The sequence below is a fragment of the Zingiber officinale genome, chromosome 4B, assembly GCF_018446385.1.
Source record: "Zingiber officinale cultivar Zhangliang chromosome 4B, Zo_v1.1, whole genome shotgun sequence".
Classification (NCBI taxonomy): Eukaryota; Viridiplantae; Streptophyta; class Magnoliopsida; order Zingiberales; family Zingiberaceae; genus Zingiber; species Zingiber officinale.
The window spans coordinates 78,027,083-78,090,758 of NC_055993.1; the positions used below are offsets into that span (position 1 = coordinate 78,027,083).

Genomic DNA, 63,676 nt, shown 5'->3' on the forward strand with positions numbered 1-63,676 from the left:
GCTATTACCGCCTTAATGAGCAGAGCGTCATCGTGGGGCACTTCTACTCCTTCTAAGTCTCCGGGGCCGAAAGTGATTTCCGGTCCACTTGCCCACTCTTGGCTACAACCGACCGCGTGGATCTGGAGCTGCCGGACGCCCGCCTTTCTGGCTCGGTTGGAGTCTCCTCCGGTCGGCCCACCAGCAATAACGTTGATCTCACCTCGGGAGGTATTGCTTCTATTTTCCTCTTCCCGCGCGGACGGCCGGGATCGTTCTCTTGACGCTCGGCGATTCTCCTGCCTTGGGGATCGATGCCGATCGGGTGTCTGTTGATGTCGCCTTTCGGTACGGGTCCGGTCAGCTTCATGGGTCCTTGGTCTCCTGCCGATGGGAGGAGACCGTCGTTCGGCATTCCTGGGAATGGGATTGGCCATGAAAGGAAGACTTCGACAATCCCTCGTGTTATGCGTATCCGTCTGGTGGAAGGAGCAGAACATAGGGGTCCACCTCTTCTTTGGCTTGGGCCGAGCGGCAGCCACTTCTTGTACGTGCGACCTGGCGTGGGGGGATCGGATTGCTTCGGCCCTCGGTCCTCTAGGTGGCTGCTGAGCGGCGTGCTGCTTCCGCTCGGCATGAATAGGTGTCCGCTCGGTAGGAGTTTCCTTTTTCCGGGCGGCTTGTGCTTCTTCCACGTTTATGTATTCGTTGGCCCGATGTAGCATATGATCATAATCTCGGGGCGGCTTTCGGATGAGCGACCGGAAGAAGTCCCCATCCACAAGGCCATGCGTGAAGGCATTCATCATCGTCTCCGATGTGGCCGTTGGGATATCCATCGCCACTTGGTTGAATCGCTGGATGTAAGCTCGAAGCGATTCTCTCGACTCTTGCTTGATGGCAAACAAGCTGACACTTGTCTTCTGATAACGCCGACTGCTGGCAAAGTGGTGGAGGAAGGCCGTTCGGAAGTCCTTGAAGCTAGTGATGGATCCGTCCGGCAGCCTCCGAAACCACCGTTGAGCCGATCCCGAGAGAGTGGTAAGAAAGACTCGGCACTTTACTCCATCTGTATATTGATGGAGTGTAGCTGTGTTATCAAACTTACCCAGATGATCATCCGGGTTCGTTGTTCCGTTGTACTCGCCGATCGTCGGAGGCACGTAGTGCTTGGGTAGAGGGTCTCGTAGAATAACCTCCGAGAATTGGCGATTGATCCGCTCGGGAGATGAGTCCGCCCGGGGAGCTTTCCCTTTTCTGTCATCCCGCCTTGGCATTTCGTCTGAAGAAGAGCCTCTATCTCTTCGAGCTGGTGCAGATAAGGCCCGAGGGAATGCGACGGTGGTTTGAGGTGCTTCCGCTCGGCCACCCGACGCAGATGTTGCTTGTTGCTCCGGCCGCTCGACCGCTGCTTTCTGTTTTTGCTCCACCAGTTTGGCGGCCCTCATCTCGACCAGAGCATCGAGTTCTTCTGTTGAAAGCGCCACCGTGTGTTGTCGTCCAGCCTCGTCCATCGTTCCCGTTCGGATGCAGGAGCGTTCCCACAGACGGCGCCAATTTGATCCTGTCCGAACCAGGAGTCAACGGACACTGGGCACGTGGCGCTCCCTGCTGGATCCTTGAGTGCTCCGGCGAACCTGCAGCAAAACCGAGCCGGGAGGGGTGTCCCGGCGACGGCCCTCCGACGCTTAAGTCAGGCGAGGAATAACAAAAAGGTGGCCTCAAGATGAAGACTCTTTCATACCTCCGGTGAAGAAATGGAGGCCTTATATAGACCTCTCGAAGAAGCCTGGGCGCGCCAATCAAAGCAACCACCTGCCTTTGACCATGTCCAGGCATGGGTCTGTCAGAAGGGCCATGCCCAGATATGGATCTGGCAGGAAGACGTCAATGAGGCCATACTGCTACTGTATCAACCTTTCCATGATGTGACAGCAGGATCCTCCATCGTGCGATCTTGTGTACGGCCTAATCATCAGACATGCTTCTGCTGATATCCCATATCCCGAGCCGAGAGCATAGGCCGCTCGGCCACCTTTGTACCCCCGCCCTTATCTTGGCCGAACGGACAACCCGCTCGGCCCTTTGGCCCCAGCCGATCGGACTCCCGCTCGGCCCTTCGATCCTCCTGCCTTGGCATCGGAAACCCAAGCCCCTGGATGAGTTATCTTTAGATCCGCTCGGACCTACTCAGCAGCTCGGCGCGGCCATTAACCGCTTAGTCAGCCCTTCATCGGTCCTCAAGCTGAGACCCTTCAGGAAATGGGTCCCCCATTCTTACCGCCGGATCAGCCATCAATTGATTTGTGGCGTATAATGGGTAGGTGATATAGGAGAAAGCTTTATAACCTCACAAGATAGTTGCACCTTGAACACAAACCACAAAGCTGCAATTGGACTGGAGGAGCAATGAGAGATATAAAGATACTACAAACATTATCCAAGAAACAGTGTTCTCTATGATCACAGTTGTTACTTTAAGTTTACAGAAATAAAGTTGAACTACCTCTCTTAGTCCACTATCAATTACACTTTGTCCTCCCTGTAAAATTACATTGACATCAGATGTAGAAAAGCTAGCAACTTCACAAAGATTTGAAAAAGACTTTAATCTGTAATTTGAATAGGCATTACAACTAAGAAAAGAACTGTGAGGAAGGTATGCTGTGTGCTTGGTATCTTGCTGCAAAACTTTCATTATCTAATTATACCATAAGAAATGGGGAAACAAAGAAATTACACTATGAAGCTTCACTCTGACTATGGAACCAACACGCCCTTGAAGCTTGCAAGCTGCTGCTTTACTATCTAACCCCACAAGCCGCTCTCATAAATTGAGATAGAGGTTTGATGAGATTAATCAATTGAACAAACACTAATGTAATTTTATACAATTTTTTCATGTAGAACCTCAAGTTTCAGCAGAAAATTGGCTTATATTCATATAAATATGAACATCAGAAATCGGCAGTATGAATCATCATATACTAGAAATCAGTGTCTTCTTTAAGCAGGATTGGTCTTTCAGAATATCTCTTTTATTAAAGTTTCAGGAACAATCTGGGAGAACATCTTAGAAATAAATATAGGACCCTATATCAAGTGAGACACTGCTTAGTCTAAGTTGATAAGTAGAATGTTACTTCCTAATAGTGTGGAGACCACTAGACATAGGAATCAACATAAATAAGCAAAGCAATAAACATACTAGAATAATCAGCAGAAATTGATCAATTTCATTGTAGATGATCAGTGATGAGGTAATCAATTAACTGTTTTTGAAGCTAATATTCTGAAAAAGAGATCTCAAACTGAGAAAACTGCTGTATAATCTTACCAGCAATTTCAATTAGCTCATCTCCTTTATGAATTCCAGTTCGGTTTGCAGGACTTCCCTCGATGCAAGACAAAACAACGTATGAAAATCTTAACATTAACAGTGAGGTACAATAATCTCAAGTGATCGATAACATTCATAAATACTCTATATTTAATTTTAATTTTCAGGTAAATTTATTTTAGTTGTTGCATGATCCGGTTTGAATATCTCACCACAATGATGCGGCAGTAGAAATCCACCTTGGCACCAGTCTAGAAATCTCACCACGATGAAGAAATCTATCCCAGTATCAAGAACGATGACGTGGAGTAGGTCTTCTCCTAGATTTCTCCCCGTAGCGTGGTGATTTCTTGCAGAGAGTAATAAACATCAAAGGGGTTGGCGGGAGGCCTGGTGAGGCAACTCCCATGCCTAAATTAACATGGAGATTTGATAGAGATAAAACATAGAAACGATGAGAAAAATGTCATAAAGTAGATGATCATATAAGAAGATAGCATAATCCCCCCTCCTTGGAGAGTCCCCTCCAAGGAAGGGAAACGCTTAAGAGACAAGTCATTGCCCCCAGGGCGTAGCGCAGACGGTGGGCTCATGGTATCTCTGGCGTAATGGTCAGGGGTCGATTCTTAGGAACTGACGACCTGGGGTTTACCCCGCCATGCGCCTATGGCCTATGTACCTGCATGAACTTCCCTCCATATCTATGGGGTCGGCACTAGGGGAGCCGCTAAGATAACGGATCTACCTTTTTTTAAGAGACAAGTCATTAAAGGAGAAGTCCAAGAGACTCACCCTTAAAGGGTCATTAAAAGGTGAAGCTCGAGACTTACCCTTAAGAGTTATTAAAGGTCATTAAAGAGATATTACTGTCATGTCCTTTAATGTTAGTAAATGTCGCACACCGGAAACTCGGAAGGTCGGCAGCTGGCAACTCGGCTAGCCGGAAGGTCGATTGGTTCAGAGGTCGAGAATATCGACAACTTGGTGGATCAGCAAATCAAACTGGCTGGGAAGGTCAGAGATTGTCGATACGCCACATGGAAGCTATGTTGACCAAGTTTTGAAGAGTGTCACATGACCCCTATATTGATCGAACCTTGACCTTGCCACATGGCTTCTTTGTTAACCAGGTCACCTTCACATGGACCCTTACTTACCTCTATATCATAAGCATCCCCTTCAAGTCTAGTCGAAGGAGGGCGTAGGTCGACTGACTAGATATATATTCTGTTCAACGAACGTCCAAGTCCATGCGATTGAATACCTCCAGGTGGTTGAGTACCTCTAGGTCAAGCTCATGGTTGAGTTATAGTCAGAGAAATAACCGCCAACTCCATCCCCGATAGGGAAAATGCTCAATCCGCGTCTATGTCCGAGTCAGGAGTGAATAATAATGATCGATCTCCCGACTCCCGAGTACCCACAGAGTTAGAGAGAGAATAGCTTGATCCACGATTATTTTTCTAAGTCGAGAGAGAATAATAAACTCGATCTTACGACCCCCGAGTACCGGTAGAGTCGGAGAGAGAATAAGTTGATTTGAGACTATGTCCAAATTGGGATATAGTAAAAAGCTCAATCTCATGATTCCTGAGTACCGGTGGAGTCGGAGAGAGAATAAGTCGATCTGTGACTATGTCCAAGTCGGGAGATAATAATAAGTTTGATCTCATGACTCTCAAAGACTGGTGGAGTCGGAGAGAGAATAAGTCGATTCACGACTATGTCAAAGTTGGGAGATAATAATAAGTTCGATCTCACGACTTCTGAGTATCTGTAGAGTCGAAGAGAGACCTTCGAAGGATGATCCACCGGTGAATTGGTAGAGAGGATAAATCTGTTGGAGCAATCCCAATGGTCCGCGGGACCATGTGTTTTGGTGTTTGGGCAAAGGGTTTAAGTTAGGTTCACCCTTGTATTTGATATGTGTACTTGAGTTGTGCAGGACTGCAGGATACACATGTGACTCAGGTTGATGGCTTCGGGTCCGGTGAAGGATGGAGCATCCGAGGGACCGTGGACAAGGCAGCGAGGACAAGGGCCAAGGGAAGCGACTTCGAGGCATACGCGAAGGATGGCATTGGGGACGAGCCGCAGGCTTAAATGCATCCGAGGGACGAGAGCCAAAGGAAGTAGGCTTGAAGGCAAGAGGTCAAAGCTGCAAATGAAGCATCAAATGAGTTATAAGGGTGAGGGTACGAGTGCATGAGAGATTGTACTCGGAGTAAAATCCTAGTTTTAGGGGTTTACTATAGCAGTACTGTAGCGCTACTGTAGCAGTACTGTAGTAGTTGACTGCATGTTTTAGCAGTCGACTGCATGTTTTAACAGTCGACTGGTGCAGTCGACTAGTAGCGAACAGAATGTCTCTGTTCGCTCGGTTAGTGTGGAATCGAGCCGTTGGAATGTAACGGTCGAATTTCCACAGAGGGCAGTCGACTGCATGTTTTAGCAGTCGACTGGTAGGCGGGGTTTTCCAACCCGTGGCCTATATAACCAAGCCTTGAGAGCTTGGTTGAGGTTGACGAAATAGAGGTGGTTAACCCCTATTAGTAGTCTACATGTGCCCTAGCTTGTAAGAAGTTCTTGTGAGAGTTGTGGTGAGGTTTCTCCATCCACAAGGAGCTACGTGAGCTAGCCGGAGGTCTTCCGGGGAGTAATCCACCGACGGATATGGATCGTCCACCTTACGGACACGCCGTGGAGTAGGAGCTTTATCTCCGAACCACGTAAATGATCGTGTAGCTTGGTTTGCATTCTTTCCTTTAGTATTTAACTTTGATCTTGCTTTGTTTGCATTTCCGCTTGCGCACTAACATTGTAGAAAGAAGTGAGTATTTGGGGGCGTCGTCTATCCAACCCCCCTTTAAGTCGGTCGTCCGATCCCTAACAAAATCATCGTCACTTGGAACACCACTCGAGAGTCGTTGAGTGTTCCAATCGTGAAATACTTGTGATTTTGGTTTAGTTACCGCTTAGGGAAGCTAAACGCTTTCATACCTTTTAGTTAGCTCCCGCTCGGAAAGGCCTCATCCTTCAGACCTTTATTAGTTGAGTTTATCATTCCCACTTGGAGAGGCTGAGCCCTTTCGGACATTTGGTTAGTGGAATTTCATTCACCCGAGATGGACTGTCGATCAACCTGAGCTTTTCATTCCAAAAGTGTATGTACATGGCAGTCGCAGTTAGAGCAAAATCGAAATGTAAGGATACTTATTAGTTCCCGTGGGGCTGTAAATGGTTGACACTCTATGGTCAATCCAACTTCTTTCCGTTCAAATCTTGAAGATAATAACTCCCAAAGTTTAGCTTGTAGATGACTCAGTAGGGACCTCCCCATTGTGGTTCAAGCTTATTGACGTCGTCGATCGGTTTGACTTTTTGCCATACGAAATTGCCTACTTGGAATAACCGAGGAATGACTCTTTTATTATACATTTGCCTAATATTCTATCATAGGCCATAAGCTGAATGATAGCTCTCTCTTTGACTTCTATTACAAGGTCAAGGTTGAGAAGTTGACAATGAGCATTGTTTTCATCCTCATAGATATGTCGCCGAATGGATTCTTCTCCCACCTCAATCGGAAGCATGACTTCTCCTCCATAAACTATGTGAAAAGGAGTTTGATCGGTCCTTTCTCTTGAGGTTGTCCGATATGCCTAGAGGATACTCAGGAGTTTTCAACCCAATTGCTTTTCGTATGGTCCAGTTTGACTTTGAGACCACGAATGATCTCTTGGTTGACCACTCCTGCTTGTCCATTACTTTAGGGGTAAGCTACTAATGTGAAAACATGTTGAATGTCAAACCCTTAGCACTATTCATTAAGCTCGTGTTCTTGAAACTACCGGCCATTATTAAATAGATACCAACTTATGCGGAATTCCGAACCGACAAATAATATTTTGCCATAAAACTTGCATCACTGCTTCTTCAATTATCCGAGTCAAGACTTTAGCCTCAATCCACTTGGAAAAGTAGTCGACAATAATCAAAAGAAATTTCTTCTGTTACAACCCGGTCAAGAAGGGTCCCACTATATCCCTCCCCTATTGATGAAGAGGTAGGAGATGGTGGACATTTTGAGAAGCTCGGTCGGATGATGGGAAAGATACTGATGCTTCTGACAATGTTCACACACAACTACAAATTTGGCGGTATCAACTTGCAAGGTTGACCAAAAATAATCGGCTAATAAAACTTTCTGAGCGAGCATCCGACCCCCTATATGATTGTCGCAGATGCCCTTATAAATTTTTCGCATGACATAATCAGTGTCATCAGACTCAAGACACTTAAGGAGAGGGCGAGAGAAGGCTTGCCGATATAGATGATCATCGATAAGAGTGAACCGAGGGGCCATTCTTTTTAATAACTAGGTTGGTTTGAATCGGTAGGCAAAATGTCATGTTGGAGGAAAGAAATGAGAGCTCTCTAGTCGAGGCGGAAGGTCAACAAGAAGTTACTTGTTGCACTTGTTGCTCCAATGCACTTCTTATCGCAGTAGTCACGATCCGATCTAAGTCGTTTTGCGCTATGGTTATGGCGGCGGCCCTCCCTGTGTCATCCATCTGAGTTTCTTGATTCAGGTATACAATTCTACAGACGATGCCAATTTGATCTAGTTTGAGTATCTCACCATGATGACACAATGGCAAAAATCCACCTCGATATCGGTCCAGAAATCTTACCACGATGACACGGCAGTAGAAATCCATCCTAGTATCAAGAACGATGACATCGAGTAGACCTTCTCCTAAATTTCTTCTCGTAGCGCGACGATTCCCTGCGACGAGTAACAAACATCAAAGGGTTCACCGGGAGGCTCGATGAGGTCACTTCAATGCCTATGTTAGCATGGAGATTTGATAGAGATAAAATGGAGAAATGATGAGAAAAATGTCACAAAGTAGATGATCATATGAGATGATAGCATAATCCCTCCTCCTTGGAGAGTCTCCTCCCCTTATCTTATAGGGAAAAGCCCAAGAGACTCATCCTTAAAGAGTCATTAAAAGAAGCCCAAGAGAATCATCCTTAAAGAGTCATTAAAGGGCAAAGCCCAAGAGACTTATCCTTAAAGAGTCATTAAAGGTCATTAAAGAGGCATTACCATCATGTCTTTTAATGTTAGTAATGTCGCACGCCGAAAACTCGGTAGGTTGGTGACTCGTCTAATCAGAAGGTCGGTTGATTCGAAGGTCGGGAAGATTGACAACTTGGTGGGGTCGACAAATTGGACTGGCTCGAAAAGTCAGAGATTGTTGATACACCACGTGGAAGTTATGTTGGCCAAGTTTTGAAGAGCGTCACATAGTCCCTATATTGACTGAACCTTGACCTTGCCATATGACTTCTCTATTGGCCAGGTCAAGGATCCGGCATATGTATGGCCCTTACTTATCTCGGTATCATTGCATAAGCATTCATCTTATTCTCTAGGTTGATCCTCCATTTATATGTTTTAACAAACACAATCTGCGAGGAACTGCAAAAAATGTTAGTAGTTTATTGTCATCAAAGGCAACAAAACTTCTCAACTCCACCTCAGTTCATAATCCTAATATTTAGGAACAACATATTAATATGATTACCTGGTATTCGCTTACAAAGCCTTGGATCAATATGAATTGAAGAAATTCACAGAAATATATCAATAAAAAAAACATGTAAAAATTTCACCACCAAGTTTCCAGATTTTGGTTCAACATTTATAAAAAGACCAACTCCTTGCAAATTTCCGTCGCTTCCTATTCTGGAACTTTGATATTCCTGCATAATAGAAAGTTCAAAAAACAATCAGACATTGCAGAATGACAGGAACCGAGATAGCTTTCAGTTAACAATGAGAATGAATGTAGAAGTTCTACGGAATCAAAATTGCTGCACAAAAGCCCAAACTCTAAATTTTACACTCATACTTGTTAGACTGAATTTTAGTACTGATATAAATCATTCATCAAGCTATATGAAAATATATAGATCAAGTAAACATTGAGTTTGCTCTAGGATTTAGGACATTCTCTTCCGAGTTACTGATAAAGGGAAAATTTACCTTTGGACTGACAAGTCTTGTAAAAGGATCGCCAAGAGTTGCAAGCATGCCACTGATCTTACTGTATGCTGCATCTGCTGACTTAAGCGGAAACAAGTCGACCATAGGAAACTCAGTAGTATTAATAATCATTGTACCAAATTAAACTTCTGTTGGAAGATGGTGAGAACTTCCCAATTGTAAAAGATTTGTGAATTGTTGAAAAGAAGACTCTTTAAGAAACGAAAATGGAGATTTGATGGAGAGTCTAAAGTTACTTATTCTAAGGGAAAACAATACTCTGACGGTTAAACCTAGGATCAATGAGGGTTTCATAAATTAAGCCCCAAGCCTCCACCAACGTTCTTTGAACCACGTTCACCTGAAGGAGAAATACAACGCCAGTTGGAAAACGGAGCATGCTGATAAAAGAACCATTTCATGTAGGCCTGAGAGGAATCATTCGACATGTGAGACTACGCATGAAAAGTACTTAATATCTTCTCCCAAACCTATAACTGATCCATCACCATTCTTATCATCCATTCAATAAAAGAAAACTCTGGCAACTCGCAGGTTAGTTTTCTGTACCAGACATTTTAGTAAGCCAAGATATTGCACGCCGTGTCTGTTTCAAACTGGAATCGCGAATTCTCAAAACCAGTCAACATTAACATCAGTAATCGGATCGACACTTGCCTCTCGTGCACGAGAAACAGGGAAACCAACTGTGAGAGACTCGGCTAGGGCAGAAGCGTCGCATCAGTAAGCACGACTGCTTCACCATAAGGTGATTAAGTACACATGGGTAGATTTAAGAGTTACATTTGATTAACACATACAAAATTAATTGTTATTAAAAAAATTATATATATATTAGTGATCGTGCACACGCATCGCGTGTGTAATATAATATATTAAAATTACATTGATCATTTATAATGAAATTATATTAATTAAAGTATTTTGACATTAAAATATTAAAGTAGAGTCATTAGGGTCTTTGAAAATCCGAATTGTTTAGATTTTCGAGTGTCACCCTTACGGCTTCCCTATGAAAAAAATTAATTTAATTTAATATTATACTTTTCTTAGTAAAAAAAACTAAGAAAAGTATATTTTTTAACATTGTTGGCCTAAAATATTTATAGAAGCTTCATTGATCATAGTGTTGTCAATTCTAAGATGTGGAACTAAAGATAACTATATTTTTTTATATAAAACAACCAAAGAAAATTAATGATAAGAAAAATTCATAATAATATACCACAGCTGAGTCTCGAACTCTAGATCACTGATTGTTTCACTTGTGGAATTATTAATAAACCTTGGAATTATTTTTAGTGTGAATAGAAAAAAGGATATTAACGTAAATTCATTTTAGGCTTCACCAAAATTAGTTAGTAAAGGGGAAAGATTTTTAATAAAATAGTAAATATATATATAATCACATACAAAATTAATTGTTATTAAAAAAATTATATATATATATATATATATGATGAGCGACGTTTTGTGTGTAACCGTGAGCGACACGCAGACATAGCGTTGTATTTCGCTACCAAAAAAAATGTTATTTATTCTCTCTCCCCTTCCGCCTTTTATTCAAAACTTCTGTGTGGGAAATTTCTCAAATTAAAATCTTCCTCGCCGCTCTCTCTCTCTCTCTCACTCCCTCCATCTCCGTCGTCCGTCGGACCTCGCGCTCTCGTCGAGAAAGTTTCACCGGCGTCTTCAATCTCACAGCTGTTGTAAGAGCTTACCACCTCTCTCCATTTCCAATGATAATTCATTTCATTTTAATTAGTTATTCCCCACCGTTATAGCATACATATATTAGAAGGATTAATGCTATAACATGCAGGGACGACGCCGGCTTCAAATGCTTGTAGGCTACAGTCACGTCTGCACGTTAGCTGCTACACGTTGTAGCATCTACAACTGTGAAGCAGCCACTTAGTAAGTCGTTTTTTTGGTAGCTACATTTTCTAGCAGATATTACCCCTACAAATATTTAAATTCATGTATATCAACTTGATAAAAAATTATTTAAAATTATTTTTTACGGATGCAGCGCCTTTTCTTCGCTTCTAAACGTTGCAGCAACTACTTCGCAGCAAACTATCCTTGTAGTTGCTACAACTTGTAGTAGCTAACTTGGAATGGTGGTCGTAGAAGGAAGGAAGGATTTATGCTACGATGTGCAAGGACGACACCAGCTATAAATGTCTGCAGTCACTTGGACTTTCCTTTGCTGCTACAAGTTATAACAACTACTTCGACAATTAACTGCTACACCTTGTAGCAGCTAATTGTCCATGTAGCTGCTACAACGTGTAGCAACTACTTCGACAGTTAACTGCTACACCTTGTAGCAGTTAACTCTCCATGTAGCTACTACAACTTGTAGCAGCCGCTTGGTAAGTCGTTTTTTTACTAGCTATATTTTCTAGCATATATTAACCCTAAAAATATTTTTGTAGATGTATATCAACTTGCTAAAAAATTATTTATGTTGCTGCAACGCCTTTGTTTTGCTGCTACACGTTGTAGCAGCTACTTCGAAAAATAACTACTACGCCTTGTAGCAGCTAACTTTTCATGTAGCTGCTACAACGATGTAACAGCTCTTTCTTCGTTTACACTCAACAAGATGCCACCAATCCATTTTCAACCAATAATAGATCATAGCTAATCTCAGCTTTTATTTAGATCAATTAAATGAGGTTCTACACGTTGTAGAAGTAACTGCAGCACGTTGAAGCAGCTAGTCGTCAGAAGCTGCTACACGTTGTAACAGCTTGTCAAGAGTGGCTGCTACACTGTGTAGCAGTTACTTCTGATTAGCTGCTACACTTTGTAGCAGCTAATCCAAAATAGCTGCTACAACGCGTAGTAGGTACTGCTGATCCCCAACTAACCTTTTCTTACCAATTACCTTTTTGCAATTATTGTGCATATATATATACTGTGCAATTACATTTTTACTCTCATTGGCCAAAGGTTTAACCCCTAAACTCGCCGTGCAAAAAATACTTCGAAAGAATTTTAATCATAGTAGATCGGTGTCCATACAGTGTCTTCGTCAATCAATCTCACCGCAACGACTTGTTTCTCATCTAAATCTTCGCCTCCATCGTAAGTATTCTGTTAGGGATGAAAGTTTTGAGTCATCTCGTTTTGTTTAGGGGTTTGAATTTTTAGGATTTAGATTCATCTCCTAGTTGCTGTAATGGGGTTTAATGATTTTAGGGCTTTCGGGTTTAAGATTATGGTTGAGGGAATAGAGTGTTTAAAAAAAGTTTATCTTTGTTGTAGCAGCTATTGTAATTGAACCCTATTGATTGATACAATGTGGTTAAACCCTACAGTCTCGATTGGCTTCTCGCTATTGTAGCAGATACTTGACCCTAACTGCTACAACATTTAGCAGCTACTCATGTTTAGCAGCAACTACTCACATTGTACTACCTAGGAGAAATTATAGACATTGTAATATATCATATTATGATTAAAAATTAATAGTGTAAGGTATCATAGTATGGGTGAAAACCAACTACATTGCACTGAAGGCAACTAAGTATCACTAAGATCTTATGTATTTATTTGACATAATTAAATGGCGATCCAGAGAACTGCTGCTTCTCGGGCATACCGTAAGAAAGTACATTGGAAAAGTAATTACCCACACTTCAAGAGTTTTTTATCATCACTACACATAAACGACCGACAGATGGAGATGATTAATGGAAGTCCATTTGCTTGGACAGTAGTCATGCCTGAAATTATAAATATCTGAAGTCTTATATAAAATATGTTTGATAATTGGGTCGTTGAAGCCAAATGTTTCATCTTTCATGATAAAGAGATTAGCTTCACAAGGAAGATGTTTCAATAATTCTAGGACTCCCAGGCCAAAGCGATGTAGTAAATTTGCAGCAGCATGCTGCCACCACCCCACTATTTCTTCAACACTTCAGTAATGTGGAGTGCACACAGAAGGAGTTAGAGAACAAGATGATCAGCCTCAGCAAACAACCTTCATCTGTTGAATCTGATACTCTCTTTTGCCAATTTTTAATATTATATTTCTTTGTTTCTGTTTTATTTACTACTACCAGCAATATATCTAGATTACCTACACAATCATTAATAGATTGTGTAGATGATTTTGCTAATTTAGGTAGGTATAATTAGTGTAAGCTGTATATGACTATATAAGCCCACAGTTGGAGGCCATTGGTGTGATGCTTTCACAGAGGCCGAAACCAGAGGGCCTTGCATGAAATCAAGCTCTCATGCTCAAAGGGTTCGCACATCTCCTAGCTGTAAGTGCTTAAATATAATGATAGTCTCATAAGATTTATGCAGAAAATATCTCATTTAAACAATTTTATTGTATTGCAGGTCTGGATGTGTAAACATATCAGAATAATGAATCCTTACAGATAGCATGCCCTTCCAAGAATATGCAGATGGAAGTGGTCAGACTTCCATGTGGAGACAATAAAGTCTAGGATCGCAGAATTACCTGCTGCCAAAATAATTATTGATTTAAGTCCATCGGGCCTAGAGACACATCTGCACTCAAACGATTCCCTAGACAATGTTGTAGAGTATATAGATCAACAAATTACTGAGGGATTTTTACAATCCGCTGCTGAGCAACATCCTGAACAAGTCCTGAGCAATTTCCGGAGCAGGCAGCTGATGCTCAAGAAAATCCCCAAGCATGTTCTGAGCATGAGAAAGAGGCTTGTACAAATTGTCAAGCAAGGGAGGCCAAAATTGTTCATTTGGAGTTTGTGGTTGAGGGCAAGGATCGACTCATTGCCCAGATGGAGACCAGAATTAGTGAGTTAATTGTTGAGATTCAATTATGTGCCAGTGATGCAGAAATTTCATTAGCTTCCAAAGATAAAATAATTGATGAGAAAGACAAAATTATAGTTGTAAAATATCAAATTATAACAAAGTAAGATAGAAAAATTAAAGATCTTCAAAGTCAGTTGCTTGCTAAGGTTATAGTGCCATTATCTACCAATCGGCCATTAACAAGGTCAAAAAGGTGTGCTACAAAGAGAAGAACACCCCCAACTGCCAAAGAGATTAAGGGAGTGTCCTTGGCCAAAAGGAGTAAAAGAGTCACATTCCAAGATGAGCATGAGACAAAGATGGCCAAGGGCAAAGGAGAGGAAAATGTTGAGCCTCCTGTTAAAGTACAAGATGCCCCTATCTCATCTACTGATGTAGCTACCGCATCTTCATCAACTAAACTCTTGTATACGCTTGTCAAACAAAAATCCAAAATCATGAAGGTATGATTTTAGTTGGTTAAATGTTTTGCCTTTTAGTCCTAATTCACATATAATTACTCACATAGAAAACTTGTCTCTATGTATTTGTTCAGCAAGCAAAGTCATATTTTAGGAAAACTAAAGATGATGTGGTTGCGGAGACACTGTTGAAACTGAGTCAGCTAAAGTGAGTCAAATGTTTGTTGAGTTATACACTTACTGTAATGCAAATATATGATGAATTATGTTAATACTTCTATTGTAAACACAAGGATAAATTACATTAGAATTATCTTCTTATTGTATAGTCAAACAAATATTTCATATTATTGAATAAAATCAACCATGGTTGATTTAGAAGTTGCTATAACACATATAATTTCTGTAACTGCTCCAATTGTAGCATCGATAGGTACTATTGATGTAAAACCAAATTTATGGGCATGTTTTATTTTTGATTTATGTAGGGCTACAATAAAGCCAATATGGTCTAACAGAACGATTTCATTGAATATGTCATCTTTCCTATGTATTTTTTATTGGACTACCGACAGAGATGGTGATTGCATAAATACATATTTTGCAATCATTGCAGAGAAAACCAAATCTTCCGACATACCTTATTGGCCATCTATATTTTGTCTTGCTGGTTTTGCTGTAAGTATAACACCAACTCCTACTACCTAGTTTTTTATTCTCCATATATTCCTCCAACAATGTTTGTGTGCATATACAGGATTTGTTTGCAATGGTAAACTATGAGGCATTTGGTCTATCAGCAAGCACTGACACTGACAATCCAGTCAGATATATATTGTCCATTAAATAATGCAGATGATCACTAGCACCTACTGATCATAGACTTGCAAGAAGGTCACTATATGCATTATAACTCCCTTGGAGACTCAAAACTCTACACATCAAAGTTTCAAAGTTCTGTAAGTACCTGCCATGTTGAAGAAATCATTATGTAATGGATTTATGTGTGTATTGGTTACTTACAAACTTCATCCTAATGCAGGTGGATTTTTTAAAAAATATGGACCCATCTTATTACGATATGTGGAATCCAGGGCTCCCATCACTAATGTTAAGAGACTTTAATGTATCTATAGTCCCAAGTCCTACACAAGTAAAATCATAAGTGTATGTTTATCTATGTTTTTTATACATCTCCACACTCCTGGTTGCAATTAGATTATTAACAGTGTGAAATCAACTCTTTCATTTTAGATTGTGCAAATTTTATTATCTGATACGCCGAGAGTTTAATGTACAGAAGACTAACAAACTTCGAACAAGCTAGAATGAGAGAATACAGTTTTCATGTTCGTCATAAGTTTTTTACTAATAAACACTGGATTACTGACAAGTTGGTGGTGTAAATTTATTGTAAAACTGATTGTAAATTTATTATAAATCTCAAAAAAATTTCCTAGGTGGTGTAAATATTTTGTAATACTGTTGTAAATGTCTTGTCAAGCTACTACAGGGTATAACAGCTAATATCGAGTAGCTGCTACATGTTGTGGAAGTTAATCAGCAGCTGCTGCTACAACGTATAGCAGTCAATCGGCAGTATTGCTATAAGGGACAAATAAAAGCTGGATTAATCAATTATAAATCACCTGTAAATGTATTGTGAAGATGGCAAGTCCACCTTGTAGTAGCGAACTGTCCATGTAGATGCTACAACATCTAGCTCCCGCTTGATAAGTCATTTTTATAACAGTTATATTTTCAAGCACATATTAGCCCTAAAAATAATATTGTTATGTATATCAACTTGGAAAAAATTAATTTGAAATTTTTTTAATCAACAGTAGCTACTACAATGTTGTAGCAGCTAATCGACAATAGCTGCTACCATTGTAGTAGCTACAACATAAAGTATAACACTATAGTGTAAATGCTAGACATTTAGCAGCTAATTTGTAGTAGTTGCTACAACGTGTAGCAGCTTATCGCTAGTAGGTACTACAGGGGCAAATACATAATGTTGGATTACAACATGTAGCAGCTTCCATCACTAAGGTTGTAAACAAGCCGAGCCGAGCCGAGCTTAAAATGAGTCAAGCTTTTGAAATGAGAGTTCAAGCTTGGCTTGGTTTATTTTTTATGAGCTTGAGCTTGTTTGAAGCTTGGCTTGAGTTTTGTTCGTTTAGATATTATCAAGCTCTCAATTCAAGCTTGGCTTGAGCTTGGTTCATTTAGATGTTATCAAGCTCTCAATTCAAACTTGTTTGATTGGTTATTGAGCTTAATAATTTAAATTTATTTATTTATTTTATTTTATTTTATTGTTTATTTAGCATATTGAAAAGAGTTTTATTAATAAATATGGTTCATGAACATTGTTCGTGAACGTTGTTCACGAACATTGTTCACGAACGTTGTTCACAAACATTAGCGAGCTGAACACATATGTGTTCAAGCTTGTTTGTTTAGCTTAACGAGCTATTCAAGCTTGTTTGTTTAATTAATCTTATGTATATTGAAGGAATATAAACAAGCTCTTACCAAGCCGAACACCAAGCTTGTTCACGAACGCTTGGTTCATTTACAACCCTATCCATCACCATTTCTCTTTCTTCCAATTCTTAATTAATGGGTCTGAGGGTCTCCATAAATTATATAATTTTAAATTATATAAGTGACCATTGAATTATTAATAGAGATTATGCCTTCTAAGTTGCCTCGGTAGTAGTTGCAACAAGTTGTAGCAGATCACGTCTCTGAAATAGTTGTTACAATGTGTAGCAACTAATCTGCACTAACCTCTCTGAAATAGTTGCTATAATTATCTTTGTTGTTGCAGGTTCTAACAACACGACCGTTGAGGGAGGCCGACGAGTCATCCCAAGACCCCAAAGAAGGGGAAGAGGTTGATTCATGGATCAGTATCACGTACCTAACACAAGGTATTGCATTATTGTCTCCTACAGAAGAATCCATAATCTAAATTTGACAAGGTTAGGACAATGAAGGAAAAAGTGTTTAGGATGCCATCTATATAAGGGTTTAATTTGCATAAATTCTAGTTCTAAATTACGAGGCGTGGTGAAATTTATTTCAGGGAGGTGAAATATAATTTGCAAATAGCATATTAAATGGAACAAGGGGAGTTGCTAAAATATAATTATTATTATCACGATGATGTTGTAACAGTTACTCGTCCATAATTAATACAACACATACTTCATTTTATAGTTGCTACACGTTGTACCAGTAACTGTGCAGTTGCAGCTACAACGTGTAGAATTTTAAAATTTGTAAAAATAAAATAGTATTCACTGGACAATGTTCCATATTATTAATTTTTTTTATCAGTGTGTAGGCACTGTAGGTCTAGTAATATTTTCGATTGAAACATTTTAAGCTACGACACGTTCTAACAGCTTTTGTACCTTAGGTGCACAGAAGAATTCAATGTCCGACGATTGGTTATCCTTGTCTTTACTATCTGTCTTATGATCTTATTTTTTCCTAGGTGTTAATGAAGTATAGTGACTCTTTTGATGACCCATGGTATCCAAAAGACGCTTCCGTTTGACTTGTCTTTATCAAGAGTTGGGGTTGCTTGAGCAGTTGAGCCTCTTTTCCTATAAATCACCTATTAACCTAACAGACTCTTTCACATTGCTTTGCCTTTGGTCCACATTATAGCTCTTTAATGATCATGTCTTACTTTAGCAGGAAGACGAAACTCACTCTAGGGGGTGTTAAAGAACCCTCTATCAAAGAGGATTCAAGCTCTACATATTCTTCTCTTGAAAGATCATATGTATCAATAAACTCATCTACTTCTCGATTTGTATTATTCATTCTTCTTATATTATATTATATATATATATATATATATATATATATATTTCTTTCCTTGGAATCAAGAATTTTCTAAAATAATCGTAACAGGTATCTCAGTTTAGCCATGGAACATCATGTTGTTTGTGGTTATATTAAGATTCTCACAGAACAATGGAACCAATCGAGGAAGAAGTTAGAAGTTGTCCTTTTTCGAGAGAAAAATAACCAAACTGAACTTGTGCAGCTGCGACGACAACTGTCCCAAGTCAATGGGGCATTAGAGGATGCTATAAATCAAAAAATGAGTGAAATATCATTCTTTGTGAAGCTCAGCCTCACATCTCCCTAACGATGCTGCCCTTCTAGGAGAGAAAAAGAATCAAACTGGATTTGTCGAAGTGCGATGATAACTATCTCAATTTAATGTAGCATTAAAGAATGCTATAAAGCAAATGATTTTAGCATTAGTGTTTATATTAACTTTTTTGCTTAAGATCTTATTTATCTTATGTTATTATCTATGTTTAGAATATTAATATTATTCTATTCATGTATATCAAACCCAAGGTGAACAGTGTCCGAGCCTCCTTCCATAGTATGGAAGACTCTTTCACACTGTTCATAGAAGACGCCTTCAATGCCATGAAAGGCGCCTTCCGTAGGATAAAATTTAGCCTTCATCATAGATAAAGAGCGGGTGGTTCGGGATCAGATTTCTCACATTAGTGGCACCTTCAAAGCTATGGAAGGCGCCTTCCATGCTCAATAAAAGGATGTTTCACCCAAGACTTCAACAAGAATTTTCATACGAGCTTCTACATGTCCAATCGAGTTTTTGACTGCTCTGGCTTACTACTGTTGTCATGCTATGACTCTACTATGCCTGACTGCCATCGAGAAGCCGTCCAAACTCCGAGCTCAAAGTAGACCGTCTATGAAAGTGTTTAGTAACCTAACTTAATTTATTGTACTTACTTTCAACAAACAGGAAGTGTAACGTGTTACACTTCTCCTACTCTCTTTGTATTCGATTACTCTTCCGGTGGTTTTAGAAGAAGTATTAGTGAATTACCCATTGATAGATCCATAGGACTTGAGTTTTGGAGTAGGAGTCACCGAAAGCTCCGAACCAAGTAAATCCTTGTGTTTGTGTTTTTTTATTTTTGTCTATTTCTTTTTTCGCCGCGTACTCTTATTTTTAAAATGAAAAAGACAAGCTTTTCAAAACCACATGATTCACCCCCCCCCCCCTCTCACGTGTATCTCAATCCAACAGTACTAAGTCACAAACCTGATTTCTTTCAAAATTACCTAACTCTTCTTACATTGCAATCACCCAGTCAGGCTCAAACAATGCATCATTTAATATTTTGGATTCAATTTTAGATATTAAAGTGATTTGGCTTAGGTTCCTAAAGGTTGATTGGGTTTGGACTCTTAATTCAAGATTTCCTATGATTTGATCAATTGGATGATTTGTGTTTACACATATTGTTCTTGGATTGATTTCTACTTCTTTCTCATTTTAACTGTCTTCTTCTTGATGGGTTGAACTAGGTTGATTATTTATTTTCTCAAAATTAATTAATTCTTTATTTCGATTAGGATTATTAGGGTTAGTATTGCCATCAAAAATAACATTAGTTGTTTCTTCAACTTTTAGAGAAGTTTTGTTATATACTCTATAAGCTTTATTGGTCGATGAGTACCCAAGAAAAAAAATCCTTATTAAGTTTTTATGGTAAATTTTCCTAAATGATCTGTAAGGCTTAAAATGTGTACATTTCATCCGAATACTTTGAAGTATTTTATGTTAGGTATTTTATTGAAATAAATTTCATATGATGTTTTGTTTAGCAACTTATTTATTATAATTTTATTTTGAACATAGCAAGCCATATTAACAGCTTTAGCTCAAAAGTAGTTAGGTAGATTATATTCATTTAGCACTATTATTGCAACTTCTTGTAAAATTCTATTTTTCTATTTTATTAATCCATTTTGTTAGAAGGGGCGCCTTGGCGCAACGGTAAAGTTGTTGTCATGTGACCAAAAGGTCACGAGTTCGAATCCTGGAAACAACCTCTTGCAAAAAGCAGGGTAAGGTTGCGTACAATGGATCCTTCCCCGAGACCCCGCATGGCGGGAGCTTCGTGCAACGAACTGCCTTTTTTTTTTATTAATCCATTTTGTTGGTGCAATCGACCTCCAAGATTTTAATATCTGGCAAATATGTTTAATAAAGTTTGATCAAGGAAAGTCCTAGTCGCAGCTAGGCAAGGGTGAGAAGTTAACCAAGTGACTAGTCCTAACTGCGGTTAGGCAAGGGAAGTCCTAGTTATGGTTAGGCAAGGAAAATTTCGGTAGATCATGGAAGTCAGGTGAATTCGATAGGTCTAGAGGATCAAATATCGAATCCTTAGTGGGCCGATCCAATACTGAGTCTTGGTGAGTGAAACTAGGTGAAGAAAATCCTAGGAAGAGGCAACCTTAGGTCCTGGTGAGTGAAGACAGTGGAGAAAATCCTAGAGGGAGGTAACTCTAGGTTTTGGTGAGTGAAACTAGATGGAGAAAATCCTAGGGGGAGGTAACCTTAGGTAACGAGAAGTTTTGGAGGAGTGAACTCCAAGCAAGGTTGATCAAATAGTTTCTGATCGACCGCGCGTGGTCGACCGGACCAGCGAATTTTGGTAATTCTAAGTTTAGTTTTACCATATTGTTCTATATTACTATTATTGCTATTGGCTAATATAGTATTGCAGGAAAACCCTTAGTGGATCAGAGATCAGACACTGAGCAGAGAAAGTCCAAACAGGTCTAGAGAACCATGTTTGGCAAGTAAGTTAAGGTAAGCAACTGAAGAAGAGCATCAGTGAGGACGTGTTCCGGGAAGGAACGAACTCTAGGTTACTGATCCAACTGAAGAAATCGAGAAGGTTTCCAAGTTGAGATCAAGACAGTTTACTGTCTATTACTACTCATGCATCTTACTATTATCCATATATTACTGTGCTAACTCTGTTTTGCAGGAGTTTTTGTTCTAACTCTATTTTATAGGAATTGAAGTTGATTTAGACTAGAGATCAGTCGAAGCAGAGTTTGGTAAAGTGACTGATTGGTCGACCGAACCCATGTATCGATCAACCGAACCATGCAGATGTGGCACAAATCAAATTGATCAGAAGGAGAGAAGGAAGTCAAGTTGATCGGTCGACCGAACACAGGGATCCATCGACCGAATGATCACTGCATTAATGAAGACTTTATGGCGTATCTCGACGAACAGGGAAACTACACTGTTCGATCGATCGAACAAGGTGATCGATCGACTGAACAATAAATGCCATTAATGAGGCGAAGATCGAATCTCAGTGAAGAAGGAAAACACAGTGTTCAGTCGACTGATAGAGAGTTCGATCGATTGAATGGATCAGTCAACCGAACAATTTTTCAGTCGACTAATCAATGCCTATAAAAGCAAGTCTCGAGCACTGAGCTGATACAACTCTCTGAACATCACTCTGTCTCATTCTACTCGTGACACAACTGTTCTGCACCACAACTTCATGTGCAAGCTGCTACAAAGTGTTGACACGCTTAATCATCTACTCCTTATCGGTATAATTTTATATAGCTTGTATTGTACTTAATTTTAATAAGACAGTAGGTTATTACCATCTTATATCATTCATTGTACGAATTGCTTCTTTTCGGAGGTTTCATAAAGAAGGATTATAATGAATTGCCCAACGGTGCGATCAAGGATCGCGAGTCTTGGAATAAGAGTCAACATAGGCTTTGAACCAAGTAACCACTTGAGTCTTTTGTATTATTTTCCGCTGTTGCTTTGATATTCGTTTTACAAATTGTTACGAAAAGAAAAGAGTTTTAAAGGAACGATATCCCCCCCCCCCCCTATTGCTCCCTCTTGATCCTTCGGTTTTAGGGTATAAATATTCATGATGGTAGTCATGTTCTAGGTAAACTTTTGGTTTTTAAATTCTCTTCAATTATCACTTCTAATTTTCTTAATTTTTTTATATCTTTTACAGTGTCTATTTATTTGTAAGAGTTACTAAATATTTCAAAAGTTTTATTTTTATGAGTTAAAAATTTTACCCAAGTATATCTAAAGTAGTCATCTATTATAACTAAATAGTATAAATTTCTATTTAAAGACATAATTCTATGGGAATAAAATAAATCTAAGTGTAATAATTTAAGTATTGAATTAGTTCTACCTTGGTTAGTTAGTTTATGTGTAAACTTTGTTTGTTTTCCTTGTTAACAGGGGTTACAAATTTGATTTTCAGGTTTTCCTAAATTATGTAAACCTCTAACTAATCCCTTTTTATTTTTTTATTATGTTTCTAACATGAGTGTAAACTAATCTTCTATGCCACAACTATGTTTCCTCTTGTTGTGTTATAAGACGCTTGGGTGAGGGTTTTGGTAGATTTATTGAGTAAATATTATTGTCTCTAAATCCTTTTAGTAGTATTTTGTTTGATTCAATATAGCTTATTAGGTATTCAGAAGATAAGAATTTAATTATAAAATCAGTATCACATAGTTGACTTATACTAAGTAGATTATAATGAAAGTATTCAACAAGCAATACTTTCTTAATTGATATGTTTGATTTTAATTGAATTTCTCCTGTTTCAATTACCTTTAGTTTATAATTATTTCCAAATACAACTCATCCTAGGTTTTGGGACTTGATACTTGTAAATATGTGTTGATATCCAGTCATATATATGGAGCATTCATTGTCCAAAGCTTTGGATTCTTACACATGAAGTAGGAGTTAGACCAAAGTTTGGTTAATGGAATTATCCTAAATCATCTCCTAATTTCTAAGTTATCAACCATGGTTAGCCTATGATTTGCATGAGATGATTTTGATTTGGTTTTAAGTTGATTAAGTGTTATCTTAAGATTAGATTTATGTTGAGTTTAATTAAGAGTTCTAGTATTTAGAGTTAAAGATTTAGGGTTTTGATTTGAATTTGTTCATATTAGTTTTATTAATTTGATTGGTTTCGAATTTATTAAGTAATTATTTATAATTTATTTAATTTTTGAAATATTATCTGAATTAATTATTATTTAGTTTAATTAAATTAGTTAAGATTAATTGGTTAGTATTAATTTTAATTGTTGATTTTTATTCATTATAATTATTATTTTCAGATTTTTAATATGGATTAAAGTACTTTATTAATTAATTAAAGTTAAGCTTTCATGTTGAAATTCGTTAAGAATTAATCATGTGTATTAAGTTAAGTTTTAAAATTAATTAGTTAAAAATTTAGGATTATTAGTTACAATTGTTCAACTTTATTTAATTATTTTAAGTTATTGATTAAGTCAACTTTTGATTTGCATAATTAGTTTTGATTAGGTTTGGAATTAAGGATTATTTATTTTAAAGTTAAATTTTGATTAATTTAATTAATTTTAAAAATTATTGGTTATTATTCAAGTCTGGAATTAAAGTGTTAATTTATATTTACTTATTTTAATTAAAGTTGATTATTATTTGAATTATTTAAGAATTCTTGGAAAAGGTTATTAACCTATCTTAAATTTAAACTTAGCTTTGAGTTCTTCAAAAAGGAGTTTATAAGATAAATTTCTATACTATAGTGAGTCACAACGGATATCATTAGAGTGATTATATCATAGATAACTTCCTAAAAATAACCAACCCAAAGAACTTAATATTAGATTTTGGCCTAACTAGCTCATGTTTGATTGAGGTAGCTTCGGCCAGATCCACTAGGTATAGTGCACCAGGTAAAATACATATGATTCATCCTATACATGCCTACGATAAAGTTTCCTTGGCATACTATCATTCCAATTCATTCTGATGCTATGTTATTAGGATTTATTAAACTTTTTAAACTAACCATTTTAAGTTAAGTAGAAAAGTAAATCTAAACCTAAGCATGCATATTCAATCAATCAAGTAGGGTAAATAATTTTTCTATTTTCTCACCTTGAGTCCTAGCTTAGATTTGATCTATCTAAGAGATGGATATGACTCTTAGGGATCAAATATTGATTTGATTCAATTTGTTAGTTAAAAATGATTTAAAGACTCATGCGTGGATTTGATTTCTAACATTTTGACTAAGTAAAGATAAGTATGATTTGTTGGTTGTGTTTGGTTTGTAACAGATTCTAGATCTATTGTACATGGCTTGTTGTGATCCAAGTACCGTATTTAGACACTTGGATTCCAATTTAAACTTTTTCAACATCTTCTTGAGTCGCTCCACTTGACTTTTCAAGTTAGAATTTTCTTTCTCGAGTTTTGTAACTTAAGTTGAAGTTCCAACTTGAACTTGGTTAATCCAGTGACTCAAGCTAGCTTGCTTCTTAAGATGAACAATTTCCTTAAGTAATAAGTTATTTTGTTCCTCGGACTTGGTTAATTTTTTAAACAAGCATTTTACTATTTTAAGTAAATTAGATTTAGAAGAAAAAGTTATCATATTGGGACATTCAGAAATGGATGCGGATCCATGACTTCTTTCTGATTCATCGTCGAACTCAGACTCATACTCATCCTCGGACTCAAAATCAGACTCTTCATTTGTTGCCATAAGTGCAAGATGGCTCAAGTACTTTGATTCTTCCTTGTCGGACTCCTCGGAAGACGACTCATCCCAAGTCACTTGGAGAGCTTTCTTTCTTGTTGTGGGCTTGGATTTTTCCTCCTAATTTGGGCACTCGTATTTGAAGTGTCCTTGTTGCATCAATAGTAGATCACTTTAGATTTGGTTTGATTTAAATTGGGTGACATTTTCTTTGTAGTCCTTTTGAATTTCTTCTTATTGAATATTCTTCTGACCATGTTCACTAGTTCTTCTTCATTTGTTGAGTCTGAGTTTGTCTCGCTCTCGGGTTGAGGCTTTGTCCAAAACTTCATCTCCTTTCTTGGTCCTATATACAAAGCAACTACTTTCTCAGCTTGACTCAAGTTAGATTACTCATGTGGTTCTAATTCGTAAAAGAGTTCATCTAATTTAATAATTGAAAGATCCCTTAAAACTTTGTAAGCATCCACTATAGATGCTCACAATATGTTTCGAGAGAAGACGTTTAGTGCATACCTTATCGTGTCACGATTTTTCAATTGATGCCTGATTAGATGGAGACCATTGAGGATATCTTTGAGTTATGCGTGCAGTTGGGTTGCGTTTATCCGAGCTACATTTTTATATTAAATAAATTATTAAGTAAAAGGTCTCTTTTTGTTACCTTGAAATCATCAGTTTCCTTGTGCAATTTTGCTAGGAGATCCCATAGCTCTTATGGATTTTTGTAGGGTCCAACTCAATTTAGCTTCTCTATGGTTAAGCCGCACTTGATGTTGTTTATGGTTTTGTAGTAACTTGTGTTTTCTTCATCATTTGGGGGTTTCATTTTTCTGGGTCTAGTGGTTCCCTGAATTGTGAGCTAGAGTTTGAAATCGGACTTGAGGTAGCACTCTATTATTCTTTTGACCATGTTTACTAGTTCTTCTTCATTTGTTGAGTCTGAGTCTGTCTCACTCTCGGGTTCAGGCTTTGTTCAGAACTTCATCTCCTTTCTTGGTTCTATATACAAAGCAATTACTTTCTCAGTTTGACTCAAGTTAGATTACTCATGTGATTCTAATTCGCAAAAGAGTTCATCTAATTTAATAATTGAAAGATCCCTTAAAACTTTGTAAGCATCCACTATAGATGCTCACAATATGTTTAAAGAGAAGACGTTTAGTGCATATCTTATTGTGTCACGATTTTCCAATTGATGTCCGATTATATGGAGACCATTGAGGATATCTTTGAGTTATGCATGCAGTTGGGTTGCATTTATCCGAGCTACATTTTTATATTAAATAAATTATTAAGTAAAAGGTCTCTTTTTGTTTACCTTGAAGTCGATCATCAGTTCCCTTGTACAGTTTTTCCAGGAGATCCCATAGCTCTTATGGATTTTCGTAGGGTCCGACTCAATTTAGCTTCTCTATGGTTAAGCCACACTGGATGGTGTTTATGGTTTTGTAGTTAACTTGTGTTTTCTTCATCATTTGGGGGTTTCATTTTTCTGGGTCTAGTGGTTCCCTGAATTGTGAGCTAGAGTTTGAAATCGGACTTGAGGTAGCACTCTATTCTTCTATTCCAGTAGCTAAAATTTTCTCCTATAAATAGTGGAGGATGAACAGTGTTGTAGCCCTCTTGATAGGAGTTTGATATTCTTGTAAATAGAAAGATAACCAAAGAAAATTTCTAAGACCTTTATCTTATAATTGGTAGTGCGATATAAAGAAGAAAAGAGAATAATATAACAAAAATAAGATTGAATCTTTTTAATCAAAAAGAAAATAAAAGATTTTGAAGTGCTCGAAAAATGGTTAGGTTAATTCAGAGTAGCTTTGCTCTGATACCAATTGAAGGATCGAAATAGCGATAGAGGGGGAGGTTGAATATCACTTGTTTAAAAATCTTTTCTTTATCATACAACTAAATCAAAGTATAGTAGCGGAATTAAAAATAATAGATAAGGTGACAAGGCTGGTTACTTGGTTTGGAGTATGTGTCAATTCCTACTCTACGACTCGTGATCCTTGATCACACTATTGAGCAATTTATTATAATTTGTAGAATGAAGTTTACAAGTATTATGCAAGCTAAAGTAAATATACCGACAATGAAATACAAGATGAAGATTGTCGGAGCTTTTCAGCGTCGGAGCTTACACAAAGTTGAAGCGTAGAGCGGTAACACGAATAGTAAAAAGATGCTCAGAAGATTGCCTAGAAGAAGTGTTGTTGTTGGCTCAGATCTTGAGGTCCTTTTATAAGTTGTGTTTGGTGGACTAAAAAACTTTCGGTCGACTGATCACACAGAATTCCTTCTTTGTTGAAATCCGATCTCTACCTCATTAATAGCATTTATTGTTCGGTCGACTGATCCTTGGGTTCGATTGACCGATTCGCCTGATTTTCTTCTTCACTGAGATTTAATCTTCTTTATCATTGATGTCTTTAAATGTTCGGTCGACTGATCTCTGGATTCTATCAACCAATCCTGACTTCCAAGTTTTGATCTGCGCGATCTAAACTCTGCCACTTTAGCTTGATTCGGTTAATTGAATCTTTTGTTCGGATGATCGATCCCTTCAGCTTCTACAAAATAGAGTTAATTTCACAGTAAAAAAAAAAATCTTACAACACAAAGTTAACACAGTAATATAATGTTATATGAGTAAGAAAAGACAGTAAGATCTGTCTTGATCTTAACTTAGAAACCTCCCGACTTCTTCAGTTGGATTAGGGACCTAGGATTTGTCCTTTCTCGGGACACAACCTCCCTACCAAACATCGAGTCCTCCACACCTTGTTGGACTTCGGCTCAGCATCAGATTCACTTGCTAGGACTTCTCCTCAATATTAGGTCCTCTAAACCTATCGAGTCCAATTGCTAGGTGTCAGGTCCTCGACCCACCTGGAATTTTCTGCCTGGCTTCCATGATTTGCTAAGACTTTCTTGTCTAGCCGTAATTAGGGCTTTCCTCGATTGAGTAAATAGTCTGCACACTTAGTTAATTTATCATATTACAATAAGACTTGACTTGAGCCTTTGACAACATCAAAACTCAAGTTCGATTCTGGCGCACCTTACACTAACAAAGACTCCTGATCGGATTCCCCTGAGTCACTAGGCTATGTTCCCTTAAAACTCTCGATTGGATCCCCTTGAGTCACTAGGCTTTGCTCCCTTAAGACTCCTAATCAAATCCCCCGAGTCATGGGGCTCATCCCTTAAGACTCCTGATTGGATCCTTGAGTCACTGAGCTTTACTCCCTTAAGATTCCAGATCGGATTTCCCGAGTCACTCGACTTTACTCCAGACAATTCCTAAACAAAGACCCCACTCCTGAAGCCCAACACCCCTCAACTCCTTATAAAATGAATATATTATACTCTTACACTTACTAATTCGTTAGCTGAAACTAGGCTCTTTTACTGATCCATCATTCCCTTAGATGGGTCAAGCCCCAGAGAGCCCAATGTGCCTTATAGATTATGACCCAATGCTGTAGTTAATGTTCTCAAGTAAGCATGCAAAAAGCTTAATGTTCAATGTTGTTAGTTATTTTATAGGTGCATAAGAGGAAGGCAGAAAGAATAACATCAAGATTAATCAAGTGCTAAAAAAACAAACCCATACAATCATGGAAGCAATTATAATAGGGCATGATCAACAACTAAATAAAATCAAATCTGTACAGACCCCTTCTCCAGCTTTAGGGTTTGGTCATGGAGTAAATGCCCTTCGTGCGACCGATAAAATTGGATAGCAGAGCTTTACTGGTGGAGGAGCTTTAGGGCTTACGCTTATACTGTGGAGGAGCTTCGCTGGAGGTGGCGTTGCTTTGCTGGTGGTTGTGGCGGTAGGGTTTAGTTGGCCGTGGAGGAGCTTCGCTCCACGACATCACTAGGGATGGCGTCGCTTTGTTAGTGGTTGCGGCTTTAGGGTTCGGTCGGTCATGGAGGAGCTTCGCTGGTGATGGATCTCTGCTTCGTGCGCATGTGGAGGACCTGCGGCCATGCGTGGAGGAGATTTGAGCTTCAAGCATAGCTTCTACATAGAAGCGAAATCGGAGGAGATCTCAGCCTTTCGAGCATAGTTTCGAGCACAGCTTAGGGTTTTAGTCAGAGGAGGGAGCTAAACAGAGAGAGAAGGCCCAAGGCCTTTTTTTCTACGTAGAATATAATAGCTAATTCCTTGAGCCTTTCATGCATTTAGTTCTTGGAGCATATCATTTCTCATATTTTTTTTATAGGTCTTGGAATAGATGGGAAGGGGCACAAATTAAAGACACGAATTTGACACACAACGCCATCCAATGACAAGAAGGGGGTGCTTGGTAGATCCAGATTTGAAGTCATCTATCTTTGCGATCTGTTAGCAAGTATAGGTCGAGTGGCAGTTCAATCCCAAACTCAAAAACACACTAGTAGATCCTGTACATGACTTGGTAAGACCCAATCTGCACCAGGGCGAGTCTTAGATATCGCTAGCCTGTTGTCTCCGTAAAAAGACTAATGCTTTGTTTACTTAAAGGAGTGGATGATGGATGGATGAAACAAATCTAGGGGCATGGGAAGAGAATGGAAAGGAAACGAATTTTTTTTCTCTGTATACTTGTTTACCTTGATTGAGGAAGATGAGTACATGCAGTATAATTTTTATAATTAAAAAATGGTACATACGTCATTTTTTTAGATATATGGTGTAATTTTATGAGTTTAAAAAGGTACATGCGCTATTTTTAAATATTTAATGTAATTTTATGAATGAAAAAGGATATATGCGTTATTTTTTTCATTCATTGTTTTTCGTTAGATTTTGAGATGATCAATTTTAACTTAAAATTATGAGAATTACATTTTTCTTCTCTTTTAAAATTTCAATGAAGGATAAAAATTTTTTAAAAGAAAATTTTTTCTAAGTTTTATTTTTTGCTAGTCGAAGTAAACAGAGCATAAAACATCAAATACTGAGTGGAAAAAATAAAGGGAACTACACGTGGCTGATTGTGATTGGATTTTATGGCTAGTGTAGTTGAAGGAGAAGTATCCGATCCCATCTGGACAGCCTGAATGGTTTTGGATCGGAGGCATCTGCGATCGGGAAAAAGAAATATTGATTAATCTAGTAAAGAAGGGGCGAAAAAAATGAACCCCTCGCTGCCACACCCTCGCTTTTATGCTTGCTCTCGTTGCTGCTCAAATCTCTCCTCCGACTCGAACTCCCCCCGTCATCGCTTCTACTAAACGCTCGATCGAACGCCCTCACACGTCTCGCTCCCGCGCGATTCGGTATTTAAACCGAACCTCTCCCCGATTTTGATCTTTCCACCTCGCCCCCTCTCTCGTTAGGGTTTCCAATCTCCCTCGTCTCTCATGGCTCTCGATCTGTTTTTCCATTACAGGCCCGCTCCGCGAGGATGGGAGAGGAATGCCCCGCCGCCGGTGCGGCTCCGAAGGCTGGGAAGAGGGCGAGGGACGACGGGGATTTGAAGCGGGTCGCGGAGATCGTGATGGTTTTGTCAGCCATAGGACAGGTGCGCGGTGGCAAGGAGCCGACGGCGGCCGAGAAGGCGCTGGTGGCGGAGGCGAGGGAGAGGCTTGTGGTGATGTGCGAGGCCGTCAGGCCGAAGGAGCTCTTCTCCACGGAGGCAGTCAGGGTCGTGGCAGAGGATCTGGGGCTGAACAGGTCCAAGGATCCTGCTCTGGGATTCCGGCCACCCAAGATGTCCATTGCAGAGAAGTTGATGTTGACCAAGAAAAAGGTCTGTCTTCCTGTCCCTTTTCCTATAACCATTGTTGCTCTTGTTACGGGAGAGCCCTACACAGAGTGCAATGGTGAAAGAACACACGTTTAGTGAGACATAAGTACATAACTAGCCTGAGATTATGCTTACTAGTTGTTGTTTTTATTTTGGTATTCTTGCTATAGGTTGATATTTTCAGTAGGTAGAATTACAATTTATGTATATGTTGGATCTTTTTGACTCGCATCAAGGTGGTGATTACCTAGAAAATCAATATTTTGTTATATGTCTGGCATTTGCTCCAATCTCTTGTTCCAGTTGTTAACCCAAATTGATCTTATAAATAATGACGAGAAGGGTAATGAGCTGCGTACTTTTGAAGAACATATCCATCTTCATAGTCCTGACTGCCATATCCATTCTGATTTAATTTCCCTTTGGTCATTTCTATTTCTGAAGTGAAGAGTTTAAGTTTCTGAAAGTTCAAGGTCATATCTGTTTGGACATTATTATTTACTTTTCTTGTTCTGGGTCTCTCAAAATATCTCCTGACAGGACGCTAAACATATTTGCTTATTCTGTTTGTAGTTTTATCATTTCTTTAGGAGTGTTACGCTTCTGTAGCCCACATCCACTTGGTCTTCTGAATTGCTTTCTAGAATAAATCCAGTGCGGTAAAACTAAACTATGCCACTTTTTTTTTCTTAGATTTCATTTTACTGCAACTTTATTGAAATGTGAAGATTGTCAGTGTTGAAATAGTGTAATATTGTAGTCTATTTACACGTTTGTTGTTTTTATTGTTATTAAGTAGGAAATGCCAATGTTAATTCTCAGATTTCTTTCAATACATAAGGAAAATACAAAGAAATTTCTGAACATTGTAATGAGGTTTGATTATATATTGCTTACACCCGCTTAATTACATGTTAATATGATATCCACGTTCTTTTGGCTTTTCTTGGAAAGCACAATGATTCAAAATAACTTGCATTCCAGTTTTCATGGTGGAATTTGTTTGAATGTGAGATATGAAAATTTTCTTAAATGTGGGTCTTACATACCTATAAGGTTTACTCGCTTATCTGACAACCTATGCTTTTGGTCCGATTCAACAGATGGAAGAGTCCAAGGAAATAAATGAGCATTCATCAGTTCATTCTCCTCTACGGTATCCTGTACCTGTTGGTGTAAAAGCTGAATCTCGTGGTACTATGGCATATGGTGCTTCTAGGTTTTCACAGGACAAGAGTTCTATGCTAACATCCTCTGGAGGCTTTCGTAGTTCTTTACCTTCATCTCATGTTCCTGTTCTGGCTAGTGCTGCCCCTAATTTGAAGCAGTCACAGATTAATGATGTGCAAGCTGCTGCCAACACCATAAAATATTCATCTGGTTCGCTTGATAGGGCTTTGCCTCCAGAACATAATGGGCCAGCTTATCTGACTCGAGATCAAGGTAAAATCTTTTGACAATAACTGTTCTGACTATCCATCAGTTGTGAAATTCTGACCTTGTTGAGTTTGTTTGGGTTGACTACTCCATTAATGCATCTACAATTTTCTTACTTCCTTTTTGCTTAATTTCACAACTTTATTAAGGACCATGAAAAGTGCTAAATTATGAGAGTTTAGAATATAGAAGTTATCTATTTCTACAATCTACTTATCGTGTCAATGGCCCCTTGTTGGTGATGGAGTTTGAGGATTTTCTTTCCTGTAAACTGATGGTTACAAACAAATATCTGAAGCCTAGAAAACTGCATCTCGAAGCATGTCTTGGTGTTCCTTGCTTAATTTTTATGTGAATTAGTATTAGTCATAGTTCTTGTCTAATAAAGAACAGATACTGGTACCAGTCAGAGATAACAATGTGGTATTAGTATCAGTAACGTTTGTGTTTCCTAATTATGTTTTAGTTTGATACAAGGTAGTATGGCCTGGCATACTGCTCAGGACTTGTCTGCCAAGGGCTTAATCCTTTGTTTAGCACAAATATAAATGGTACTTTTTCCTTTGTGAATCCTCTTCTTTTCTAGTTGTTTGGAAGTTGGTTTCCCTCTAACATGTAATATTTGATGTCCTTATCTTTTTCTTGATGTTTAAGTTGTTTTCTATTGTAGTTGAAAATGTGCATCAGAAAATCCCAACCATCTCTTCTATGCAATCACCATCCATTGATGCTGTGGCAAGGTTTAGCCAACCAAACAAGATGTTGGATCATACTTTAATTAAGTATGAGGGTATTGCTGATGTAAACACTAACCAATCTGCACTTCAGATGACAAACCAGGAAATAAAGCCTTCTATGGTTCAAGCAGGACAAAGAGGCCTGCATATTGCACATCAACCTTCTCAAGGTTTGGCATTTGTTCCTACACCTCTTTATACCAATCACAATGACATTACTAAGAGCGTGCAGAGGATATTGCAATCGAAAGTTCTGGATCGTCCAAACTGGATTCCTCCATCAAGTGACTATATGAATGCTTCTCTAAATTGCCAGATATGCAAGAATGTGATTTCAGATACAGAAAGTTTGCTCGTTTGTGATGCTTGTGAGAAAGGAAACCATTTGAAATGTCTTCAATCTTATGGTAGCAAAGGCATTCCTAAAGCAGAATGGCATTGCCCAAGTTGCTTGGCATCAAGTAATGGAAAGACCTTGCCACCCAAATATGGAAAGGTCACAAGAGCTCCTGTTGCAGCACCAAAATCTGCTCCAAATGCAAGCATTAATGCTGCTTTTAGGAAGACAGAAGATTTGGATCCGAAGAGTTGTCAACAGAAAGCATTATCCAAAAGAAATTCTAATGTGTCTCAACATTCAAATTCTTCAAATTTTGGTGGCAGCCATCATGAGTCAATTTCGGACTCAACAGGAATCTGTGCAGAAAAGGATTTAATGACTAATGGAGTTAAGAGAGATAATGTAACTTGCAATGCAATAGGAGGCAATCATTTAGAGGAAACAAATGGTTCTGTATGTACTAATTCTGATAAACCTTGTGAGGATCACAACCATATCAAGAATGATAGTTCGGCCTTGGCAAATACTAAAGAAGCCACTGTGCCTATTTTGGAGTCCAATTCCATGGCACAAAATTCCTGTGAGCATTCACAGAGTTTAATAGGTGAAAACAACGATTTTTCTAAAGAAACAGTAGCACAGGGTTCCGACCAAGACTTACCAAGCAATTCCAGTGTTTCTAGAAATTATTTGCAAGAAAATACTACCCCTCTCACATCTGAATCTGAAGGGCATGATGAGAAGAAACCAATTGAATGCATAGATGCTTCCAATATCAGAGTAGTTAGTCAAGGTAGTTTACAAGTAACTACTGATGAATCAAAGGGATCGGTCAGTTAATTATGACCTTGTCATTGTTCACAATCCTCTGGAGGATAATATCTCATTTTTTAGTCCTGGCTGCTGTCTCTCCCAACATAGAAGTTGGAATTTGTAAGCCTTCTTGATGTTATTTTTGTCTTTTATTCTTTCAAGTGTGACGAATTACATTAAGTTGAAATGCATGAGTAGTTATTTCATCACTATGTCTAGCACTTATATAGACTGATAGCCAATTATGTTATTTCTTTTAGGAAAAGATTGTCTACCATTTAATACACTGTATTTTGACTCTGATGTATTTAAATATTGTGTCATCTTATTTAAAAATTATGGGGCTTGCACTTTCATTAACTTGAACAGCTCAATGCATAGTTTCATTCGTGTTTTAAATTATCTTGGACTGTAGCATAGTTGACCTCAATGTTCGGTATAACTGGCAGGGAAAAAGTACAAAGCTGGTGTACGATGCCATGTAGTAGGTAAGACAAACAAGGATCCTGATATATATGAACGAATATTTGTTGTTGTTCTACCATAAAATAGAAAACATGAAAGGAGGCACTTGAAGGCACTAAAATATAGCAATGCAGATAAACAATCCTTCAGTCAAAATGATGACAAGCTAAAGTGTCGATGAAGAGCTATGCAAAACTTCCCTATTTCTTGAAAATTCTTTGCTTTGTATAGCTAAATTTTGGCATAAACCAGTCACAGTTTTGGCATCTGTGATTCTGTTTTTATCCTTTCTTTTTCTTGATATTTTAGAGGTGAGGTTGATGTAGGAGCTCAGCTTAAACTGCTTGATATTTAAACTTAAAATATGGAACCGACAAAGCAGGTTGGTAGAAAGCAATACACAAGTAATTCCTGTGGAGGTGAATCTTGTTACTTATGCCTTAAGTGGATTGTTGGAGATTAAGGATGATAGAATGCTGAAACAGCTTGGTAAACCAATCATCCTCTTGAGTTTTCTTCTTTAAAAATGTTTTGTCGTAACCGTATTAGAGATCTTTGACAAAGACATGGGTAGTCTATCACTACTTTTTAGATTAATACTTTTCAGAATAAAAAGCTTGTGGCCACTCCTCTATCCTCCTTTCCATCATGTTAGATTACTTATGCTTTTTGCCATGCTTCTTTCTTGCATTTGGCTGATGAACCCTTTCACCTCTCTTACAAGCTATTTGTAAGTCTATTTGATGTTCTAACCAAATACCTTTCTTTTTGTTCCTGTCGACCAGATATGCATGAGAACTGCCCAGCTGACAAGATTTCACTTACTGGACCAAAATCTTTCTTTTTTTGTTCCTGTTAACAATTGGTAGAATTTACATGTGTAATCTGTATCCTTTCGAAGTTCTGACAAGCTGCCGTAGCTCAGCAATTCTGATGAAATCTGGAAGCTAAAGCATTTGCAGTCGCTACTCCAGTTGATTCCTTTCAGTCTTTGGCCCCTGTTGTAAAATGTGACGTAGTTGCAAGGTACATGATCAATTTTTTTACCAATCGAGATATCTTATTATAATTTAATTAGCGTTCATATCTTGTCTTGTCTTCATTATCACACCATTTATACCTCAAGAACTGTCAAGGCCATAACAGAGATCTTGCCATTTTGCGTGATGAACGTGTGATTGATAATGGATTTCCATCCGGATAACAGCCGGCTAAGATATTATAACAGGACTAAAAAAACATTTTGAGAGAAAATGACGGCTCAAAATGTTAAAAGATACAGAAGCATAGTGAAACGAATGTGTATTAATTATTTTTTGCTTATTACTTCAGATAATTATAGTACTTAAGAATTAAATCTGTGATGATATTTGCCACAAAAATTATAGTGCAAATAGTTATTCTACAATAATATTTATAAATAATTAAGTGATTCAAGCGTATATACATTTAGTGAGTTACACATCCATGAAACAAGCAAATCGGGAAAAAAAGATTAACATTATATGATTTTTGAAAAACTTGACCACAAGAAGAAACTGTATGGTATTTTTCTTCTTGAAATAAACAGAGTTGATATTTGAACCAATGAAACTACTGCTACAAACAAGTCGAGCAAGTGACATGTTCATTTCAGTTTGAAACTAAAAATGAAAGCTTAAACTGATCATGACCAAAAAAAACCTTTGACCTAGAAATGAGTTCAACCAATTAGCCAACTAGTTGTATGAACATTACTCATACATTTCAATTACAAGTGAACTTGTCAAACTAGTGAAAAGTGTGAGGAAATTTCAGTGCTTCATCTAAATCAAGATGTAGCTTGCAGAACAATATACATTTCATCATGTAGAGCAAAAAAGTTTAGAAGCACATGAAGACCAGAACATATCAGTTGGAGCAGATGGTACTTGCTGACTGTTCCTTTGGCAATCAACATGAGATCAGTTCCAAGGGCAAATCCAGTTTCCTACAGAATTATTTGTGGAAGCCATCAAAATCAAGTATATTGGTATGCTTGATTTTCGTAATAAAAGCCTAACAACAAGTGCAGTGACCTCTAATTAATAGCTATGGCTTTCATGGAAGGAGGCTCTATCACTCATTGAATTGCAGACGATGGATAAAGATTCTCAGTCATTATATTTACACAGGCTAATGCCAATCAGAAGCGATGCCGGTTGTTATCATTAACCACTCTGACCTGTCAAGCCTCGGAACTTGATCTTAATTGCCATCCGTTGGGGTTTCACTGCTCCAATTGGAGTGCTCGAATCCAAGCAAACTGCAACTGGCTCTTGTGGTTGCTGCTTGAGAGTGTCCTTGTGGTTGACCTTTTTGTATGGTTTCTTCCTCTTATATGTTATAGGAAACATGGGGCATTTTTCAGCCCCTGATACTGCTACATTAGCTCTATCAATTTTAGATCCATTCCCCAAATGTTCAGAATTGTCGCTACGAACATCTGAGATCAGTAAACCTTCTCTGATGGTTGTGGTATTTAGCCTTGTTTCTTTATGATTTTCAACTGCAAGCCGAAGGTGACATTTCCTCGTGCCAGCAGAATTTTCTTCTATCGGTATATTTTGTCGAGCCTTTAAGACAGTTGAGGTTTTTTTTGTCATATTTTGACAGTCCCCGCCGTGACCAGCATCCAAAGCATAATTGCTCAAATTCTGATCAAACCTTGAGAGGAGCTGTTTTCTACATATCTCCGGACCATCTTGCCTCACATAGTTCTTCATTTTTGGTTCCTTTTCGAAGATCTCAGAAAACTTGGTATAAGCATATGGAATTTCCTGTCTTTTACTACCATGTATGATCTCTGGGCTTCTAAAGGCACTTCCGTCTCTATTCATCTGACACAAAATGGGTGACTTCTCGCTAATATCAACTTCATCCTTCTTCAAAGCAAATTGTTGAGACGAGAAATTGGGTGCACAATTATTCCATGCAGAAATTTGTTCCAGGTTTACTCTTGGTGTCACCTGACTATGATGATCATATTTACGCTTTATTCTCAGAACACCTTTTGGCAACCCCTTGGATGGCTGCTCTGGCTTATCTGGCGATGGTTCCATGACCTGACTTTGCACTGGTTTTGTCAGGATTGGCTTTAACTTCAACACTCCCTTTCCTTTTCTGTTAATGTTACGAACCAAACCATTCAAAAGAATTGTCGAGTAATGTCCTTCATTTACACAGCGGGCCGCCTTTGATGATGGTAAACTTTCAACACTTTCGTCACACTTGTTTAATATGTCTTCATCTGGAAATGTATTTAAATCGACCAAGAACCTAGGCTTGTTCTCCCTCCTGCTCTTCCAAATGTGAATTCTTTCTTCAACAGTGAGGTTTTGCCCACACCCATCCCATAATTTCTTCATTTCTGAAAATGCTTGGAGCATGTTCTCGTGGTACGATCGAACACGATGGTAGTATTCATTCTTCTGTAGGAAAAGTAGGCATTCTCTCGAATAAGTAACTTGTGGAGAATAAAGTCCTCCCTTCATTCCTGTGTAGAACTTGTGGAGTGGGCTTCCGAATAACATTTCATCACCCGTAAGCAATTCTTTTACGGTAAGCCAAAACGTCTCTTGGTCCATGTCTGGAAGAAAAGTTGCGAGAAAAAACCTTTCATCTTCATTTAACTGATGATTCCAAGTTTCCAAAGAGAGTACTCCTTTCAAATCAGGAAGATCATATAGCTCATATGGGACACTGCATGTTCGACTTCCAATCATAATATGCTCACAGCCAACTTCAGCAAGATCAAAGTTGTCGGAATCAACATCGGGAGTCATCTCAAGTAGCAATTTTTCCTTGTGTAAACACTCATTTTGTGAATAGTTTATTGAGCATCCTCCCAGATGATGACCATAGCCCATTCCTAACTAAGCAGAAGTCATAGCATCAAACGATCATGTAAAGCGGCCATTGCCCCATATCCATCATGCGATGTATTAAAATTCCAAGTGTAGCTTAAACTCAGGCAACGTTCCTGAAAGTTAGCAAATTAAAATGAACTTAGCTAAATAAGACAAAAGGCACATAATTACAGGGAAATAATTGCCATAGATACTACCATTCCTGAACACCTTCTTGTCTAGTACATTGCACCAACATGCACACACAATGAATAGCTAAGATTAAAACATGGATACAAGATTAAATTTGTTTCTTTTAGAAATCTGCCCAGCTCTAAGATCTTGAATCGACACTTATATTTGTTATTAAAAGACAAATAATGTTTCTGTTCTTTTGCACACAGGAACAGATATCTTTTTACAAGATAAAACTGCTGCAAAAGACAAGCTTTAGCTTAACAATTCAACCAAGATTGTAATCTTGATAGCAGATCTGCTCCGAATTGCTTTTATCAATAAGAGCATCGCTCCATGATTTATCCAGGTACAGATGCACTGATTTGTTCCACCTTGGTCATCTAAGTTAAAACAAGACAGGTGAGTTTTATGAACCCTAGTTTCAGTATCTGTAAAGATATTTACATTTGTTGATCACAAACAAAGGATGTTTGAATCGCTTTAAGTTTCTATTTCTTCAAACTGAACCTATACATTCATGGTGCATCCATACATATTCAGATAAGTAGTTTTGACAAATGCAATCAGATGAGAGCTCTTTTCAAATAAAATCTGATCATGCAACCAAACACAAGAAGCACCTTCGGATTTCATATTTGCATACGATTTTAGAGGAGATAAATGAACCTCAGAGAAAGACAATAACAAAATCTAATTGTTGAGTTGAGACTATATGCTGAAGCATAAGCTATCAAAATGACTTCCAAATTCTCAGATCATCGTTCTGCAGAAATCACGGGTGCGAAAGCAAGCACGAAATCTGCAGAAACCGGAACAAGAAAGCAAGGTTGAAGTTCCCTACCAAACACGCCCATCCACCACAATCCCTCTTCAGTTTTGCTAGATCGATCTATCAGAAATGCAAGTCGATCCGAAATCCCAAGTCAAGAACAAAGAAACCCGACAAGTTCCTCCTAGATCGCCCCAAAATCTCGATTTTTCTCAATATCCTCGCACTTTGCACCGCAGTAACGCAATCTGAACCATTGACAAAGGGGATCGGATCAAGTTCCATACCTCGGGAGAAGGATGCATCGCGTCCAAACTAGGGTTTTCGGCGCGGACCGGCGGAAGCGATGAGTCGCAGCTCTCCCATTGCCCTAAACCTTCCCCCCCTTCCTTTTCTTGCTTTCTCTCTCCATGTAGAAAGAGCTAAAGAAGTAAAGAGTACCAGAAACAGAATAAAAACACCACTGTTCACAGAAAAACGACATCTTTGATCTTTCCCTACTCTCTCTCTCTCTCTCTTCGCAGCTACAACTTTGGTACATTTCAACCGTGACAGACAGATCGTCACGAACTTAATCATGGGCATGCAACAATCAGTCTCAAGACATACCCACCAAAGTTTGTACACAGATGCTGCTTTCTCTCAAGAAAATGGACCAACTTTGGAAAATAGGCGCAGACTAAGTTCATCTGAGCCAGTAAAAAAGTTAACAAATTCATCCTTTAGGCACAAAGGATTCGTAGTTTGAGAAAGATTGGATTGCTTAAATCCAAAACCAGTGCAGAAAACCGTTATTGGTTGTTCAGACAGTGTGCATCGAGCACAAGCTGAGTGCTACAGGTTGCTATGGGCCGCCGGAGCTCTGGAGGAGCATCGCCGACGGCCAACCACCGGAGTGCCGCGAGGTCCAATAGTGGATTAACATTTAATTTTAGAGTATTTTGATATTGTTTATTCTGTTTTTTTTATGCTCCTCCAAATAATAAATTAGTTTACTGATTATTCAATATTATTATTTTTTATTATAAATTATTTATCACTGCACAATTTGCATGGCTAAAATTTTATATATTTAAAGTTAATTTCATAAGTTGAATTTTTAATATGATTTTGAAGGAATTTGATAAAATAAAATAAAAGATAAATTGGAAAAGAAAGTTGGAACGAACTTTAATAGAGGAGAAAAAAGACAGCGAGAAGGGCAGAGGATCGGGTTCTCTCTTCGACTCTCGCGGCAGCGGCGGCGAAGAGCGGGGCGGCGCAGCGATGGCGTCCTCGTCGGCGGGCAGCGGGCTGACCTTCAAGCTCCACCCGCTGGTGATCGTCAACATCTCCGATCACCACACCCGTGTCAAGGCCCAGACTCATCACACTGATGATGGTAGCGGAAGCAGCGGCGGCAGCGGCGGTGCTGCGACTGCGGTCCGCGTATTCGGATGTGTCATCGGCGTCCAGAGAGGCCGAACTGTCGAGATCTTCAACAGCTTCGAGCTCCTTTACGACCCCCTTACCCACTCCCTGGACCGCTCCTTCCTCGAGAAGAAGCAAGAGCTCTGTAATCAAATTCCCACGCCCTATTTCCATGACCATTTCTGTTTCTGGCATTCTAGCTTGCTGACGGTGTTGGATCTCGTTGATCCCGCTCTAGGGTTTGGTTGTTTCTTGTTATTTTAAGTGACTTATGCTTTACTCTGGCGCAGATAAGAAGGTATTTCCTAACTTCTATATACTGGGTTGGTATTCAACGGGTAGCGAAGCACAAGAATCAGATCTGCAGATCCATAAAGCTGTAAGTTTGACATTCTCGTTATAGATCTCAATTTCATGTCATGGTTCTATTTGGTTATTTTCTTATTCTAGGATAGTTATATGACTTATTTAATGTTGGCTTAATTAATTTATCTGTGCTCATTCTTCTTGATCAGAAAAATGCAACTTACTTGGTTATCAGAGTGTACAGCTCTAGCTCATTTATGTGGATGTGACAACACAATGAACTGGATTATACAACAAGTCTTTCTTTTTTTTTTCCAAAGAAAATCATATTTCTTAATCTCTCTGAAGACCATCTTCATTTGCCCTATTCTATATTTATTTCATTTGTAAATTTGATAGCTAGATACATTACTTTGTCATGTTTATTTCCTTCAGGGATGCTATTTGATTTCCCAACATTCTACTAGCTAAACTACTGTATTTTAATAAGACTGCTGAAATAATCTTCCCTATCTTATTCTATGACATTTTCTGTTAGTTCAGAAGTTTTGTTCATTTGTAATGTAAAATTATGAAAAAGATTGATATAAGATTTGTCTGTTTGATTTCCCAGCTTTCAATCATATAGCCTCTACTAAATAAACTACTGTATGTTGTAAGACTGCTAAAGTAATCATCCCTATCTTATTCTGTGACATTTTCTGTTATTTTAGGTTCACAAGCTTTGTCCATCTGTACTTCTGTAGTGTAAAATATGAGAAAGATTGATATGAGACTGGCATTTGGTATCTGCATGGATTTTATTGTACCAAATACATGTAAATGATTTTGAAAAGGTTAATGTTCAATGAACTAATCATCTTTATGAAATTGAAAATTTCACTAGAAAGTTATTCTATACTTCAATTTTTGAGTCTTTCTTTATGATTTTGTTCTTGTAAGATGCTTCTTGTCTTGGTTTGGTTTTGTGATGCTTCTGTTATATGTTACACTTGCAATTTTTCTGAGTACTTTAATGAGGATATAGTTATTTCTCTATTTTTTTTATTTCTTATGTAACATCTTTTGTTAAGCAGTTGATGGACATTAATGAGAGTCCAGTTTATGTTCTTCTAAATCCTGTGATAAACCATTCTCAGAAGGATCTTCCACTTACCATCTATGAAAGTGGTACGTGAATGTGCTCTTACAATTTTGTAGGATTCATTCAAGGATGTTAGGAATTAATGGTATCAGTTTCTTCTTGCCATTCAGCGATCAATGTGGACTTAACATAATACTTCCATTTGATTTAGTATTAGTTATATATTTTTTATAATTGCAATTAGTTTCAATTTAAAGAGTTGTATAGCAATTTGGTTCATACTGAGGATATTTTGTAGGATTTAGAGTTAGGAAAGAGTGACAAACTTTATTTGTAATATTTTTACAATAATAATATCAAGCAAGTTAGTCCAAACAATTTCTTTCACTTTTATCCTCTTCCATGAAGATCTGAGTTCTCTTCTCCCAATAAATCCAAGGAGATTTAGGTTCTCCTTTCCATACACAAACACTACTTATCCTTGGTATCTGATCCTCTCAGCTTGTGTGTATCCTTAACACCTAGTACCATAGCCATTCCACAGTTGACCCATTTAATGTACTAGAGATACTTATAGCGGCTCACTACAACTTCTCAGATAGTTTTGTTGAGGTCATATGACATATTTGGAGACCACAACAGGAGCATAACATTAGGAAGAAGAAAACTCGACCTTTATTTTGGAAGCCCCACTATGAATATATGTTGTTAACTCAACAACACTTGTTGAACAACTCTAGGTGAAGACTAGCTAGGGGTGTAAATGCTGAGTCTAGTCGAGCTTGAACAGTTTGATGGTGTTCAAGCTTGTTCATTTTCTTAACGAGCCTGTTCAAGTTTGTTTATTAAAAATCTTATTGAGTTGAGACGAGCTCGATCTTTTTATCAAGCTTAACTAACTACATTGTAGTCCTTGTAATTTAGGTTAACCATTGATTTAATGCATTACACATATTTTCTTATTTTTAACATATTATGAATAATTTAAGATTGTAAAAAATATAAATTACTATATTTTTATGTATTTTAGATTAAAAATTGAGGAATTAATTTATAATTATGAGCTCACTAGCATGTGTGTGTGTGTGTGTGTGTGTGTGGGCGTGTATATATATATATAACCCTATTATGCCATCCGACTCCCGTGTGTGACTCTCACAAACATTCGGAGTGCCCAGATCATTTCTAGGCGCCTTGCACACCAAGTAGGGCATGGAAGTCGGGCAACATATATATATATATATATAGAGAGAGAGAGAGAGAGAGTTTAGCCTGCACACCCATTCGGTGCACACTCTTGGGCGGGTCCGGGTGCCCAGGAGTGTGCACCAAACGGGTGTGCAAACTATCAAACCCATATAAATGAGCTTTTGTCGAACCAATCGCCGAGCATGTTCATGAATGTCCAGTTCATTTACAACTCTAGCCATGGCACATCCACCTACTTCAGTCTAATGCCAAGGTCATGTTCTCCTTCTTTGTTGACTTGGTCACCTTCTCTCTGTGCCCACTCATTTTTGCCCTTGGATATGCTGCCTCCATCTTGCCCGTCGAATGAGCTATAGTGTCTTTGGGGGATTTCCTTATATATAGTTTCTAGTGCTGAATACTGTCTTGATATTTTGTTCTTATTGCAAATAGAAGATCATCTGTGTTTGCTTGATTCCCCACATATGTTGAGCTAAATTCTCATGTGTATTAGTCTAAGGCATTTGACATTGCAGAACTATGCCCTTTAATTCACAGTAATTTAGGTACTTATCGATCATGGTAAGTAATTCTCTTTGATTTATTAGATTGCAGCAAGTTCTGTATGTGCTTGGATTATCCTTGAATCTGTTGGTGGAGGGGGAACCTTCCATATACTTTAGCAGTAAACTGTCTATATTGGAACTTTGTCAAAGTTCATTGGCACCTAGGGCTTGCTTGAGTTGATACTATGGCTTGCTCATGCTTGTTTATGCTAACATGATGGTTTTGTATCTAAATTGATGTAATGATGATGTAGCATGAGAAACTATCTGTTGAATATTCCACACAGCTCACTAGGGTATGTTATATAATATCCAATTCTAGTTGGCACAATGGTATAATTTCCATTTATATATGCTTGTGATATTGGCGAAGTTCATACCGGACTACACACTAACCTTTAATACGCAAATTAAGTTGGCATGCTTAGTTGCATACATAAGTTGTGGTTCATTTTATTTGTTTTTGATGACCTGGACTTTCAATTCATTGCCTGAGGCATGACTAACAATCAACATTTCTTGCAACTGCTATTTGTGATCATCTTACCAGAGTTGCACATTATTGATGGAATCCCACAGCTCATATTTGTTAGATCAAGTTACACTATAGAGGTGCTATTCATTTTTCTAGTCATCAAGTTGTATTTTGGATGTTAACTAGTGTTATAAGCCAAATGTATTTTTTCCCATTTAAGACTGTTGAAGCAGAGAGAATTTCAGTGGACCATGTGGCACATCTAAAACCATCTGATGGTGGATCTGCTGCAACTCAATGTGAGCCTCTTTTTGTCATTTTGCATTAAAGATGGCATATTATTGTTTATTTTAAGCTTGTGAATAATATTATATTCATTATGAAAGTGGAACTCACAAATACATGTACCTTCAACAGTGGCTGCTCATCTTACTGGCATACACAGTGCTATTAAAATGCTGAATAGCAGGATCAGAATCATTCATCAGTATCTTGTTGCTATGCAAAAGGGTAGGCACACTGGCTTGCATCTACTTTTCATGCGTCTACCATATTCCATTTTGTTATTCGATGGTTGTTTCATATGACTGTGACATGTCACATGTTTTTATTGACTTCTTATTATGCTGATGTAGCTACTTTTACACACGGATAATTGAATATCTTACTGCTTACTTTTCTCTAGAACTAAATATAGGAAAATGTACTGAGTAGTGAGTACTAACTTACATGGATGTCAACATACTATGTAGCTATGTTGCATTGTAATCCAGTTTTTTTCTCGTTCCCTATGTGTGCATCATTGCCTATCCAACTTGATTTTGAACTCTATAAATATTTGATTATGATAATAATTTGCTTTGATGAGATTAGTTAAATAAAGGATGATTGAGGTAAATTAACAAAAATTTGTGACACTAGGGAAGATTGGAGTTGATAATGATGTGATCATTTGTTTAAACCGAATATCAATTCAAAAGGTAGTTCTAAATGACTCTTTGCTATATTGGCATTTATATGCTTGTCCGACCTAAAGCTCTTCCCATCATAATATCAGTAACATTGAGGGACGGGCCAAGGAAAAGACACTGGTGAGAGGAAAAATGTAGGCAGTCTTTTATTCCATTATTTTTTGTTCTTGTTGATGGTGTCTTAACTATTGCCAATAAATCCATTGGAAATTAAATTTTCCCTTGTTCATGGTTTGTTGTTTAAAAAAACATGTTTGCATGATGCTGTTCAACTCCTTGATTGAAGCCTTAATATCGTATACTCAGACATTAATTGATCCAAATCTTCTGTCTCCTATTTATATATTACCTTGATTGCATACTGTAGTCCTGACCATGTAGGCCACACCAACCCAGTCCAAAAATTCAGAGCTATCCCATTCCTCCTAAGGTGAGCATTAAAAGTATTTTTTTAATCCATCTAGCCAGACTGCCAATGCTTTTCTATTTACAGTGCTGTCTAGTGTTATCGGACTCCAGTCCCTTTTTTTTTTGGATTAATTCAGATCATAGTTGTGAAAAGTGTGCGCTTGGCTGCGCCTAGGCGCAAGGCGCAGCTAAACACGCCATTTGCGCCTAGGAAGTGACTCAGGTGCAATACTTGAATGAAGTGCGCTTAAGCGCGCGCCTTTTGAGAGGTTAACGCGTGCTTAAGGTGTGATTTTCCTCATCTCATTAAAGTTTTTAAAAAAATAAAAGCCCAACTCACCCTTTAATTAGGGCATCTCTAATGGTTAAATCTCTCAATGAGCTTTTTTGTATTAGTTCCTAATATACCACATCAATGCCACATCAAAAATATAAAAACCACATCAAAAATATAAAAACCTAGTATTCTCTCCATAATAAAAAAAAAGACCTCCATACAACTTTTTGGAGTTTATATGCAACTCACACTCTCATGCTTGAAAGTATTGGTAAGCTTCCACAATATAAAAGGTTATTGAGCAAGCCAAGTCTTTTACCATTTTCATTTATGCTCACCATAGGACTTTGTCATTGATGAGAAGTTTCACGAAGAAGAGAGACATAGTCCGGTCAAGAGTTATTATATTTGCATCAAATTCCCTCACATTGCAAAGTTTGATTTAAAAAATCTAGTTTAAGAGTCATGTTTACAAGTGATATGTGGAAGAAATGTAAATGGTCAAAAACAAAGGGAAATTGGCTTAAGCATGAGTTTTTGGAATGGTGTGACATTTTGTTTGACAATATTTGCTCCTTTGGTAAGAGTTCTTTGATTGGTAGATGGAGATAGAAAGTCATTAATGGGGTTTTTATATGAGAAACTTCTTTAAGCTAAAGAAGGCATCAAGATGGCCCTGAACAACGTGAAATCAAATTATCAGCCTATCGTAGTGATTATTGAGTAAAAAATGAAGGATAGACTTGATACATCATTGCATACCACTGTATTTTTGTTGAATCCCTATTTTTACGATAAAGATAGTTCTATTGCTCTTTATGAGGAGGTCGCGATAGGGATTTTGAATGCATTGAAATTTTGTATGCCAAGGAGTTAGATCTACAGGATATAATTATTAACAAGGAATTGGCAAAACTACAGAGACAAAACTGGGTTATTTGGAAAAACATTAGCAGCAAAAGCATGTGAAAAAATGATGATGCATTTGATCCATGTGTAATATAAAGTGCTCACACACCCAACTTGCTAAGAGTGATATTGAGGATGCTTTCATTAACTACAAGTTCATCTGGGTGTGAAAGAAATTAAAGTGTATTCGAAGGAGTAAGTTTTAAACTTTAAGGCTACGTTTGGTTGAGTGTAATGTGATATTGCTTGTAATGTAATCAAATTTGTAATGTAATGTAATTTAATCTTGATTACATTACTACGTTTGGTAATGTAATGTATGTAATCTTTGATTACAAGGATGATTAAATTCTTCTGTTTGGTGTCCATTATTTTTTTATAAGGAATGTAATTCTTATTATTATAAAATAACAAAAATATCCTGCGACCTCTACCGACGATCGCTGCACCTCTGCCGGAGCTTGTTGCCCAACGGCCGTTGGCCTCCTCCTCCAACGGCAATCGGCGACGACCGCAGGCGACGACGGTGGGTGGCGGCGGCCGGTGGTGGTTGCCGGCTGCGGCAACCAGCGATGGTCGCGGCGGTGGTCGCCGGCGGTGGTCGCCGGCGGTGGTCGCCGGTGGCACCCGGTGGTGGTCGCCGGCGGGGGGCGCCTGCGGCGGCCGGCGGGGGCGGCCTTCGGGCGGGGCCAGTGGCGGCCGACAGCGTTGGGCGGTGGCAACCTACGACAATGGGCGGTGGCGACGGTGGACTAGGGTTATATTCGACATTTAAATTTTGATTAAACGGTGACTTCGTAATGTAATCGGATTACATAGTATTTGTTTTGTAATCTAGATTTCAAAACTTCACTACCTTTTGTAATCCATATTACATTACATTACATTACAAATTTAAAATTAAACCAAACAAAATAATCAACCTGGTAATGTAATCCTGATTACATTACAAGACATATTACACCCTACCAAACATAACTTAAGTCTTTAATTAAAGTAAGTATTAATTTTTAAAGTTTTATATTCATGTTACTAACTATAATATTTACTCTCTCTCTTTTTTTTTTAGATTCATACAAAAAAAAAGAAATAGGTTGGATATCAACAAATTGAACAATCTAGTATTTGATCAATTTAATGCTAGATTGTTGAATAAACAAAAAAAAGAAAAAAAAAGGAATGTCGATATCCTTCTTGCAAAAGATGCTTCAAATGTACAAGGTTGGATTGTGGATGGTGGAGAAGATGATGAAGTTGAACTAGGTTCTGGGCTCACATGGCAAATGGTTGATGAAGCAAGTGGAGTAGAAGAAAATCTACAACTCTGAAGAAGCTTTAGAGTGAGAGAACTTCAAGAGGATGATTTTGCATCCGAAGAAGAAGTGGAGGATCACAATGATGATATTAAATTTATGTCCGATGATAAATAAATTGTTGAAAATGATAGAGAAGTAGAATAAATTTGATATTGAGTTTATGTTTGATGATATTGAGTTTATGTTTAATGATATTGAGTTTATGTCTAATGATATTTTATTAGTTGTGTAAGTTTAAACTCATGTTAAATTTGTTATCATTATGTTAGAGTTGTAATATTGTGAGTTATTATGTAAATTATGTTGATATCGAGGAATTCGCCTAGCGGCACCTAGTCCCCGCCTAGGCGGCCTAGGCACTAGGCATCGGTCTAGCGCTCGACTAGCGCCTAGCGAATTTTAAAGCGTTGGTGCTCACACAACATAAGTATAATCAATATGATTTCTCTAATAGTACACACCAGATACGTGTGCACACACAACATGCAAATGTACAATCAACATGGTAACTCATATTGTACATACCATATATATGTATATTCAATATCATGTGTATAATCAACATGTTAACTCCTATAGTGTACATCATACACGTGTACTCACCAAGGTTCTAAAATTCGCTAGGCGCTAATCGGGCGGCAGACCAGCGCCTAGCGCCTAGGCGGGGACTAGGCGCCGCTAGGCGGATTCCTCGGTATCCCTTGTTTCATGTGGACTGTGGACAATGTCATATGCAAATCTAAATGTTTTCTTAAACAATTTCATAGCAATGAAGATCTAACTATGTATGCTAAAATAAATACATACTTTCCAATACCAAAAAATGAAAAACTATAAAAGAAATAGTTAAACAATAGAACATGCAGTAAGTTATCATAATCATATAGTAAACAGTAGAACATTGGAAAATAGTAGCAATAGTTCAATTCAAGATTATAATGCATTGTGAACTAGTAACCACTAAGCAAAATATAATTGTTAAATAACATAAATCATGTCTTAACAAAATGAGTTCAAAATTACACAACTAATAGACTCGTATTTATTCTGCTTCTTCTTCTCCATAATTTTCAATAACTTGTTTTTCATCGCACACAAACTCAATATCATTATTGTGATCCTCGTCTTCTTCTTCGGATTCAAAATCATCTTCATGAAGTTCTCTCACTCTAGAGCTTCTTCGGGGTTGTAGATTTTCATCTGCTCAACTTGCTTCATCAATCATTTGCCAAGTGAGCTCGGAACCTAGTTCAACTTCATCATCTTCCCCACCATCCACAATCCAACCTTGTGCATTTGAAGCATCTTTTGCAAGAAGGACATCAACATTTCTTTCTTTTTCTCTTTTTTGTTTGTTCAACAATCTAGCATTAAATTGGACAAATACTAGATTGTTCAACCTGTTGGCATCCAACCTATTTCTTTTCTTTGTTTGAATCTAAAAAAAAACAGAGAAAGTAAATACTACAGTTAGTACCTGAATATAGAGTATAGACGTTAAAAATTATAACTAATTTAATTAAAGAGTAGACTGAAAGTTTAAAACTTACTCCTTCAAATGTACTCCAATTTCTTTTACACCCAGATGAACTTGTAGTTAATGAAAGTATCCTCAATGCCACCCTTAGCAAGTTAGGTGTGTGAGCACTGTATGTACTCCATCATGCACATGGATCAAATGTATCATCATTTTTTTCACATGCTTTTGCTGCCAATGTTTTTCCAAATAACCCAGTCTTATTTCTATATTTTGGAAATTCCTTGTTAATAATTGTATCTTGTAGATCTAACTCATTGGCATGCAAAGTTTCCATGCATTCAAAAATCCCCATCGCGACCTCCTCATAAAGAGCAATAGAACTATCTTTGTAGTAAAAATAAGGATTCAACAAAAAACAGTGGTATGCAATGATGTATCAAGTCTATCCTTCATTTTTGACTCAATAATGACTATGATAGGCTGATAATTTGATTCCACGTTATTCAGAGCCACCTTGATATCTTCTTTAGCTTGAAGAAGCTCCCCATATAGAAACCCCATCGATGACTTTCTATCTCCATCTACCAATCGAAGAACTCTTACCAAAGGAGCAAATATTTTCAAACAAAGTGTCACACCATTCCAAAAACTCATGCTCATCACTGTAGAGTAAGCCAATTTTCCTTTGTTTGTTTTTGACCATTTACATTTCTCCCACATATCACTTGTAAACATGGCCCTTAAACTAGCTTTTTTTTCAATCAAACTTTGCAATGTGAGGAAATTTGATGCAAACCTGGTAACTCCTGGTCGGATTATGTCTCTCTTCTTCGTGAAACTTCTCATCAATGATAAAGTCTTATGGTGAGCATAGATGAAAATGGTAAAAGCCTTGGATTGCTCAATCACCTTTTTATATTGTGGAAGTTTGCCAATATTTTCAAGCATGAGATTAATAGTGTGAGTTGCACATGAACTCCAAAAGATCCCGGGTCGTTTTTCTCTCATCAATTTAGCTGTAGTTTGTAACAATCTGAACAATATTCTGAGCTCCTACTTGTTCAACACACTTGTCAACATACTCAAAAATCAGTTCAGCTGTATGCGCCTCCTCTAAAGACTCCTTAGACTCTAAAAATATAGTACCCTCCTTGCAATTAACACACAAATTTAAGATGCTTCTTCTTTTTCTATCACTCCATGCATCTGTCATGATTGAGCACCCATTCTTTGCCCATTCTTCTTCATGTTTCTTCAACAATTGTTTTGTTCTTTCAACTTCGGCTTTCAATAGTGGCTCCCTAAGTTGATATTGAGTTGGAGGCTTGAATCCTGGTCCAAATTGACCCACTGCCTCCATTAGTTGTTTGAAACTATCATTATCAACAGCATTGAATGAGATTCCATTTTCATAAACCCATCTCCCAACATATTGTTGAACTTGTTGAGTTCTCTCTTTGAAAAGTGCCTCATTTATATTTTTTTGGCGAAGCACTTTACTTCCACTGGAGCCTGCATTTTCTGGAGCAATTGCCGATGCATATCTATCCATGGGGCCAAGTGGAAGAGGTTTCTTAATTCCATCCATCCCTTCAATTTCAAGACCTTCTTCTTCATCTAGAGAAATAGCCACCTCTGCTCTACAACTTTGTTCTTCCATTATTTTGTTCTTCTTTCTGTACCTCCCTTCTAAAATAGCCTGTTTGCACTTATTTTTATCTTTTTGAGATGCTTTTCGACAACCAGATACATTTTCAGGTATATTTCCAATGTGCTCCTTTATCCTATACACTCCTCCTGACATGGTTTTTCCACATAGCTTGCATTTAATTTTGTCGAGATTTTTAGGATCAATCAATATCCCAAACTCCCATCTGATATCGTTTGACTTTCTTCTAAGCATTCCAGATTCGGGTTGAGTGACAGATGCTGTCGAAGATGGATTGCTTGCCATTATGTTAACAGATAACCTGAAAAAATTATATATAACAACATAACATGATAATAAAATTTAATTATACATTTTTACTATACCAAACGATACAAAATAATGAAATATAACATTAACAAGTCTAAGAATATTTTTTATATATCATTATATCTTAATCATATATCATTATATCTTAATCTAAGTATCTAAGTTATCTAACTAATAACATTTATTAGATAATAGATATTTGTTTAAAAAAATTAAATTTAAAATATATTTTTTATATTTTTAAATCTGTTTTATACTTTTATATATAAATTAATAATATTTATTGGAATTTTTAAAAATATAATTTAATTTTCATATTTTTAAAACTGATTTATATAAATTAATAATATTTATTAGAGTTTTTAAAATTTTAATATAATTTTAATATTTATAAATCTGATTAATATAAATTAATAATATATAAAATTTATAAATACGATTTATATAAATTAATAATATATTAATATGTATTATGATTTTTAAATTTTTTTTTTATATTTTTAAATCTGTTTTATACTTTTATATATAAATTAATAATATTTATTGGAATTTTTAAAAGTTTAATTTAATTTTTCATATTTTTAAAACTGATTTATATAAATTAATAATATTTATTAGAATTTTTAAAATTTTAATATTTATAAATCTGATTAATATAAATTAATAATATATAAAATTTATAAATACGATTTATATAAATTATAAAATTATAAATTAATAATATGTATTATGATTTTTTAAATTTTATTTATTTTTATATTTTTAAATCTGATAAATGATAATTGAAAATATTTATAATGATTTTTATTTCTTTTAAATCTGTTATATAAATTAATATTTAATTATTTATTAAAAAAATTAAATCTATTAGTATTATAATAATACTATTATTATTGAATCCTATATTCCTATTCGGCTTTATGAACCGAACCCTAAACCCTACCCTATTATTGAAATTATCCCCGTTAGGAATTGTTTTAATTTATTAATTATTAAATAAAATAAATACAAAATATTAAATATCGAAGAAAAAAACGCCGCGATGTCGCGACGTTGAACGCCACCGGGCGCCACCGGACGCCACCGGCGCCTCGCGGGAGGCCTCCGGCGTCGCCGGAAGCGTCGCCGGACGAGTCCTGTGGTCCGGTGAAGTCCGGCGTTGCTTCCAGCGGCGACGGTAGCGTCGCGGAAAGCTTTTGGCGCATCGCGATGCTACCGGCGCTGCTGGAAGCAACGGCAGACTTCGCCGGACGCGCCCGATGAGCCGGATGCTTCCGGCGACGCTTCCAGTGGCGTCTGATGACCTGCGACTCGTCCGGTGTTGCCAGAGAGTTGCCGCGACGACGAAGAAACAAAAAAAAAACAATGAACAGAACAAGAAAACAATAAAAACTCACCGGAAGTTGCAGGCCGCGATGAGAGAAGACACAAGTCGGCGATGAAAGAAAGAAGACGAAGCGCCAGCCTCTCCGCAAATCTGATTTAGTGATTAAAATCGTACCTAAAATACCTAAGCCCGCCGAAGCCCACGTTGGCCGCCGAAACCCGCTGAGGATCGCCGAGGGCCGCCTAGGTCTTCCGCCTGGCTGGTTTTCGGCGCGGCCTGCCACCGCACAACGCCTAGGCGGCGGCGCCTAGGTGGCCGCCTAGGGCGAAATTTAGAACATTGGTACTCACTACATGCATACAATTAGTCAACATGGTATTTCCTATAGTACATACTCTACATGTGTATACTTTACAGAATATGGATATCCAAAGCTAAGATTGCATAAGAAATTACTAGATCATCTCTAAGATCAAGCATGCAAGTATTAAGCATGGATAAATATGAGTAGTTTTAAGGTATAATCCATCAATTAAAAATCATGCATTAAGTTCAATAAACTATAGAGGCCAAGAAAGAAGTACTCGCTTTTATCTGTTGATTATGCTAAACAATCATATGTCGAGACGCTTATCACAAATCAGGGTATTGCATCACATGTGTAATTTAGCTAATTACATATATTAGAAATAGCTAAATCATATTCCAAAATATATAGCTAACCCCAAATCATTGATTAATCTTGGTTAATTTTCCTTTATTGATCAAATTGGATCTAAACCCAACCCTAGTTTAATCCATCCGAAAGATTAAATTAAATTAGAGCCTCAATTCACGTTAACCATTTCACAATCAACATTGGCTTAGATACCCTAATTCTTCCTTAATCAAATTGCATTAGATTTATATATGATTCATCTCCCAACTCACCCAAATCCGGATGCTCCTCTATTGACTCACTGTCGGCGCAACTCACTATCGGAAAATGTGGCCGGAGCTAGGTGAAACCGATGATCTCCAAATCAAGCACCCTACATCACAATCATGAATCAACATAGCTACATCTGAGCATTAAACCCAATTCCACAATGAACACTCCATATCTAAAATTAAACCTAATTATTGATCAATAACCTCTTTAAATTAGAGATTTTACCCTCGATTTTACCCTCAATTGATTCCTTATTTTTGTTCGAATCACTAACGTTTGCAAAGATTCTGGCCGAAACAATGTTGCTTGGCTGATACAGGGATTCTTGCTGGGAGCTTCACGTCGGACCAGGAGAAGAAGATCGGCACTAACCTTAGCGGTAGAAGGATAGCCGGGGTGGAGAATCTAGTGGCTGTAGCTAGCCACCAATGGTCCAAATCCCCACCAGAATCAAATCTCTCTGCGAGGGGAGAGTCGAGAGTGAAGGCACGGTTAGAGACAGAGACACGGGTCGGCTGGAGTAGTGAGGTCCAATGGTCGGAGCCATGGTGCACAGAGGTGGCAACAATGGATCGATGGCTAGATCGTGGCTCCCTACCCTTGGTCGAAGACTTCCCTGTGTGGGATGGCTCGGACAAAGGAGGAGATGTGGAGGAGGAGTTGGGTAGTAACTCTTAGTCGATGGTGAATCAAGGTCACGCAATCGGAGTGGCGCGATAAGGTCGCGACAGTAAGAGGGAGGCGAGAGAGAGAGAAGGAAGGGCGGCGGATGAGGATTGGATAGAATAGGGAATGAAGAGAAGAAACCTAGGTATTTATTTTTATACCTAGGTTAATTAATCTCAATCATAGGTTAATTAAATCAATCAACTCTCACTTAATTGATATCTCAAACAAGCTTTCTCTAAGTCTAATATATTCACCCCATTAAAACGTGTCATACGGACTCTGTTTAAATCCCGAAAAATTTCTAAAATTTCCCGTAAAATTCATAAGGCTATTTTTTAAATAACACTTATTATTAAATTTCCATATCTTACATGGGGTAAAATGGGAAACAAGTGCACCCTTTGGAAACAAACGCCACAGTTAATTTTATATTAACATTATTATTTAATAGTTTGTGAAATATTTGAATTTTGTTTGTAAAATATTTTGACAGAAATTCTCTAAATATGTATGAATTGTAAAAATTTATACTCAAGGCATCTTACTTCAGTAAGGCATGTGCCTCACCTTGTGCCTAGTGCCTTAGGCCCTACAGCACCTATGTGTTTTTGGGCGCCTCACGCCTTAAATAACTAATGATTCAGATTTAGTTTGTGTGATCAAAGTTCTTTTGGAACCAACATTGATCCATATGTGAAGTGAATTTGACCTTAATTAACCTTGCCTTGAGCATTTTCTAAATCATATGTGGAAATTTATTTGCCTCAAACTTAAGCCTAAGGCAAATTCATGATTAAAAGGACAGCTCATTGCACAAAGCTCCCGTCAATGCAGGATCCTATGGAAGTGTAGGACTTTATATGCAGTCTTATCCTGGATTGCAAGAGGAAGGCAAATTCATGATTAATCAAACTAAATCTAATTAAAACTGCCCAAATCTTAATCTGAGTAATAAGATCGATTCCTTTGTTCTTTCTTGTTTGAAGTAATCTAAACTTAATTATTGAGCCTAATAATTGGGTTAGCATGATCTAAGTAACAAATAATAGAAAAATGTACGTGTATACTAATATAGTATACAAATCAAACTCTATAGTGGTACGGCAAAATACTTGTATACTAATAGGCCATGTGGCTTCCATATAAAGATTTTATTGAACTTCTTTATTTTTCCATTTTGACACATATATGTATGAAATTTAAAAGTACTTTATGTGATTGTATGAATGTGTGCAGTAACAGAAAGAAATAAGACAAAATTATGTACGGTGTCCTCAGTATTGTTTCATTAGTGGTTTCCTTTAGGAACCAGCTGCTATTAAATGTAGCAGTAGCTGGTCTCTCCATCTTTCTTGGGAAGTGTATTCCCTCTATCACGGATGTAGGATGTCATCCATCTGCTGCTGAGAGTGCCAAGCACCCTTCCCCTGCATTGAGTTATCTCTTCTGTTGACATGTGTTGTGCTATGGATACTGCTACTATGAGTATGTTATAAGATATGCCATAGCGTCTTTTGTTGTAAATCTGATTACTCTTATTTATGACATCCTTTATTGTTATCCATATTCTGTTGATCTAAATATTTCATCTCATCCATGATGTAGTTTAAATTCGAAATTGCAAATTGGATGTTTAAGATCAGGAAGAATTTTCTGTTTTAAAAATTGGGGATCTATTAGCAACTCAATTTTTTTTAGGGCCTTTAAAAGAGATCCAAAACTTCTTATTGGATCTTCCAACTAATTAAATTTTATATCATCTTGTGAATTTGATTTCCTCTTTGTGAGTTTATCCATCTTGGTGTGGCATCAATTAATTTTATCCTTTTGTACTGGTGAAGAGCCAACTCTGCATTGGATGTTCACTTTCTTCAAACTGCCGGATAGTATTTTGCTAGTTAGTGCTATTGTGAGGGATTATGGTGTGCTTTAAATAATAAATTGTTTAGAAGAATTGATTAGCAGATGATGCTATGCCATCTTGCAGTATCTAACCTGGATCATACCAGGGCCATTGTATTGTTTCATGTGGTTTCAAGAAAGCATTGAGATGACTTTGTATGTTATATGCATCCTATTGTGCGAGTAGCTAATTGTTGATTGTAGGCTGACAGCAGTTGTGCCTTCACCTTTTAGAATTTACATGCATCGTATTATATGAGTTGCTAATCGTTGATTGTATGATGACACTCAGGTGAAGTCCCTCTGGATAACTCAATTCTCAGACAAGTCTCGAGTCTACTGAGAAGACTGCCAGCCATGGAATCAGAGAAGTTTCAGGATGATTTCTTGATGGTCAGTTAAATGCCTTTGACTCTCCTGATTTGTTTTCTGCTCATTTTGGCTCATTCTTTCATTGCATATTTCTTTGCCATTATAAGTTTATGATATTCACCTTTGGCCAAACATTTTATTTCCAGGTATCCCAATGTTCGAGTTACTAAAAAACTTCATTCTTTTGTAGGAGTACAATGACACTCTTCTTGTAGCATACCTTGCCATGTTGACCAATTGTTCGAGGTATGAATATGTTTTAAAATATTGTACAGAAAACTTCCTAACAGTATTCACAAAAATATGTTGCCTTTTTTACATAAAAGGAAAATAGCGAATACTAACATTTTCGTGCAACATTTTTTGTTTTAAAACTCGTGCAGCACCTTGAATGATCTGGTTGATAAATTCAACGCCATCTATGATAGACACACCAAAAGAGGCGGCCGGACTGCCTTTATCTAGTTTTACTTTGGCATTTCCTCTGCAAATGCTCAATGGTTTTCAATCATTTGATGGATGTAGAGTTGGGATTTTGTTACCCCCAACTTGTTTCTTAAGAGAAAAAGGGTTATTTCATTTATGAAACTCTAGAAGAGGTACAAAATCTCATTATTTTTCTTTGCACACTTTGAGTGTCAGGCGAATTGATAAGTGTTTTTGTTTGTTTGTTTGTTTGTTTAGTTGACAAATATCACAATACAAACTTTGGATCAGCTGACTCTAAATACATTGGGTCAATATAACTTGATCTGAGGATGAGGATCACCAGGTTGAAGTAGAACTTCATCTGAGGATGAGGCTGACTAGATATGATGGATATGTGAAAGCTAGTGATTGGTTCTTTAATATGTTTTTTCTTGCCATCATGGTTATACTGTTTAAGATCATGCTAATTCCATTCACAACTTAAGTCAGCCTAGTCTAGTATTTGACAAACCACCCCCAAACACAATTGGTATTGTGCCGAACTAAGTTATGTCATTAGCAAATCGGTCGGTTTGACACCAGAAGCTGTCTTGGGGCAGCAAGGTGAGATGCTTGAAGCTGAAGAAAGTGAGGGGTGAATAGGGATCATATTGTAATTCTAACACTTTTGTTAATGGTTTGGCAGGGTTAATAGACGGAAATAATAACAATGCACGTACACTCACTAACAGGATGACATTTAGTGTGATTCAGTAACCCCCAAAGCTTCTATTTCATGTCGGTAGATCATTTCCAAAAAGTTATTTTCTTTCGTTCTTTTCAATCAACTGATTTTGGAGCAACCTCTTACATCATACATTAATTAAAAAATAAAAGCTTAGGCAAATACAAACGGTGACGAGAAGTTTACACTTTTAGATTTATTCTATGATAGTTAGTGGAAAATTTTTATAGGATTAGATTGGTCATTTCAAAATTATTCAATTTGAAAAATTGTATATATGTATTAAAAAAAATTATTGTATTGTAACCTTATTCATCACCAACTCTTTCTTATTTTACATTTGTAGTATCAACAACTTATTTTACATTTTGGTTCTTGTACAGGATTAGTCGGTATGTATATGAATATGTTGACCTCAACCCTTTGGCAATTTGTAGATCGGCTGAGCATGATGACATGGGTATCTCGAGATGGACCACGCAAGTGCATCGACCTAGTATGGGCAGGGTAGTACTGATGGTATCAATGATCATCCTAATAATTGAGTTTCACCTAAATTAGGTCTTACTGTTACCCCATGGATACAAGTCACTTAACTTTTAGTGCTCATCATGAAATCTTACTATCAGAACTTTACTTCGCCCCAAGGTCATCTCTCATTAGCTTTATCATCCTTCGAATGCACTCAAACCTTGACTTCTCCACATGTCATGCTTAGTTCATAACCCTTAGCTATCGTCCTCAATGCTCCTTGATGCTTCTCATCTTGCGATCTCTGGGGTTGCTGCATCCTTTTCCAATCTCTTCAAACCTCGAGCTGCCAAGTTGACCACACCAAATCATTGCTTCAAAATTGCTCTAGTAACACCTTCATTCTTCTTATCCTACATTTCCTCGGTCATATAATGCAATCTTCTTCGATCACCACTAATGGACCTCCAAGCCACTTAGTGTGTCTCTTTGGTCATGCCAAATTATCATCACTCGCCCTCGTTGGGCATAGGTTCTTCATTCTTATAAGGTCTGTGCACACTCAAAAACATATCAAAATCTCAAAGGAAAACTTAATTTAAATTTTTTGTCTAAATATCAAAATGTAAAATCACTTTAGATTACTCAAAATACGATTATACCAACAAACTGTCTCTTATGATATCCCAAGAGAACATACAAGCGCTTACAAATAGGGGTGGGCGTTGGTCGGTTCGGTTTGGTTTGCTCTACCATGATTCGATTTTTCAATTTATAATTTGAAAATATTCGATCCGAAATCAAATTATTTTTTATTACGATTCGATTCATTTTTTATAATATAGTCCGCTTTTTCGGTCGATTATATACGATTTTAATACTTAATTGAACTAATGTTGTGCAATTGTAAATATTAGTTTTAAAGACAGAAAACTAATACTAGATGAAAATTATGAGTTTACATTTAAAATGAAAATCAAAATATAAAAAAAAATTAATATTAACATTTTATTAAGAACTAATAAATATTAATATGATATATCATTTGATTAATGCAATACTCAAGTCATTCAATAATAATAAAACATAAATTGTTCCAATATTAAAGAAGTAATTTTAATAATTAAATAAGATAATTTATTACTACTGAATATAAATATATGTCCAATATTTCAGAACGTGTGAAAATGTTAACATATTAACTTTGACTAATTCAAATTTAAAAAACTTAGATAAATGATTTGGTCGTCAAGGCATTATAATAGCTCTTAGATTCCGGATCATTTTAGCCACGTCATTTCAAAGTGGCCATATACATATAAAAAGGTCCTCATTTTATATCTTAGAAAAACATTATATTGATAACTCGACGTCCTCTATATTTCTAAGTTCTTCTCTAATTTCTCTTCAATACCTTTACTTCATCATCCATCTTTCCCACATTCCTTGTTAGCTAGGCATCAAGAAGGTTTGATCTCTCATTTTTTTTCTTAAGAAATTTCATATTTTTTACATTCATATTTGATTGATTGTTTTACTTGGCCATTTTTCATTATATTGCACTTGATTGTGGATATTGATTCCTTTGTCTTTTCTTTTCAATATTAAATTGGATTTAGTTTCTTTTAAACTTCTCCTTAAGATCTAATTTAGAGTTTATCAAGTTTTTTATGCGAGAGATATTTCGGGTAAATAAAAAAAACGCTAAACAAATAATCTACTAATGAATTTTAAATCCATACACCGTTCAATTTTATATTAAGTAAATACAGGAAAATGTTTCATTTTTAAAATTGATCATAGATCATTTTTACATAGTAAATAGAGAAAATAAAGCATTACCTCAACTTCACATGATCACTATGCTCACAAGAACAATCAATAAATTGTCAAGAAAATAAAAAATCTTCAAAATAATTTTGAAAATTTGAATGTTGGGTTTTTACAGAAGCATTCAAGTAAACCTCTTGCACCTTTAATGCCAATGTTTTCTTTACAATGAGCACTCTTCTCTCATTAGAATAAATATAAATTGTTAAGAAAGAGAAATTAGCAAGGAGTTTGACTTTATGCCTTCAATCTTGTTCAAGTCTTTGAAGATATTCGAGCATTGTAAAAACAACACCAGAGAGTTCAGAAAACTTTTCGAGCAATCTCTCCTAACTTACAGTTATCCAAGAGCTTTTATTTTGTCGACCTCTATTTGATTGAATCAACCTTTAGTCAATTGTTCCATTCAACTGAAATTTAAATCTGGCTCTCTCAATTTTTTAATACAAGAGATGTAGGGGTATAGGAATGGGAGACGAATGGGGATAACAACATTGTCACCACCAACATAAACACACACCTTTCACCTTCAATATGAAATTCCTAACTCCGTCCTTATTTTCACTCACCTATGAACCTTTGAGACATCAAAGACCATTTAACTTGAGTGCATCGAATCATCAATATTCACTATATAAGCCCATGCAAACTTGATTCACACATCAATAACACAAACAAACCTTACATCAAAATAACATAGCTGAATTAACCATTGGAGAGCATTGCTACACCAATGTCAAAAAGAGTTTGAGTCGACTAATATTAACCTCACATATATAATCAAGTTGGTACTTAAGTGGTAGATTATCACATGAAAGAGATCGAATCCTAAATCCTCGAGAAAATAATTCCTTTAGAAAAAAAATTCCTCTTAGAGAGGTCACTTGGTCGTCATAATTTATTTCTTTCAATTTGATATGGAGTTAGTGATAAAGAACATTTGGAATGAACAAGTATACCTTTTGTCACTTGAGTCGGCTAATTCAAACTAGTGTGATCTGATTCATTTAAATGATCCCATAATCCAGTACTCTAGTGTGAACTAGTTTACATAAAGCCCTAAAGCTAATTTTCACCTTTTTATTATTTAGTTGATTGAATTACTATCCATTCATGAAAGCATTTGGAATTATTTATCATAAATTTTATTATTTAATTAAGAATCTCAATCTTTTATAATTAATTTTAATAAAGTTCAAAATTAAATTACGTTAATATTTTTTTTAATGAAGCAATAAAGACTTTTAAATTTAACTATCATCTTTTACGTATTTTAATAAAGGAATAAATTCATTCAAACTTTTGGATAATTGTTACTAATCATATCAGAAAAAATATTTACCACACACCAATAATATCAAATTAAATATTCTAATAATGTCCTGAATTTTTTAAATTAACTTAATCTCCAAACACTATAAGCAAAAGAAAAAACATAAAAATAAATAAATGACGTATTACTGAACCATTTAAGTTTCATATTATCTAAATTTCTTAGGTAACTTTGAAAATATTTAAATTGCATATCCAATTTTGTATTTCTGATCATTCGCTTTTGTTGGTTGAATTACTATAGTGTAGTAATTAATTCAATAAAGTTCTCAATTATTACACTATAACAATCGATTAAAAACTTTTTTTAAAAAAATAAAAAACCTTCTATGATAAAAAAAAAAATACAGGTCTCAATACAGTGTATCAAATTGATATTTGAGAATATAGATATAATCAGGAGAACTAGACGAGCACATAGGATCTTGTTTCATATCATTTTGAGTTCTCTAGGTCCATTAGTTAATTTCGATCAAAATCGATTGATGGACCTAATTAAAGAGCTCGGAATGACATGAAATTATGTCATATGTGTTCATCTAGTTCTCTTATTTATATCAATGTCTTCAAACATTATTTCATATGTCATATTGAGAACAACAATTTTTTAAAAACAAATAAAACTTTTAATCGATTGTTATAATTGAGCAATCGATTCGGTAAAGTTATAAATAACTTTAAACGATTTTTATACTATCACAATCAATTATTTTTTAACAAAAATAAAATAAAAAGCTTGCTATGATAAAAAGTTCATTTCTCTCAATATAGTATATCAAATTGATATTTAAGAGTATGAATATAATCAAGAGAAATACATGAGCACATAAGACCTTGTTCCATATTATTCCGAGCTCTCTAGATCCATCATCCACTTTCGATCAAAATTTTTAATTGATATTTATGTTCAAAAAATTATTGTTCTTAATACGATATATCAAATTGATATTTGAGAGTATGAATATAATCAAGAGAACTAGACAAGTATATAAGACCTTATTCTATGTCATTATGGGTTCTCTAGATTCATCATTCACTTTCGAGCCACTTTTGATTGAAAGTGGTTGATGGATCTAGAGAGCTCGGAATGACATGGAACAAGATTCTATATGTTCGTTTAGTTCTCCTGATTATTATATATATATTCTCAAACATAAATTTGACACACCATATTGAGAGCAATGAATTTTTGATCATAAAAAGCTTTTTAATTTTTCTTAAAAAAAAATTAATCGATTGTTACGTAGCAATCGATTAAAGTTAATGTATAATGTCACAAAATTTTATCGATTTGTGTTTAAAAAATTAGTGCTCTCAATATGACATATAGAAATGATGTTTGAGGGCATATATATAATTGGAGATCTAGACGAACACATACGATCTGATTCTATGTCATTCCGAGCTTTCTAGGTCCATCAATTAGTTTTAACTGAAATCGGCTGATGAACCTAAAGTGTTCGGAATGATATGGGACTGTCCTATGTGTTCATCTAGTTCTCCTAATTATATTCATATGATATTTTAGGGCATGGATATAATTAAGAGAACTAGATGAGCACTAAGATTCTTTTATCAATCGATTTTGGTTGAAATTAATTGACTCAAGGACCTAGAGAGTTCGGAACGACATGAAACAAAGCCCTTTGTGCTCGTCTGATTCTCTTGATTATATTTATACCCTCAAATATCAATCCAATACACGATGTTGAGAGTAACGATTTTTTTATTATAAAAGGCTTTTTAATTATTTTTTAAAATAATTGATTAATACAGTTATATTAAGTTATTGTTCTTATTACAAAATGTTATTGCCCTTGAGGTAGGATTGAGTTAGCTATGGGGATGGCCAACTACAACTTTTCGATTTATCTCTTT

At 36.9% G+C, this 63,676-nt stretch overlaps 3 protein-coding genes across 7 annotated transcripts; 2 read left to right on the forward strand and 1 right to left on the reverse strand.

Annotated features, from left to right (window-relative positions):
• The first annotated feature begins 30,144 nt into the window (after positions 1-30,144).
• Positions 30,145-39,022, forward strand: LOC121975211. Of its 3 annotated transcripts, none has more exons than XM_042526713.1 (6): positions 30,145-30,348; positions 30,462-30,821; positions 31,922-32,261; positions 32,926-34,265; positions 35,396-35,636; positions 38,881-39,022. In XM_042526713.1, exons 2-4 carry the CDS (start codon positions 30,477-30,479, stop codon positions 34,170-34,172), a joined length of 1,932 nt encoding a protein of 643 aa, XP_042382647.1. In that variant the 5' UTR covers positions 30,145-30,348; positions 30,462-30,476; the 3' UTR covers positions 34,173-34,265; positions 35,396-35,636; positions 38,881-39,022. The 3 variants fall into 3 exon arrangements, with proteins under 3 accessions (XP_042382647.1, XP_042382648.1, XP_042382646.1); XM_042526714.1 differs by lacking the exon at positions 38,881-39,022 and adding an exon at positions 36,439-36,555; XM_042526712.1 differs by lacking the exon at positions 38,881-39,022 and having other exon boundaries at positions 35,396-35,696.
• LOC121975212 lies at positions 36,312-40,482 on the reverse strand. Of its 3 annotated transcripts, none has more exons than XM_042526715.1 (2): positions 39,731-39,859; positions 36,312-38,610 (listed from the first exon to the last, which is right to left on the reverse strand). In XM_042526715.1, the coding sequence occupies exon 2, from the start codon at positions 38,495-38,497 to the stop codon at positions 36,800-36,802; it is 1,698 nt and encodes a 565-aa protein (XP_042382649.1). In that variant the 5' UTR covers positions 38,498-38,610; positions 39,731-39,859; the 3' UTR covers positions 36,312-36,799. The 3 variants fall into 3 exon arrangements, 2 of the variants coding, with proteins under 2 accessions (XP_042382649.1, XP_042382652.1); XM_042526718.1 differs by lacking the exon at positions 39,731-39,859 and adding an exon at positions 39,516-39,629; XR_006110287.1 differs by lacking the exon at positions 36,312-38,610 and adding an exon at positions 38,783-39,054 and having other exon boundaries at positions 39,731-40,482.
• Positions 40,483-40,586: 104 nt separating this feature from the next.
• LOC121975213 (COP9 signalosome complex subunit 6-like) lies at positions 40,587-57,666 on the forward strand. Its single transcript, XM_042526719.1, has 9 exons — positions 40,587-40,998; positions 41,144-41,232; positions 42,236-42,329; positions 44,548-44,609; positions 44,693-44,771; positions 44,890-44,982; positions 56,933-57,033; positions 57,203-57,258; positions 57,396-57,666. Exons 1-9 carry the CDS (start codon positions 40,710-40,712, stop codon positions 57,475-57,477), a joined length of 945 nt encoding a protein of 314 aa, XP_042382653.1. The 5' UTR covers positions 40,587-40,709; the 3' UTR covers positions 57,478-57,666.
• The last annotated feature ends 6,010 nt before the right edge of the window (positions 57,667-63,676 follow it).

What these genes read in the sequence shown, in the direction of transcription:
- LOC121975211 (XM_042526713.1), top strand. Translation starts at nt 30,477, where the DNA reads ATGGGAGAGGAATGCCCCGCCGCCGGTGCGGCTCCGAAGGCTGGGAAG. An exon ending in TGATGTTGACCAAGAAAAAG is followed by an intron (nt 30,822 to 31,921) that starts GTCTGTCTTCCT and finishes CCGATTCAACAG; the next exon opens with ATGGAAGAGTCCAAGGAAAT. An exon ending in TTATCTGACTCGAGATCAAG is followed by an intron (nt 32,262 to 32,925) that starts GTAAAATCTTTT and finishes TTTCTATTGTAG; the next exon opens with TTGAAAATGTGCATCAGAAA.
- LOC121975212 (XM_042526715.1), bottom strand. Translation starts at nt 38,497, where the DNA reads ATGGGCTATGGTCATCATCTGGGAGGATGCTCAATAAACTATTCACAA.
- LOC121975213 (XM_042526719.1), top strand. Translation starts at nt 40,710, where the DNA reads ATGGCGTCCTCGTCGGCGGGCAGCGGGCTGACCTTCAAGCTCCACCCG. An exon ending in TGGATCTGCTGCAACTCAAT is followed by an intron (nt 44,772 to 44,889) that starts GTGAGCCTCTTT and finishes TACCTTCAACAG; the next exon opens with TGGCTGCTCATCTTACTGGC. An exon ending in TCTTGTTGCTATGCAAAAGG is followed by an intron (nt 44,983 to 56,932) that starts GTAGGCACACTG and finishes GATGACACTCAG; the next exon opens with GTGAAGTCCCTCTGGATAAC.